At 48.1% G+C, this 58,430-nt stretch overlaps 2 protein-coding genes across 3 annotated transcripts; both read left to right on the top strand.

Moving 5' to 3' along the window:
• Positions 1–32,786: 32,786 nt before the first annotated feature.
• On the top strand, positions 32,787–33,319 carry LOC101109850 (small ribosomal subunit protein eS24-like). The gene has a single exon (XM_042237789.2). The coding sequence runs from the start codon at positions 32,828–32,830 to the stop codon at positions 33,224–33,226; it is 399 nt and encodes a 132-aa protein (XP_042093723.1). The 5' UTR covers positions 32,787–32,827; the 3' UTR covers positions 33,227–33,319.
• A 5,163-nt stretch (positions 33,320–38,482) lies between these two features.
• PTTG1IP (PTTG1 interacting protein) lies at positions 38,483–55,572 on the top strand. Of its 2 annotated transcripts, XM_012104474.4 has the most exons (6): positions 38,483–38,690; positions 46,190–46,242; positions 48,176–48,284; positions 51,408–51,579; positions 52,234–52,280; positions 53,855–55,572. In XM_012104474.4, the coding sequence occupies exons 1-6, from the start codon at positions 38,591–38,593 to the stop codon at positions 53,899–53,901; spliced, it is 528 nt and encodes a 175-aa protein (XP_011959864.2). In that variant the 5' UTR covers positions 38,483–38,590; the 3' UTR covers positions 53,902–55,572. The 2 variants fall into 2 exon arrangements, with proteins under 2 accessions (XP_011959864.2, XP_060262229.1); XM_060406246.1 differs by having other exon boundaries at positions 52,234–55,572.
• The last annotated feature ends 2,858 nt before the right edge of the window (positions 55,573–58,430 follow it).

The following is a 58,430-nucleotide window of genomic DNA, read 5'->3' as shown; positions in this document are numbered from 1 at the left end:
CTGCTCAGTGCAACCAGAGAAAGCCCTTGGGCCGCAACAACGACCCAGCACAGCCAAAAATGAAAAACAACAAAAAAACACATCCTCTGAAACCCGGCCGATGCTGGCTCTCTTCATGTTACACAGATCTGAGAGGCAGACAGATGTTGAGTATGGAGTGCGTGTTTGGGAATATATATTCAAATGCATAGACATAGTTTCAGATGATATTTGCCCTTATTTTTCCCTAAAATATATAATTCTTTATTAAAACCCCAGCATAATGCTTTGTTAAAAAGAACATCAGTTCATTCAAACAGCACTTATGAAGTTCTGTCTTTGCCAGTCACTGCAGAGAAGATTGGGCAAAGGAGAGACGCTCACTGCCTTCAGGGAGGTACACGCAGGGTGGCCTCCCTGCCGGTATGAAAATGATAAAGGATGCTCGCTGAGACGGAAGGGCACACGGTCCAGAACTGAGTTCAGTCACTCACTCGGTCAACTCTTCGCAACCCCATGGTCTACAGCACGCCAGTCTTTCCTGCCCTTCACCATCTCTCAGAGCTTGCTTAAACTCACTGTCCGTTGAGTCGGTGATGCCATCCAACCCTCTCGTCCTCTGTCGTCCCCTTCTCCTGCCTTCAATCTTTCCCAGCATCAGGGTCTTTTCTAATGAGCAAGATTTAAAGAACCCACGTCGCCCACCAGGTGGCACTAGAGGGAGGTTGCCTGTGCAGGCGCCTCAATAGACGCGGATTCGATCCCTGCGTCCGGAAGATCCCCTGCAGGAGGAAACGGCAACCCACTCCAGTATTCTCGCCTGGAGAATCCCTTGGATGGAGGAAACTGGCGGGCTACAGTCCATGAGGTTGCACAGAGTTGCACGCGACTGAGCACACACGCACACCTCGTCCACTAGGCTTCTGCCGCTAGTAACCTGCACTGCCGCCTGTTCTCCTGCAGGGGGAGCTCCCCCCAACCTAGGGCCTCTGCCGCCTCGCCATCCGGCCGCCAATCACAGAACGTGGCCCAAGGCCCAGACGCGCTCCCGTCTCAGAAGCCTTCTCTCCAGCGCCCTTCTCTCCCTCCTGCCCTGTTCATAAGTACGCGGGGCTTGATACAGAGCAGCCCAAGGTCAACCATCTACCACCTTCGTGGTGCAGCATCCTTCCGCGCCCAGGAGAACCGGGCTGTGGTTTTCCAAAATGTTAAAACCCAATTGAACAACATGTGCCGGGGTCCAGCCCCGCCAGGATCCAGGGGAACCTGAAGGAAAAATGGCGTCGGCAGATGATTCAGAGAGAGATAAGGAAAGCATATTGTAGATAAGAAAATAGAGGAGAGAAAGAGGCTGATATTCCTTGGTTTACATAGAAAGCCAATAAAACTTCGAGACAAGAAGTTTGCCCTGTTCACGGAGGCCGCAGGTGCCTTCCCGGTCTCCAGAGGGAGTGAAGACGCAGAAGGTCTTCCTGTTCAGGTCTTAGAAACCCAGGCAGATAAGTGAACGCAGGGAGCCTCTATGATCCAAGGGATCAGCCTGAAAAAGAAAGTAAGAGAAAAAAGAAAAACACGGGGTGACCAAGCTCCTTCAAGAGAGGCCCATTGTTTTTACTTTCAAAAGGGTCTTTTATACCTTTACTTGTACATAGAGGGAAATGAAAGATGCAAAGTCATACAGAGTCAGCCCAAACATTACATCTGTTTTGTTTTTATCAAGACCAGGATTTTTTCTGCAAACCTTTCCCATAAACAATGTTGTGTACATTATCTTCTGGCCTTGGAGGCCTGTGAACATTTTATGACCCTCTTTTGATAAAGGCAGTTTAACCAAAAACTTTATTTTCCCTTGAAATGTTTTTTCTTATATTTCTAATCTATGTCAGCCTCAAAAAGTATTAAACAGAGTTACATTCTCACGAAGCAAAGGTGCAGTGAGTTACAAGAAAGAACCAATTAGCTCAAAAGTCTGATGTGGTTAATTTCAAGGCTACACTTGTTTTTCTTACTTTCCAACTATGTTAACTAATGCACTCCCAGGTGCACAGTGGATAAGAGATACGGGAACTTAGCAACAAGCATTGGCCCAATAATGAAATCCTACATTAGCACTACTCTAATAACTTTTAACTCTTTGAAAGGCTCTATGTTTTAGGCTTTCTGTGCCTCTCACAGTTGGGAGGCTGTAAATAATCACATGTGTAGCTGCAAGAGTCTGGATATATCTGCCAAGCAAGTTAAAATGCTAACAGAGGGGTTTTGATTGGAAATATTCTTCTCATGTCCAGGAGACTTATTAGCTATAGTTAATTTTTTGCAGAGAAAGGTGGTCAGAGTTAGCCCCCTTTTAATGTCAGAGGAGTTGGTGAAAGTCATGAAATATTAAAACAGACAGATTTTGGTTTTGGGGTAGATGCTCGAGAAAGCCTAGGGAGCCCGTTGAGTTCTGAAGCCTTGCTTAACAGTTCTCTTCCACATGACCTTGTCATGGGTGGGATCTCCCGTGGTGGCTCCCGGCAAACATGGACTCTCTTCCAGACAACGCTGGGCTGCAGGTCATCCAGGCTCCCCACCTGGTTTATGTGGGTGGCTCTGCCTGTGCCTGGTCTTGACCTTACCCTCCCTGCCACCCTGGCAGGCGAGCCCCTCCTCACACCTGGTCTGCATACTGAGGGGGCCCGAGGCCCTGCAGACGCCCCCACCCCCACCCCCCAGTGTCAGACAGGCAAGTCCAAGGACGTCTGGCATCTCCCCCAAGTGGCTCCTTCCTCTGGGGCCCCCTTGGTGCGGTCCACCTGACCTTGCTGCGCATTGGCATCTACACAGACAGGCAGTCGTGATCTTATTCCCTGTCTCCCAACAAGGTGCAGTCCTCTCTGCACGCCCTGACCCCTTGGTCCCCAAACCTCCAGCTAAACCTCCTCCTTCTGGCAGCACAAGCCTATGCACCAGAAAAAAACAGCTGGAGCCTCACCCTCCAGATCCTGTAGTGTTCTCCTTCACCCTCTGCTTTAAACATAGGTTTAGAGACTCAGATAGGGTCACAATCCTACCTCGCTTATACAGGCAACTCCCCGAATGTGAGAGGTAACAGGCAGGAAGGCCAGGGGTCTCCAGTGGGAGGAAATAGCCTGCAAGTGTCAGACATTTTTATCTCTCTTAAGCGGCAGGAGGAAACAAACCAGCAATATTTTTTTTTCTTCTCTATACAAATTTAAAGGGAGGTTTCTCTTAAAATACTGTGTTGCCATAATGACACCTGGTTTCACTTGGAGTTCAGTTCAGTCGCTCAGTTGTATCCGACTCCTTGACCCCATGAATCGCAGCACGCCAGGCCTCCCTGTCCATCACCAACTCCCAGAGCTCAGTCAGACTCACATCCATCGAGTCAGTGATGCCATCCAGCCATCTCATCCTTGGTCGTCCCCTTCTCCTCCTGCCCTCAATCCCTCCCAGCATCAGAGTCTTTCCCAATGAGTCATCTCTTCGCATGAGGTGGCCAAAGTACTGGAGTTTCAGCTTAGCATCATTCCCTCCAAAGAAATCCCAGGGCTGATCTCCTTCAGAATGGACTGGTTGGATCTCCTTTCAGTCCAAGGGACTCTCAAGAGTCTTCTCCAACACCACAGTTCAAAAACATCAATTCTTCGGCGCTCAGCTTTCTTCATAGTCCAACTCTCACATCCACACATGACTACTGGAAAAACCATAGCCTTGACTAGACAGACCTTTGTTGGCCAAGTAATGTCTCTGCTTTTCAGTATGCTATCTAGGTTGGTCATAACTTTTCTTCCAAGGAGTAAGCGTCTTTTAATTTCATGGCTGCAGTCACCATCTGCAGTGATTTTGGAGTTAAATGATCACTTGAAGTTAACTATTCTCAAACCTTGAGATAACCAATGCATTTTTCTTATGGAAATGTTTATATTAAGCTATGTTAATGTTCTATGCATTTACTCCTAACTCTGTCTTCAGGTCATTTCTGCCTAATGGCTCAGAACCTACTTGACGAACCAGTATGTTATACTGATATTGTTCCCCTAGTCTATGTAAACGAAACTATTTGTATGGTAATCTGTCCTTCTACAAGATTCAAGTTAATGGTTTTATGGTCCAGGATAAACCATTTGGTGTCAAGATTATCCCAAAATGCATCTATGGGTGAGGGGCCTGGTGCCATTCTGAGTTTTAAGACATTCCTATCTTCCCTGGTGGCTCAGACGGTAAAGTGTCTGCCTATAATGCTGGAGACCTGGGTTCAATCCCTGAGTCAGGAAGATCTCCTGGAGAAGGAAATGGCAACCCACTCCAGTATTCTCACCCGGAAGATCCTATGGACAGAGGAGCCTGGTGGACTACAGTCCATGGGATCACAAAGAGTCAGATACGACTGAGCAACTTCACTTTCACTTTTTCTTTCATTAACAGACTGCTGAAGACTAGCAGGGGGGTACTCTTTTTGCCCCCTTCTGATGCCTATGTCAGAAGCTTTCTCTATCTCCTTTATACTTTAATAAAACTTCATTACACAAAGCTCTGAGTGATCAAGCCTCATCTCTGGCCCTGGATTGCATTCTTCTCCTCTGGAGGCCAAGAATCCTGGCCATCATTTCATTCAGCAACAACCTTTCAGATGTTTGTTTCTAGACTGTGGGTGCATTTCAACAAGCAAATTCTGTGGGTTTGTTTTATCCTTTAACAATGACACCTCCATCATGCACCATCCTGTCTCCTTAGCCCGGTCCATCCCAGCACCGATACCACCTGGGAAGGAGCTAGATGCTGCTAGGGCCACAGGTCAGGGGGGGCCCTCCCTCAACCTCTGCCCCTCTGCCCCCACCAGGGGGTTGTGCTATGAAAAGCTCTGAACCATGGCATAGCAAGCATACAGCCCACATGGAGAATTCAGGACTGGGTTCCCATACAGGCAGGTCGTGACCCTCGGCAGGTGGCACACACGGGGTTGGGGGTGGGGAGAAAAGGGGGGAGGGAGGGTATCAGAATGATGTGGGAGCATGGTTCATAGCCAGACCCAGTGACCAACTATTCACTGTGGCCTGGAATGCCCCGGGTTTTTTTCTTTTTTTGGCTGAGCCACATGGCATGTGGGATCTTAGTTCCCCAACCAGGGATGAACCTGAGTGCCCTGGAGTGGAAGTATGGGATCCCAACCACTGAACTGCCAGGGAATTCCCAAGGGATGTCCCGGTTTAACCTTCAATTTTCCTTATCCTGGGAAATCCTGCAGTCTGGGCAAGTTTGGACAATGGGCCACTTCTGCTATCTGCACTTTCCCACACAACCAAGCAATTAACTCAGTTCCCTGAGGACACTGACCAGCGTCCCACAAATTTTACTCAATTCTGATTCCATCTGCCTGGAGATCTCACAGATATAAGAGATCGGTGCCACCAGACCGCCCCCGTCATTGCCCGTCCCAGGTCACCTGTGCTTCGGATGGACCAGCTATCGCTCAGAGATCTGGTTACCTTGCCAGAGGGGCTCACAGAACTGGAAAACAATTTACTCACTAGATTACCAGTTTATTTTTGTAATGAATGAACAGCCAGAAGGGCCACAGGGTTTCCGCGCTCTCTGAGCCCACTCTCCTCACCCTGCAAGGCCCCCGAACCCTATCCTTTTGGGTTTCTATGGAGGTTCTGTTGCAGGAAGAAGGGCCTGCTTGTGTAACCCTCAGAAATGAATTGTCTGAGGAGACGCACGTGCTGACAAAGCAAGAGCCTTTATTGAGAAAGGACACCCAGCCGGAGAGCAGCAGGTGAAGGGAAACCAGGAGGACTGCTCTGCCATGTGGCTTGAAGTCTCGGGTTTTATGGTGATGGGACTTGTTTCCGGGTTGTCTCTGACCAGTCATTCTGACTCAGGGTCCTTCTTGGTGGCCCACGCATGGCTCAGCCAAGATGGTACCAGCGAGGAAAATTCTGGGAATTGGTAGGGCATGTGGGCTAATGACTCCTCTCTCCTTTTGATCTTCCTAAATTCTTCTGATTGGTGGTCGCATGTTAGTTCTGCATTCCTTACTAGGACCTCCCGTTGTAAGATAATGTTGTAAGATAACTCACACTCTCAGGTCTGGCCAGGGCAGGCAGTTTTGATTGGTGATTCCCATAATATTTCCATTACATAGGCCTAGGCATGGTTGGTCATATCACTCTGGCCCTTCTCCCCTCCCTGGAGGTCGGACTGCCAAGGGGACTGGAAATTCTCCTGGCAACCGGCCCCCATCCACAGCTACTTTCCAAAGGTCACAGCATGAACAAACTGATGCCGTTGAAAGGGGATTTGTTGTGAGTAACCAAGACACACATTTTGTCACTCATCACTTAGGAAATTCCAAGGGTTCTAGGAGCTCTGTGCCTTGAACAAACATATATTTCTTATTATATCACAGTATCACAGAATCCTCGGGGTCCCAAGCAGACCTGCCAAGGGGCACATGTAGAGGGCAATTGGCTTTCGGTCTCTTTTGCTCAGTTGCAAAGTCGTGTTCAAGTCTTTGCAAACCCAAGAAGCACGCCAGGCTTCCCTGTCCTTCACCATCTCCCTGAGTTTGCTCAAACTCAGGTCCATTGACTCACCTACTTTTATTTTATAAACTCTAACTGCTGAGGGCCTCTTACTTTTGAGACCTGGGACCTGAGCAGGTGAGGAACTAGTATTGTGGATGCCTTTGAGGCAGGAGGTAGATGGCGCCACCCCCTACCAGGTGAAGCCATTGAACATTCTTTCCCTGTAGACTGAAACTTCAGGATGAGAATAGCAGGACAATTAAAAGCGGAGGCTGGGCCCTGCCCAGACCACAAATCTCTTACTCCTAAAGTCAGGAGACCTCCCTGACCACACGCACTCAGAAAGGCTCCTTGGAGGTCAAAGGGGAATGATGTCATGGAATGTTCTACCCATATGCTTTTGTGATAGAATCCATCTTGGCTGAGAGATGTGTGCACACATGGGAGGGCCCTGAGATATACCAGAAAAGAACTGAACTAAGGAAACCAGAATGACTGGTCAGAGGAAACCCAGAAGAAATGCCTCATAAAAGCAACCCAATCTGCCACGAGGGTGCAAGCCTGCATCTCAAGGGCTCTCCCTCTGAGTCGGCCTGTGTGTCTGTCCACCTGAACTGTATCTTGTGTGTCTGTCCACACGTATCGCACTCCTGTGTGTCCACCCACACGTACAGAACTCCTATGTGTCTACCCCCGTACTGCACTCTTTTTCCTCTTAGTAAATACTTACTTCGCCTCTTTCCATCTCATGGAATTCTATGGGAATTCTTCTCAGCAAAGCTAAAGGGCCAGGGCCCTGGTCACTGACCACTGGTCTACTGGCTAGGATCAGGAGCCTGAAGGAATATGAAGAGTAGACTCAGCTGCACTCAGTCCATTTCCTCTTTTTGTGACTTATTTCGGCTAGTTTCCAAATAATGCTTTTGAAATGTTTCCACCTTCTCCTGGTAGGACTGGAGACCCCAGGAAGGAGAGTGGACCCCCGGGGTGAACCCTGAGGTTCAGGCCCAACCTGCCTCCCGTGGCATGACCTGGATAAAAGTTGTTTTCAGCCTTGTCAAAGTGCAGGTGGAGGACTGGCAGTCCAGGGGTTAAGACTCCACACTTCCAATGCAGGGGCTTGGGTTCCATCCCTGGCCAGAGAAGTTCCGTGTGCAGGCCGCATAGCATGGCCCTCTAATTTTTTTCAATTAAAAAAGAAAGAGGTACTGGTGGCGGGGTCCATAGCGCCCCCTCCCTGTCCCTGAGAGGAAGTGCTTTCAGGATCACGACAGTCCACGTGGGAAGAGATGGGTTGCAGAGTATCCCTGCTTTGGTCCAGGACAAATCCTGGGGCGCTGAGAGGCCCGACCTGCCAGGGCCTGAGGAGCCTTCCTGCTTGCAGCCCTCCTTGGAGCCATCCTCATACCTGGGGGTGCATGCATGGCCCGTACTGTCTCTCAACCCAACCGTGGAAAATGGGCTCCGGACACTCAGCACAGTCTTCTGCCTCTGTCCATCCCTCCCGAAGACCCCTGCCTATCTAAGAGCCCCACAGACCTTCCCAGATCACTCCCAGTGCTCAAGGGTTCCCTTGTCCTCAGCTGAACTGAAAATAATCCCAGGGGTTAAAATGTGACCTGTCTGGGTAGAAGCTTCCATCTTTTCACACAGCCTTTCTAGAAGTCATTCTTTAACTTTCTATAGAATATACTAACAATGATGAGAAAGTCAAATGGCAACATGTTATGGGAACCACTGATGGAAGTCGCCTGTCCTGACCAGGCCTGATAGTAACCACTTGCGTGACTTGTATTACAACAAGAGCTCCTGATAAGGAACTCGGAACCAACAAGCTACCACCAACTGGAAGGATTCGGGAAAGGTCAAAAGGAGAGAGGACACACAAGCCCACATGTCCTACCTATCTCCCAGAATTCTCCTCGCTGGTACCGTCTTGGCTGAGTGAGTGTGCACCACCAGGAAGGACCCTGAATCAAAATGATTGGCCAGAGACAAGCTGGAAACTAATCCCATCACCATTAAATCTGAGACTTTGAGCCACATGGCAGAGCAGTCCTCCTGGGTTCCCTTACCCTGCTGCTCTCTGCCCGAGCACCCCTTCTCAATTCAGTCTCTTTCTTTGTCAGTAGCAATTGTTTACTTGGACAATTCATGTCCTAGTGTTGCCCACTCTCAGGCCCTGAAAGGTTCCCTTTCCTGCAACAAATTCAGGTGAAAATGCCTAACCTGTGTGACTCCCACATGCACCTCCTGGGGAGGGGGCCTTGGAGCTCCAGAGCCATCAGGGCCTAGGCCGCAGCCCACTGGGACTGGTCTGCTCTGTCTGTGGACAGCCTGCTCCATCTTGCTGGGGTGCTGCAATTATTTCTCCCAAGATGACTCCACTGTGATTGTGTCAGTATAATTCCTTAACCATTGTTCTTGCAAAAACAAATTCCACATTGCAAACAACAATCAGTTTCTCCAGAAAGTGCTGTATTTCACATTTCTCAGCTTGAAGCTCTCTGACAATTGAATGGGTCAAGTTTAATAATGCTGTCCCCACCTCCGCCTTTTCAAACAGGGACGTGGGTCTAGTTACTAATTTTTAAACTTCCTCTTTATCTAATTATCCCAGAACCTCAGTTGGATTTTAAATGCCTTTGCTGAGGGCAGCATTTGAGATGCAGCCATGAACACTTTGTCTTGGTTAACGTGACAAATACCCACTGTCCTTCAAGAGCCAGCACATGGTTGTCCTGTGGTTGTTAGGATGAAAAACATGTTGCCTTCTGGACTTCCCTGGTGGTCCAGTGGCTAAGAATCCACCTGCCAGTGTAGAGGACACCAGTTTGATCCCTGGTCCAGGAAGACCCCACATGCCAAGGAGCAACTAAGCCCGTGTGCCACAATTACTGAACCCAGGAGTCTAGAGCCCAGGCTCCACAACAAGAGAAATTAGCACAAGAAGAAGCCTGAGCACCACAACTAGAGAGAGGCCCTGCTCAACGCAACTAGAGAAAACCCACGTGCAGCAACTGTCGACTTAAAAAGATGAGGACTGCAGCCCAGGAGACAGCACCTCAGATGGTTATGAGAGACTGCTCCAAAGAGGTAGGAGGAGGGAGGCCAATATGTGTGATTTTGGTGAAGAGAGAGTACACTCAATCAAGTGCTTATCTTACAAAAGGTTCTCTGCTAGTCATGAGGAGCTGACATCATCACGAAGGGATTTAGTGCTTTTCTGGATATGATGAGGTGCAAGGATTGGGATCATGAAATCAGTTCCTGAAAATATCTAACTATCTAAAGACGCATTCCACCAGTTTCTAGAGCACAGAGTGCCTCACTCCACCCCAAACTCCCTTCAGAGGGTGTCAGCAGCTTCAGTAGCACAGGGTTCAGTAAACCACAGAGGCAGATGCCAAGTGCCCTTGGCAAGCGCTGGCAATCTATTGCTGACACAATGAACACCCAGTGCAGCCAAAAATATAAAACAAATTTTAAAAAAAATGTTGCTATCTGCGGACATAGTTCTAAGTCAAGGATGGTATTTACTCTACTACGAATGCAAATGTGGCTTTTTAAAATTTTTTACTGGAAGTTAGTTCAGTTCAGTTGCTCAGTCATGTCGAACTCTTTGTAATCCCATGGATTGGAGTACACCAGGCTTCCCTGTCCATGACCAACTCACTGAGCCTGTTCAAACTCAGGTTCATTGAGTTGGTGATGCCATTCAACCATCTCATCCTCTGTTGTTCCCTTCTCCTCCTGCCTTCAATTTTTCCCAGCATCAGGGTCTTTTCCAGTGAGTCAGTTCTTCGCATCAGGTGGCCAAAATATTGGAGCTTCAGCTTCAGCATCAGTCCTTCCAAAGAATATTCAGCATTGATTTCCTTTAGGATCGGCTGGTTGGATCTGCTTGCAGTCCAAGGGACTCTCAAGGGTCTTCTCCAACACCACATTTCAAAAGCATCAGTTCTTCGGTGCTCAGCCTTCTTGATGGTTCAGCTCTCACATCCATACATGACTACTAGAAAAACAATACTTTTAACTAGACAGTAAAGCAACTTTGTCAGTAAACTAATGTCCTGCTTTTTAATATGCTGTCTTGGTTTGTCATAGTTTTTCTTCCAAGGAGCAAGCATCTTTTCATTTCATGGCCACAGTCACCATCTGCAGTGATTTTGGAGCCCAAGAAAATAAAGTCTGTCACTGTTTCCACTGTTTCCCCATCTATTTGTCATGAAGTGATAGGACCAGATGCCATGATCTTAGTTTTCTGAATGTTGAGTTTTAAGCCAGCTTTTTCACTCTTCTCTTTCACCTTCATCAACAGATTCTTTGATTCCTCTTCACTTTCTGCCATAAAGGTCTTGTCATCTGCAAACCTGAGGTTATTGATATTTCTCCTGAGAATCTTGATTCTGGCTTGTGCCTCATTTAGCCTGGCATTTCTCATGATGTACTCTGCATATAAGTTAAATAAGTAGGATGACAGTATACAGCCTTGATATACTTCTTTCCCACTTTGGAACCAGTCCCTTGTTCCAGGTTCTAAATGTTGCTTCTTAGAGCAATACAGATCGAGCAATACAGATTTCTCAGGAGGCAGGTAAGGTGGTGGTCTGGTATTCCAATCTTTTGAAGAATTTTCCACTGTTTGTTGTGATCCACATGGTCAAAGTCTTTGGCATAGTCAATAAAGCAGAAATAGATATCCTTCTGGAACTCTCTGGCTTTTTCAATGATCCAGCAGATGTTGGCAATTTGATCTCTGGTTCCTCTGCCTTTTCTGAATCCAGCTTGAACATCTCAAAGTTCACAGTTCACATACTGTTGAAGCCTGGCTTGGAGAATTTTGAGCATTACTTTACTAGTGTGTGAGATGACTGCAATTGTGCAGTAGTTTGAGCATTCTTTGGCATTGCCTTTTGTTGGGAGTGAAATGAAAATTTATCTTTTCCAGTCCTGTGGCCACTGCTGAGTTTTCCAAATTTGCTGGCATATTGATGCAGCATTTTCACAGCATCATCTTTTAGGATTTTTTTAAAATTTGATTTTACTTTACAATGCTGTATTGGTTTTGCCATACATCAACATGAATCCACCACGGGTGTACACGTGTTCTCAATCCTGAACCCCTCTTCAACTTCCCTCCCCATACCATATCTCTGGGTCATCCCAGTGCACCAGCCCCAAGCATCTTGTATCCTGCATTGAACCTGGACTGGCGATTCATTTCTTATATGATATTATACATGTTTCAATGCCATTCTCCCAAATCATCCCACCCTTGCCCTCTCCCACAGAGTCCAAAAGACTCTTCTATACATCTGTGTCTCTTTTGCTGTCTCGCATACAGGGTTATCATTACCATCTTTCTAAATTCCATATATATGTGTTAGTATACTGTATTGGTGTTTTTCTTCCTGGCTTACTTCACTCTGTATAATAAGCTCCAGTTTCATCCACCTCATTAGAACTGATTCAAATGTATTCTTTTTAATGGCTGAGTAATACTCCATTGTGTATATGTACACAGTCCATTCATCTGCTGATGGACATCTAGGTTGCCTCCATGTCCTGGCTATTATAAACAGTGCTGCAATGAACACTGGGGTACATGTGTCTCTTTCAATTCTGGTTTCCTCGGTGTGTATGCTCAGCAGTGGGATTGCTGGGTCATATGGCGGTTCTATTTCCAGTTGTTTAAGGAATCTCCACGCTGTTCTCCATAGTGGCTGTACTAGTTTGCATTCCCACCAACAGTGTAAGAGGGTTCCCTTTTCTCCACACCCTCTCCAGCATTTATTGCTTGTAGACTTTTGGATCACAGCCATTCTGACTGGTGTGAAGTGGTACCTCATAGTGGTTTTGATTTGCATTTCTCTGATGATGAGTGATGTTGAGCATCTTTTCATGTGTTTGTTAGCCATCTGTATGTCTTCTTTGGAGAAATGTCTATTTAGTTCTTTGGCTCATTTTTTGATTGGGTCATTTATTTTTCTGGAATTGAGCTACAGGAGTTGCTTGTATATTTTTGAGATTAGTTATTTGTCAGTTGCTTCATTTGCTATTATTTTCTCCCATTCCAAAGGCTGTCTTTTCACCTTGCTTATAGTTTCCTTTGTTGTGCAGAAGCTTTTAATTTTAATTAGATCCCATTTGTTTATTTTTGCTTTTATTTCCAGTATCCTGGGAGGTGAGTCATAGAGGATCCTGCTGTGATTTATGTCGGAGAGTGTTTTGCCTATATTCTCTTCTAGGAGTTTTATAGTCTCTGGTCTTACGTTTAGATCTTTAATCCATTTTGAGTTTATTTTTGGGTATGGTGTTAGAAAGTGTTCTGCTGCTAAGTCACTTCAGTCATGTCCAACTCTGTGTGACCCCATAGACGGCAGCCCATCAGGCTCCCCTGTCCCTGGGATTCTCCAGGCAAGAACATGGGAGTGGGTTGCCATTTCCTTCTCCAATGCATGAAAGTGAAAAGTGAAAGTGACGTCACTTAGTCCTGTCCAACTCTTAGCGACCCCATGGACTACAGCCCACCAGGCTCCTCTGTCCATGGGATTTTCCAGGCAAGGGTACTGGAGTGGAGTGCCATTGCCTTCTCTGAGAAAGTGTTCTAGTTTTATTCTTTCACAAGTGGTTGACAAGTTTTCTCAGCACCGCTTGTTAAAGTTCAGTTCAGTCGCTCAGTCATGTCTGACTCTTTGCGACCCCATGAATCACAGCACACCAGGCCTCCCTGTCCATCACCATCTCCCGGAGTTCACTCAGACTCACATCCATCAAGTCCGTGATGCTATCCAACCATCTCATCCTGGGTCATCCCCTTCTCCTCCTGCCCCCAATCCCTCCCAGCATCAGAGTCTTTCCCAATGAGTCAACTCTTCTCATGAGGTGGCCAAAGTACTGGAGCTTCAGCTTTAGCATCATTCCTTCCAAAGAAATCCCAGGGTTGATCTCCTTCAGAATGGACTGGTTGGATCTCCTTTCAGTCCAAGGGACTCTCAAGAGTCTTCAACACCACAGCTCAAAAGCATCAATTCTTCAGCACTCAGCCTTCTTCACAGTCCAACTCTCACATCCATACACGACCACAGGAAAAACCATAGCCTTGACTAGATGGACCTCAGTCAGCAAAGTAATGTCTCTGTTTTTCAATATACTATCTAGGTTGCTCATAACTTTTCTTCCAAGGAGTAAGTGTCTTTTAATTTCATGGCTGCAGTCACCATCTGCAGTGATTTTGGAGCCCAGAAAAAGAAAGTCTGACACTGTTTCCACTGTTTCCCCATCTATTTCCCATGAAGTGATGGGACCGGATGCCATGATCTTCGTTTTCTGAATGTTGAGCTTTAAGCCAACTTTTTCACTCTCCTCTTTCACTTTCATCAAGAGGCTTTTTAGTTCCTCTTCACTTTCTGCCATAAGGGTGGTGTCATCTGCATATCTGAGGTGATCGATATTTCTCCCGGCAATCTTGATTCCAGCTTGTGTTTCTTCCAGCCCAGCGTTTCTTATGATGTACTCTGCATAGAAGTTAAATAAGCAGGGTGACAATATACAGCCTTGACATACTCCTTTTCCTATTTGGAACTAGTTTGTTGTTCCATGTCCAGTTCTAACTATTGCTTCCTGACCTGCTTACAGATTTCTCAAGAGGCAGGTCAGGTGGTCTGGTATTCCCATCTCTTTCAGAATTTTCCACAGTTTATTGTGATCCACACAGTCAAAGGCTTTGGCATAGTCAACAAAGCAGAAATAGATGTTTTTCCAGAACTCTCTTGCTTTTTCCATGATCTAGTGGATGTTGGCAATTTGATCTCTGGTTCCTCTGCCTTTTCTAAAACCAGCTTGAACATCAGGGAGTTCAGAGGTTGTTTTTAATCCATTGTATATTCTTGCCTCCTTTATCAAAGATAAGGTGTCCATAGGTGTGTGGATTTATCTCTGGGCTTTCTATTTTGTTCCATTGATCTATATTTCTGTCTTTGTGCCAGTACCATACTGTCTTGATGACTTTGGCTTTGTAGTAGAGCCTGAAGTCAGGCAGATTGATTCCTCCAGTTCCATTCTTCTTTCTCAAGGTTGCTTTGGCTATTCAAGGTTTTTTGTATTTTCATACAAATTGTGAAATTATTTGTTCTAGCTCTGTGAAAAATACCGCTGGTAGCTTGATAGGGGTTGCATTGAATCTGTAGATTGCTTTGGGTAGTATACTCATTTTCACCATATTGATTCTTCCAATCCATGAACATGGTATATTTCTCCATCTATTAGTGTCCTCTTTGATTTCTTTCATCAGTGTTTTATAGTTTTCTATATATAGGTCTTTAGTTTCTTTAGGTAGATATATTCCTAAGTATTTTATTCTTTTCGTTGCAATGGTGAATGGAACTGTTTCCTTAATTTATTTTTCTACTTTCTCATTATTAGTGTATAGGAATGCGAGGGATTTCTGTGTGCTGATTTTATATCCTGCAACTTTACTATACTCATTGATTAGCTCTAGTACTTTTCTGGTGGAGTCTTTAGGGTTTTCTATGTAGAGGATCATGTCATCTGCAAACAGTGAGAGTTTTACTTCTTTTCTAATTTGAATTCCCTTTATTTCTTTTCTGCTCTGATTGCTGTGGCCGAAACTTCCAGAACTATGTTGAATAGTAGTGGTGAAAGCGGGCACCCTTGTCTTGTTCCTGACTTTAGGGGAAATGCTTTCAATTTTTCACTACTGAGGATAATGTTTGCTGTGTGTTTGTCATATGTAGCTTTTATTATGTTGAGGTATGTTCCTTCTATTCCTGCTTTCTGGAGAGTTTTTATCATAAATGGATGTTGAATTTTGTCAAAGGCTTTCTCTGCATCTATGGAGATAATCATATGGCTTTTATTTTTCAATTTGTTATTGTGGTGAATTACATTGATTGATTTGTGGATATTGAAGAATCCTTGCATCCCTGGGATAAAGCCCACTTGGTCATGGTGTATGATCTTTTTAGTGTGTTGTTGGATTCTGATTGCTAGAATTTTGTTAAGGATTTTTGCATCTATGTTCATCAGTGATATTGGCCTGTAGTTTTCTTTTTTTATGTGGCATCTTTGTCAGGTTTTGGTATTAGGGTGATGGTGGCCTCATAGAATGAGTTTGGAAGTTTACCTTCCTCTGAAATTTTCTGGAAGAGTTTGAGTAGGATAGGTGTTAGCTCTTCTCTAAATTTTTGATAGAATTCAGCTGTGAAGCCATCTGGGCCTGAGCTTTTGTTTGCTGGAAGATTTCTGATTACAGTTTCAATTTCCGTGCTTGTGATGGGTCTGTTGAGATTTTCTATTTCTTCCTGGTTCAGTTTTGGAAAGTTGAACTTTTCTAAGAATTTGTCCGTTTCTTCCACGTTGTCCATTTTGTTGGCATATAATTGCTGATAGCAGTCTCTTATGATCCTTTGTATTTCTGTGCTGCCTGTTGTGATCTCTCCATTTTCATTTCTAATTTTATTGATTTGATTTTTCTCCCTTTGTTTCTTGATGAGTCTGGCTAATGGTTTGTCAATTTTATTTATCCTTTCAAAGAACCAGCTTTTGGCTTTGTTGATTTTTGTTATGGTCTCTTGTTTCTTTTGCATTTATTTCTGCCCTAATTTTTAAGATTTCTTTCCTTCTACTAACCCTGAGGTTCTCCATTTCTTCCTTTTCTAGTTGCTTTAGGTGTGCTGCTGCTGCTGCTACTAAGTTGCTTCAGTCGTGTCTGACTCTGTGCGACCGCATAGACGGCAGCCCACCAGGCTCCCCCGTCCCTGGGACTCTACAGGCGAGAACACTGGAGTGGGCTGCCATTTCCTTCTCCAGCTTTAGGTGTCGAGTTAGACTATTTATTTGACTTTTTCTTGTTTCTTGAGGTATGCCTGTATTGCTATGAACTTTCCCCTTAGCACTGCTTTTATAGTGTCCCACAGGTTTTGGGTTGTTGTGTTTTCATTTTCATTCATTTCTATGCATATTTTGATTTCTCTTTTGATTTCTTCTGTGATTTGTTGGTTATTCAGAAGCGTGTTGTTCAGCCTCCACATGTTGGAATTTTTAATAGTTTTTCTTCTGTAATTGAGATCTAATCTTACTGCATTGTGGTCAGAAAAGATGCTTGGAATGAATCAAGTTTTTTGAATTTACCAAGGCTAGGTTTATGGCCCAGGATGTGATCTATCCTGGAGAAGGTTCCGTGAGCACTTGCGAAAAAGGTGAAATTCATTGTTTTGGGGTGAAATGTCCTATAGATATCAATTAGGTCTAACTGGTCTATTGTATCATTAAAAGTTTGTTTCTTTGTTAATTTTCTGTTTAGTTGATCTATCCATAGGTGTAAGTTGGGTATTAAAGTCTCCCACTATTATTGTGTTATTGTTAATTTCTCCTTTCATACTTGTTAGCATTTGTCTTACATATTGTGGTGCTCCTATGTTGGGTGCATAAATATTTATACTTGTTATAGCTTCTTCTTGGATTGATCCATTGATCATTATGTAGTGTCCTTCTTTGTCTCTTTTCACAGCCTTTGTTTTAAAGTCTATTTTGTCGGATATGAGTATTGTTACTCCTGCTTTCTTTTGGTCTCTATTTGCATGGAATATCATTTTCCAGCCCTTCACTTTCAGTCTGTATGTGTCCCTTGTTTTGAGGTGGGTCTCTTGTAGACAACATATATAGGGGTCTTATTTTTGTATCCATTCAGCCAGTCTTCGTCTTTTGGTTGGGGCACTCAACCCATTTACGTTTAAGGTAATTATTGATAAGTATGATCCCCCTGCCATTTACTTTATTGTTTTGTGATCTGGTTTATACACCCTTTTTGTGTTTCCTGTCTGGAGAATATCCTTTAGCATTTGTTGGAGAGCTGGTTTGGTGGTGCTGAATTCTCTCAGCTTTTGCTTGTCTGTAAAGCTTTTGATTTCTCCTTCATGTTTGAATGAGATCCTTGCTGGGTACAGTAATCTGGGCTATAGGTTATTTTCTTTCATCACTTTAAGTATGTCTTGCCATTCCCTCCTTGCCTAAAGAGTTTCTATTGAAAGATCAGCTGTTATCCTTATGGGAGTCCTCTTGTGTGTTATTTGTTGTTTTTCCCTTGCTGATTTTAATATTTGTTCTTTGTGTTTGATCCTTGTTAATTCGATTAATATATGTCTCGGGGTGTTTCGCCCTGGGTTTATCCTGTTTGGGACTCTCTGGGTTTCTTGGACTTGGGTGATTATCTCCTTCCCCATTTTAGGGAAGTTTTCAACTATTATCTCCTCAAGTATTTTCTCATGGTTCTTCTTTTTGTCTTCTTCTTCTGGGACTCCTATAATTCGAATGTTGGAGCGTTTCATATTGTCCTGGAGGTCTCTGAGATTGTCCTCATTTCTTTTAATTCATTTTTCCTTTTTCCTCTCTGATTCATTTATTTCTACCATTCTATCTTCTACCTCACTAATCCTATCTTCTGCCTCCGTTATTCTACTATTTGTTGCCTCCAGAGTGTTTTCGATCTCATTTATTGCATTATTCATTATATATTGACTCTTTTTTATTTCTTCTAGGTCCTTGTTAAACCTTTCTTGCATCTTCTCAATCCTTGTCTCCATGGTATTTATCTGTGATTCCATATTGATTTCAAGATTTTTGATCATTTTCACTATCATTATTCAGAATTATTTATCAGGTAGATTCCCTATCTCTTCCTCTTTTCTTTGATTTGGTGGACATTTATCGTGTTCCTTTACCTGCTGAGTATTCCTCTGTCTCTTCATCTTGTTTATATTGCTGTGTTTGGGGTGGCTTTTCTGTATTCTGGCAGTTTGTGGAGTTCTCTTTATTGTGGAGTTTCCTCACTGTGGGTGGGGTTGTACGGGTGGCTTGTCAAGGTTTCTTGGTTAGGGAAGCTTGTGTCGGTGTTCTGGTGGGTGGAGCTGGATTTCTTCTCTCTGGAGTGCAATGAAGTGGCCAGTAATGAGTTATGAGATGCCAATGGTTTTGGAGTAACTTTGGGCAGCCTGTATATTGAAGCTCAGGGCTGTGTTCCTGTGTTGCTGGAGAATTTGTGTGGTATGTCTTGCTCTGGAAGTTGTTGGCCCTTGGGTGGTGCTTGGTTTCAGGGTAGGTATGGAGGCGTTTGATGAGCTCCTATTGATTATTGTTGCGTGGAGTCAGGAGTCCTCTGATGTTCTCAGGATTTGGACTTAAGCCTCCTGCTTCTGGTTTTCAGTCTTATTTTTACAGTTGTCTCAAGACTTCTCCTTCTGTACTGCACCGTTGATAAAACATCTAGGTTAAAGATGAAAAGTTTCTCCACATTGAGGGACACCCAGATAGGCTCACAGTGTTACATGGAGAAGAGAAGAGGGAGGAGCGAGTTAGAGGTGACCCGAATGAGATGAGGTGGAATCAAAAGAGGAGAGAGCAAGCTAGCCAGTAATGACTTCCTTATGTGTGCTCCACAGTCTGGACCGCTCAGAGATGTTTACGGAGTTATACAGAGAAGAGAAGAGGGAGGAAGGAGACAGAGGTGGCCAGGAGGATAAAAGGGGGGAATAAAAAGGAGAGAGACAGATCCAGCCAGTAATCAGTTCCCTAAGTGTTCTCCACCGTCTGGAACACACAGAGATTCACAGAATTGGGTAGAGAAGAGAAGGGGAGGGAGGAGACAGAGGCGATCTGGTGGAGAAAAAGGAGAGTCCAAAGGAGGAGAGAGCAGTCAAGCCAGTAATCTCATTCTCAATTAAAAATGGGTACTGAAGATTGGGTTTTTGAAGGTACAAAATTGATAACAAATACCAAAAAGCAAAGATTAAAAATCTAGAGTAGAGGTTGGATTTTCAAAAATACAATATTAAAGAAAAGAAGAAGAAAAAACAAAGTCACAAGAATTATTTAAAATATATATGTATGAAGTTTGTTTTAAAAATAGGGTCTTTTTTTTGAAAAGTAATAGTAGGTTATAAAAATGAAAATTAAAGGAGTAATAGAGGACTTAAAAATTAAAAAAGGTTAAAAAAAAGAAAAAGAAAAGGAAAAAAAGAATGATCGTAAAAATAGTAAAGATATATCTAGGACTTTCTCTGGTGGTGTTGTGGGCAGTGTGGGGTCAGTTCATTTTCGGATAGTTCCTTGGTCCGGCTTATATTTCTCAAGATCTATAGGCCCCTTCCTATGTAGTCGGTACTAACGACAGGGTTTTAATCTATTGCACCTTTCACTTCCAAGGTGGTTCCCTCTGGTTTAGCTTCTTCTGTTTGCTGGTCTCTTCAGTGTCTGATTTCCGCCCTGACACAAGGGGGGCAGTGGTGGACACTTTTTTTTAGGCTCACTTATTCAGTCACACTGTGGGGAGGGAGAGATGATGCAAACAAATAACACTGGCATGTGCTCGCAGTGTCTCAGCCACACTGGGCCTGCCCCTGCTCACGCTCAGGCTCTAGGTTGCTCCATTGGGAACCATCTGAGGCCAGCCTAGGCTGTGTGCGCCTCCCAGGTCTAAGCCACTCAGGCTCAGGCACTCAGGTAGTCCTCAGAGGCACAGACTCAGTTGGGCCTGCGTTTTGTGCCCTCCCCAGGTCCGAGTAGCTCAGGTGTTTGGCGAGCATGGTTGCTGTGACTTACCGCCTCTCCCATCTCTGCTGCTCAGTTTTCTGAGTGTACAACTGGTGCACCTTCTCAGGCAGATGACGACTGTCCAGGACCCCAAGAAGTCTTAGTTAGCAAAGAAGCCTGTTTGCAGTTTGGTAGTTAATGTCTCTCTGGGGCTGCGATTGCCCCCTTCCAGCCCTTCCAGCTCTGGCTGCCTGTCACCGGAGGGGGATGGTCTGCAGCCGGCTAATTCTGTTCCGTCCTCTGTTCTGTGTGCAGTCCTGGCAGTGTCTTATGTTAGAGCTTTTTGTGTGGTAGCTATCCCACAGTCTGGTTTGCTAGCCCAAGTTAATTCGCTCTGGTTATCCTTGGGGCATTCAGCCCGATCCTTAAAAAGCAATGCAGCCCGCGCCTCCCTGCCCAGCCCCCGATTGCTAGTGGTGGATGCAGGCATCTGTGCAGTCTCTCCGCTGGGGGAGTTACCACTGGGCTCGTAATCTGTGGGTTTTAATTATTTATATATTTTTCCTCCCTGTTATGTTGCCCTCTATGCTTCCAAGGCTCGCCACAGACTCAGCAGTGAGAGTGTTTCCTGGTGTTTGGAAACTTCTCTCTTTTTAAGACTCCCTTCCTGGGATGGAGCTCCATCCCTACCTCTTTTGTCTCTCTTTTTGTCTTTTACATTTTTTCCTACCTCCTTTCGAAGACAATGGGCTGCTTTTCTGGGTGCCTGATGTCCTCTGCCGGCATTCAGAAGTTGTTTTGTGGAATTTACTCAGGTTTGAAATGTTCTTTTGATGAATTTGTGGGGGAGAAAGTGGTCTCCCTGTCCTATTCCTCTGCCATCTTAGGACCGTCCCCCCATCTTTTAGGATTTGAAATAGCTCAACTGGAGTTCCATCACCTCCACTAGCTTTGTTTGTAATGATGCTTCCTGAGGCCCACTTGACTTTGCATTCCAGGATGTCTGCATCTAGATGAGTGATCACACCATCGTGATTATCTGGGTCATGAAGATCTTTTTTGTATAGTTCTGTGTATTCTTGCCACCTCTTCTTAATATCTTTTACTTCTGCTCTATGAAGACCTATAATACCTTCTAGGACTAACAGGAAAAAAAAAAAAAGATGTCCTTTTCATCATAGGGGACTGGAATGCAAAAGTAAGAAGTCAAGAGTAACTTGACTTGGAGTAACAGGCAAGTTTGGGCTTGGAGTACAAAATGACGTAGGGCAAAGCCTAACAGAGTTCTGCCAAGAGAATACACTGGTCATAGCAAACACCCTCTTCCAACAACACAAGAGACAACTCTACATATGGACATCACCAGATACTCAATACTGAAATCAGATTGATTATATTCTTTGTAGCCAAAGATGGAGAAGCGCTATACGGTCAGCAGTAGGAAGACCTGGAGCTGACTGTTATTGCAAAATTCAGACTTAAATTGAAGAAAGTAGGGAAAACCACTAGGCCATTCAGGTATGACCTAAATCAAATCCCTTATGATTATACAGTGGAAGTGACAAATAGATTCAAAGGATTAGATCTGGTAGAGTGCCTGAAGGACTATGGACGGAGGTTTGTAACATTCTACAGGAAGTGGTGACCAAAACCATCCCCAAGCAAAAGAAATGCAATAAGGCAAAATGGCTGTCTGAGGAGGCCTTACGAAGTGCTGCAAAAAGAAGAGAAGTGAAAGACGAAGGAGAAAAGGAAAGATATACCCATCTGAATGCAGAGGTGCTCATATTTTGTTCAGTTGCTCAGTTGTGTCCAATTCTTTGCAACCCCATGGTCTGCAGCACACCAGCCTTCACCATCTCCTGGAGCTTGCTCAAATTCATGTCCATTGAGTTGGTGATGCCATCCAACCATCTCATCCTCTGTTGTCTTCTTCTCCTCCTGCCTTCAATCTTTCCCAGAATCAGGGTCTTTTCCAGTGAGTCGGCTCTTTGCATCAGGTGGCCAAAGTGCTGGAGCTTCAAAGTGATGTCTCTGCTTCTTAATACACTATCTAGGTTTATCACGTTTTTCTTCCAAGGAGCAAGCGCCTTAATTTCATGGCTACAGTCACTGTCCACAATGATTTTGGAGCACAAGAAAACAAAGCCTGTCACTGTTTCCATTCCCACCCCCCATCTATTTGCCATGAAGTGATGGGACCAGATGCCATGATCTTAGTTTTTTGAATGTTGACAGGATGCCATTACTTTAGTTTTTTGACTGTTGAGTTATAAGCCAGCTTTTTCACTCTTCTCTTTCACGTTCATCAATAGGCTCTTTAGTTCCTCTTCACTCTCTGCCATAAAGGTGGTGTCATCTGCATATCTGAGGTTATTGGTATTTCTCTTGGCAATCTTGATTCCAGCTTCAGCTTCATCCAGTCCTGCATTTTACAAGATATATTCTGCATCAGTTCAGCTGAGTTCATTTCCTCAGTAATGTTTGACTCTTTCGACCCCATGGATTGCAGAACGCCAGGATTCCCTGTCTATCACCAACTCCCGGAGCCTGCTCAAAGTCTTGACCACTGAGTCGTGATGCCATCCAACCATCTCATCCTCTGTTGTCTTCTTCTCCTCCTGCTTTCAATATTTCCCAGCATCAGGGTCTTTTCCAGTGAGTCCATTCTTTGCATGATGTGGCCAAATTATTGGAGTTTTGGCTTCAGCGTCAGTCCTTCCAATGAATATTCAGGATTGATTTCCTTTAGGATTGACTGGTTGGATCTTCTTGCAGTCCAAGGGACTCTCAAGAGTCTTCTCTAACACCACAGTTTAAAGGCATCAATTCTTCAGTGCTCAGTTTTCTTTATGGTCCAACTCATATCCATACATGACTACTGGAAAAACCATTGCTTTGACTAGATGGACCTTTGTCAGCAAAGTGATGTCTCTGCTTTCTAATATGTTGTCTTAGTTTGTCATAGCTTTTCTTCCAAGGAGCAAGTGCCTTTCCATTACATGGCTGTAATCACTACCTGCAGTGATTTTGGAGCCCAAGAAAATATTTTGTCACTGTTTCCATTGTTTCCGCCATCTATTTGCCATGAAGTGATGAAACTGAATGCCATGATCTTAGGTTTCTGAATGTTGAGTTTTAGGCCAGCTTTTTCCCTTTCCTCTTTCACTTTCATCAAGAAGCCCTTTAGTACCTCTTCACTTTCTGCCATAAGGGTGGTGTCATCTGCATATCTGAGGTCATTGATATTTCTCCCAGCAATCTTCATTCCGGCTTGTGCTTCTTCAAGCCCAGCGTTTCTCATGGTGTACTCTGCATATAAGTTAAATAAGCAGGGTGACAATATACAGCCTTGACACATTCCTTCCCAATTTGGAACCAGTTCCATGTCTGGTTCTAAGTGTTGCTTCTTGACCTGCATACAGGTTTCTCAGAAGGCAGGCCAGGTGGTCTGGTATTCCCATCTCTTTAAGGATTTTCCACAGTTTGTTTTGGTTCATACAGTCAAAGGCTTTAATGTAGTCAATGAAGCAGAAGTAAATGTTTTTCTGGAATTCCGTTGCTCATATTTAGAAAAGTGCTAAATCCCTTCATGGTGACATCACCTCCTTGTGACTAGCAGAAAACCTTTTGTAAAGTAAGAGCTTGATTGTGCCGAACTACTCCTTTACCAAAATCACATATATTGACCTTCCCACCTACCTCTTTGGAGCAGTTTCTCTTAGTTATTGATGCGAAGCAGTGCCTTGTGGGACTCCTGGACACAGAGGCCTTTTTGTCCTGCATTTCCTATAGGTAAGACTCGAGCCTCCATGGCCTCTCAGTTCCAAGAGGCAGAGCAGTTCTTAATCAAAGGAGGATCAGCAATGAACCACCTGAGGCCAGACTGAAGGACCAGAGAGATTCATCAAGATCAGGAGACAGACCACCTGAGACCCTGCACACCCCTCATCTTGTCAGCAACATTGCCCTTTCTAAACTCTGCTGTGCTGTGCTCAGTCGCATCCAACTCTGTGTGACCCCCATGGACTGTAGCCCACCCGGCTCCTCTGTCCACGGAATTCTCCAAGCAAGAATACTGGAGTGGGTAGCCATTCCCTTCTCCATGGGATCTTCCCAACCCAGGGACTGAACCCAGGTCTCCTACATTGCAAGCGTATTCTTGACCATCTGAGCCACCAGGGAAGCCCCTGAAATCTTGCAGAATGAATAGCATGTTACTGTCTTGATTCTTATCACATACTCCTGCCTGACTATATAACCTCTCCCTGCTCACCAGGAAGGAGGGCATAGTTCTTGAGGCACTAGCCTACTCTGTTCCCCCTTTGCCTGGCAAATTTATAAAGCTAGTCTCTCCTTCTCCTCCATAACTCTGTCTCCATATTTCTGCTTGGCACTGATGCACAGAGAGCCAAGATTTTGGCAACACTATCTCCGGCAGCCTCCTGGGCTGCAGTCCTCATTTTGCCCCAAATAAAACTTAACTCGTAACTCTCACATTGTGCATCTTCTTTAAGTCGACAACTGGAAAAGGTGGGGCAGACACAGCTTACTGCAGTCAAGGGCCTTTTGCTGCCTGACATGGGCAGAAAGGAACCTTGTCCCTCTACAAAGAGCCAGAGCAAAGTTGAAGTCTTGTTAAAACATTTGACAGTCACACTGATGTGACCTCAGAGACCTGTGGTCTCTGTGCGCAGGAGGGCCGGCTCCGTCCTGGCACCACAGAGCAACAGCAGCAGGACCCAGGCTCGCTCGGGGCTGCCCTGAAAGGGAAGGGCAGGGACATGAACTCTGGGCTCTGACCTGTGGCCCTCAGGTCCTTTCAGTATGTGACCCTGTGACCTTGTGATGTCAGCAGTGTGCTGAGCTGTGGCACTAAAGCTCATGGCAGCTGAGGTCATGGAGGCAGGAACTGGTGGGTTTGGGATGTCAGCTCACAGCCCTGATGAGCTGTTCTCCTGGCTTGGGGAGAGCATGCGGAAGATTTTAAAGGCCAGGCTGCTGAGTCCTAGCATGCTGGGGTGCTTGGGAGATGCCTCTGAGGCAAGAGGTAGATGGGCCCCTGGCTGAACAATTTCTGAACAATTAAAAACACCCTAATAGCAGAAACTCCATAAAATCAGGTATTAGGGGAATTTAATGGAAGTAGTCTTGTTCAGGCTTCAGAAGCAAGGAGGCAGAGCAGGCCTCCAACCGTGCTGCCGGCCTGCCTGGACACTACCCTGACTATCTGTCTGCTCCTGAGGGCACCAGTTGTTACCTGTAAGCCAGGGGCACTGTAGATAAGATTGGGAGTGAGTCCTGAAATTCTCTTGAGCCCCTGAATCTGGCCAATCCCCCATGGTCTAGCATCTTATCACTTACAAGATAAAATAAAAATAGCATTGTAAAAAGATTAACATGAAACCAGAGCTACATTTCTCCCTGCAAACTGTTGATCAGTTTGTGGCCTGGGGTTATAAGCGGAAGCTCCTAAATTACAACTTTCAAGTCTCACCCGTGGGGTGGAAGAACTTTCCCAGTTGGGACTCCAGATTGCTACTATATGGGACTTCCTACACTGTTTGAGTCTGGATGTTGGTTGGCACAGTTTGGTGATATATGTGCTGTTACTCTCCTCTACAGTGTCTCTCTGTTTTGAAATGTTTGTATCAGTTCAGCTGCTCAGTCATGTCTGATTCTTTGTGACCCCATGGACCGCAGCACGCCAGGCTTCCCTGTCCATCACCAACTCCTGGAACTTGCTCAGACTCATATCCATCAAGTTGATGATGCCATCCAACCATCTTATTCTTTGTTGTCCCCTTCTCCTGTCTTCAATCTTTCCCAGCATCAGGGTCTTTTCCAATGATGATATTGTCAACCACAAATTGGCATTTGCCAAGAGCTTTTGCCAGCAACTGAAGAGCAACAACAAGGGCATTTCCCGTCTACCTCTGTGGAGACTGAAGCCTATGCTGCTCTGGCCGCCAACCTTCAACACCCCTTGAGGGAGATCAGGGTGGAGAGTGAGGCACTCTGTGCTCCAGAGAATCTGCACCTGTAATAGGTCTTTGGATAGTTAGATTATTTTCAGGAACTGATTTCATGATCCCAATCCTTGTATCTCTTCGTGTCTAGAGAATCCTTAAATCCCTTCATAGTAACTTCAGCTCCTCGTGACTAGCAGAGAACCTTTCGTAAAGTAAGCACTTAATTACAATGAATCCCTCCTTCACCAAAATCTTAAATATCTACATCCCCTACTACCCCTTTGGAGCAGTCTCTCAGAGCTATCTGAGGTAATGTCTCCTGGGCTGCAGCCCTCATTTTATCCCCAGTAAAACTCACCTTGCAACGCTCACATTGTACATCTTTTTAGTCAACAGTTATGGTGGCCAATGAAGTGACCTAAGTCGACTTCCCTCCTTCGCCTGAACTTCATGAGGGATTGGAGCTTTGGTCCCAGCAGCAGCTGGGAGCCTTGTGCCCATCCACCTCCTTGGGGAGTGCAGATGGGAACTCTCCTGGTTCTCGGATATCCTGTATGGGTTGAGACCATGAGTTTCATTTGGTGGTGGAGCAGGTTACCTGCTCCCCCTCCCAGCTGAAATATACTGAGGGAGGGGAGCTGAAATATGCTGAGGCACATCCACTAATACCCCAAATCACTGTGGACAATGACAGCCACAACAAAATTAAAAGACCCTCACTCCTTGGAAGGAAAGCTATGATAAACCCAGACGTGTATTAAAAATCAGAGACATTCGCTTTGCCACCAAAGGTCTATATAGTCAAAGCTATGATTTTTCCAGTATTCATGTATGGATGTGAGAACTGGACCATTAAGAAGGCTGAACACCCAAAAACTGATGGTTTTGAATTGGGTTGCTGGAGAAGACTCTCGAGAGTCCCTTGGACTGCAAGGAGATGAAACCAGTCAATCCTAAAGAAAATCAACCTGAATATTCATTGGAAAGACTGATGCTGAAGCTGAAACTCCAGTGCTCTGGGCATCTGATGCAAAGAGCCAACTCATTGGAAAAGACCCTGATGCTGGGAAAGATTGAAAGTAGGAGGAGAAGGGGATGACAGAGGATGAGATGGTTGGATGGAATTGCCAACTCAATGGACATGAATTTGAGAAAACTCTGGGAGATGGTGAAGGACAGGGAATACTGGTGTGCTGTGGTTCATGGGATTGCAAAGAGTCAGATATGACTTAGCAACTGAAGAAGAACAATACCCACTCATAGTCCAGACACTGTGTGGGGCTTGGTTGAAAGATACCATCGGAATACCCACCCAGTGGAAAGGTACTGGGTTGAGGGGCTCAACTGAAAAAAATTCAGGAATATTGGGGGCTTGGCTGAAAGTTACCAACATCGCTCTGCTGCAGAGGACTGAGTGGTTAGGTAAGAGGCTGACCTGTCACTTTTCCTCAGTTCTGCTGCCTTTATAGAATTTGTCGGGATAAAAGTGAAGAGAATGAAGAAAAGGGACCAGTCTCCTCCCAGCTGGTTCCAGTTTTCTCAGGTGACTGAGAAATTTACAGAAGTGGTGGAGGCCTAGTCCTCACACCATGCAGTGGTCCCTTAGGGAAACCCATTCATTAATTAAAACACTTGCTTGTCCGGGGGTCACAATAACAATTGGCCATTTAGCGACCTGAGCAGCCACAGTCATCTTCGATTGCCAGAGGCAGAATCTGAGACAAGTAAGATGGGCTGAAACAACTTTGGGATGACTCCTGGAGGAGGTAAGCCAACAAGCAGCACACAGGCCCACCACACAATTTCCCTAGTGATTTTTGTCCCTGACAAATTCAACTTAAAATGGGAAATGGTATCTCAAAAACAGAAATGAAGAGCATCAGAAATTCAACTTCTGATTAACATTCCAACTAGATTTATGTACAATATATACAGACTTACATACTTGCAAGTATCTAGTTAACTGAACCTATATACTTATATACTTGCAATTACCTAGTTAACTGAACTTCCCTGGTGACTCAGATGGTAAAGAATCTGCCTGCAGTGCAGGAGACCCAGGTTTGATTCATGGGTCAGGAAGACTCCCTGGAGAAGAGAATGGCAACCCATTCCAGTATTCTCGCCTGGAGAATTCCATGGACAGAGGAGCCTGGAGAGCTACAGTCTACGGGGTCACAAAGAGTTGGACATGACTGGGTAACTAACAAATGTAGTTAATCGGAGAAATTATACTGAAGGACCTCTCAACAAATATGTCCAAATTGGAGTTCTTTTGATATTCCAAAATTGATATTTTTGCACACACTTAGAAAATGCTGGCCATAAGATCAAACAGACTAAATGGAATCCTTTCTTTAGTATTTAGGAGATTCTAAAAGAGGAAACGACAGAGTAACTTCTTTGCAGAAAATCAAATGAAATTGCTTGAAATTATATCGAAACTAAAAAATGCCACCTAGCACTGACTCTGCCAGGTCACAGGTCTAATGGGACTGGGAAGTCACATTTGACATTTATGCCATTTGGCTATTGACTTCTTGGGTATCTCTTTGCCTTTTGTTTTATTTGAAGTGTGACTTCTGGTTGGTAAGCTTCTGGTTTGGTTTGGTCTGAGCACACAGACATCTGGTACAAACGGCTCAAGCTAAAACTGGAAGCCTACCTCTCACCTAGGAGCCTTTTGGGAAAGCTTTTAAATGACTGATTACCCCATACATTATGATCCAATGACAAGGAAGAATAGCCTAACAATATTAGATCTTTATTGCCATAGGATGGGAAAATAGACTGAAGTTCCCTTATGTTTAAGACTTTTCTCCTGTACTCAACAGCCTGGAGCTGATCTAACTAAGACCCCCACCTCTCAGAGGGACAATCCCTTCTGGGACAGCTATTTTATCAGCCAGTTAGGGCCAACTTGAGCACTATCTGGCCTAAAATTTGGCTCTGAAACTATGACCACAAAAAAATAAATATGCTTTTTGACAGTGTGGTCACAATATTCTTTAACCTCCAGAGAAAGTTTGAAGGGAAAATTATCTCTTTAGAATCCTTGCCCTGAGGAAATAACTCTAATTATGCCTTGAGACCAGAGCTCTCTGGATGGCTTATCTAGACTATCTCTAATTCCTGAAATTGAAGGGAAAAAAAGGAAATAAAGCCTTTTTAAAATTTTCTTATTCCAACTGCTATTTACAAGTAGTGAGTTTCATATTGTGATATCTGATTCATAGCTAAGTTTGGAAAACAAAGCTATGAGATCTCTTGTGTCTGTTTGGATGCACATGTGTCTCCGTACGTGTCTTTGTCTTTGGATAATATTGGTGATTGCTGAGGTTAGTTTGTAAATGAGCTATAATCTAATCGGCAGAAAGAAAAGTAAGCACTTACAAATCAAACAACTCTAAATACAAGAGAAATCAACCTAAATGAATTTCAGGTCCGTGTGAACTGGGAAATATTCAGTATTAAGTTAATACCCGGTGTCAACATATGTTGATCTAACTAATACAGACATGTCTAAGAGTCATTAACTTTAAGCACAATATTTTCATTGTTCCTAGGTTTAATATAAGTTAAATATTATTATATCTGTTACAAGTTTATCAAGAAGGAAAGTAACTCAAGTAAAGAAACCTCTCAGGAAAGAATGTAAATGAGATAGGAACTTTTAGATAAACTGTATTAAGAATAATTATACTTTAGGAATATCTGTCTAAAATGGTCTCTGCAGATTTTGGTAACCTGAATTTCTAGGGTTATGCTAAACTGAATGATAAAAGCTTATTGAATACCTAGGTCATTTCCAAATAAAATAAGATTCTGAAACACTGATTCTTGAAAACTAATTTCCTCTTACAAAGCAACTTTGGGCTATTGATGAAAAATGCTTGGTGCCATCCTGAGATGCCTTCTATAAGAAAGCAAAGGTTTTTTAGAAATTATCACTAGCATTTATACAGCCAGCAAAAACAAGACTGGGAGCTGACTGTGGCTCAGATCATGAACTCCTTATTGCAAAATTCAGACTTAAATTGAAGAAAGTAGGGAGAACCACTAGACCATTCAGATATGACCTAAATCAAATCCCTTAGAATTATACAGTGGAAGTGACACATAGATTCAAGGGATTAGATCTGACAGAGAGAGTGCCAAAAGAACTATGGACAGAGGTTTGTAACATTGCACAGGAGGTGGTGATCAAAACCAACCCCAAGAAAAAGAAATGCAAAGGGCAAAATGGTTGTCTGAGGAGGCCTTACAAATAGCTGAGAAAAGAAGAGAAGCAAAAGGCAAAAAGAGAAAAGGAAATATTTACGCATCTGAATGCAGAGCTTCAAAGAATAGCAAGGAGAGATAAGAAAGCCTTCCTCAGTGATCAATGTAAACAAATAAAGGAAAACAGTAGAATGGGAAAGATTAGAGATCTCTTCAAGAAAATAGAGATCCTAAGGGAACATTTCATACAAAGATGGGCACAATAAAGGACAGAAAAGGTATGGACCTAACAGAAGCAGAAGATATTAAGAAGAGGTGGCAGGAATACACAAAATAACTGTATAAAAAAGATCTTAATGAACGAGATAATGATGATGCTGTGGTCACTCACCTAGAGCCAGACATCCTGGAGTGTGAAGTCAAGTGGGCCTTAGGAAGCATCACTACAAACAAAGCTAGTGGAGGTGACGGAATTCCAGCTTATCTGTTTCAAATCCTAAAAGATGATGCTGTGAAAGTGCTGCACTCAATATGTCAGCAAATTTGGAAAACTCAGCAGTGGCCACAGGACTGGAAAAGTTCCATTTTCATTCCAATACCAAAGAAGGACAATGCTGAAGAATGTTCAAACTACCGCACAACTGCACTCTTTTCACATGCTAGCAAGGTCATGCTCAAACTTCTCCAAGACAGTCTTCGACAGTAAGTGAACTGAAAACTTCAAGATGTACAAGCTGGATTTAGAAAAGGCAGAGGAACCAGAGATCTAATTGCCAACATGTGTTGGATCATAGAAAAAGCAAGGGAATAAAAAAAAGTTTATTGTTTCATTGACTACGCTAAAATCTTTGACTGTGTGGATTACAACAAATTAAAGAGACAGGAATACAAGACCACCTTACCTGCCTCCTAAGAAGTCTGTATTAAGGACAAAAAGCCACAGTTAGAACTGGACATGGAAAAAAGGACTGGTTCCAAACTGGGAAAGGAGTACACCAAGGCTGTATATTGTCACCCTGCTTATTTAATTTATATGCAGAGTACATCATGCAAAATGCCAGGTTGTATGAAACACAAGCTGTAATCAAGATTGCAGGGAGAAATATCAACAACCTCAAATATACAGATGATACCACCCTAATGGGAGAAAGTGAAGAGGAACTAAAGAACCTCTTGATGAGGGTGAAAGAAGAGAGTGAAAAAGCTGGCTTAAAACTAAACATTCAAAAAACTAAGATCATGGCATCTGCTCCCATCATTTCATGGCAAGTAGATGGGGGGAAAGTGGAAACAGTGGAAGATTTTATTTTCTTGAACTCCAAAATCACTGTAGACAGTGACTGCAGACATGAAATTAAAAGCCTTTGCTCCTTGGAAGAAAAGCAATGAGAAACCTAGACAATGTATTGAAAAGCAAAGACATCACTTTACTGACAAATGTCTGTGTAATCAAACTATGGTTTTTCCAGTAGTCATGTGCGGATGTGAGAGTTGTACCATCAAAAAGCCTGAGCACCAAAGAACTGATGCTTTTGAACCGTGGTGCTGGAGAAGACTCTTGAGAGTCTGTTGGACAGCAAGGAGGTTAAATCAGTCAATCCTAAAGGAAATCAAGCCTGAATATTCATTGGAAGGACTGATGCTGAAGCTTATAATTTGGTCATCTGATACAAAGAGTCACCTCATTATAAAAGACCCTGATGCTGGGAAAGATTGAAGGCAGGAGGAGAAGGTGGCAACACAGGATAGGGTGGTTGGATGGCATTACTGAATCAATAGACATGAGTTTGAACTAACTCCTGGAGACAGTGAAGGACAGGGAAGCCTGGTGTGCTGCAGTCCATGGGGTTGCAAAGAGTTGGACAAGACAGAGCAACTGAACAACAACAACATTTATGCTCACCAATCTATAAAATGCTAATATTAAGGTTAGTTTGGGGTTGCTTAAGGAAAGTAGGTTGTGTGTTTTTGATAAAGAAGGTATGAGGAATGGATCGTGTTTTATGAAGGGAAAAGGAAGTATGTCTGACTTACAAGTGGCTGTTTCAGGATGTCAGAACAATCAATGTATACTGAAAATGATACGAAGGTTTGTGGATAGTGGACCCTGAGCACAGAGTTTTGGGCAGGGTCAGGACAGACTAAGTTTAAAATAAATTTAATTAAGTTTACTTTTAAATGAATTTAAAAGTAAGTTGGTGTAAAAACTTGAATTTGACTCTTCTCTCCGTTAAGAGGATATGCTTTCTTCAGATGTTGAACTGCCTTTAATAACAGATTTAAGTTTCTTTACCTCTTAAATAATCTGTTCTTTATTTGCCTTTGAAATCCTTCTTGGTTACTTTGGCTAAGTAAATAGCTATTGTCACCGTGACCTATGATCCTATCTGACCGAATGTTCTAAACTCTTTTGATATTTATTGACAATGCTTCCTAAATCAAAAACTAATGAAACACTTCTGACTTCTTGCTAACTTTGGGATGCTTCAGAGGGCCCCTGAAACATCCCAAAGAGAGATATTAAACTAATTAGGGCTCTTTTCCTCCCTGGCTGCTTGAAGATCAGCCGCCATCATGAATGACACAGTAACTATCCGGACTAGGAAGTTCATGACCAACCGACTGCTTCAGCGGAAACAAATGGTCATCGATGTTCTTCACCCTGGAAAGGCAACAGTACCTAAAACAGAAATTCGGGAAAAACTGGCCAAAATGTACAAGACCACACCAGATGTCATCTTTGTATTTAGATTCAGATCTCATTTTGGTGGTGGCAAGACAACTGGCTTCGGCATGATTTACGATTCCTTGGATTATGCGAAGAAGAATGAGCCCAAACATAGGCTTGCAAGACATGGCCTGTATGAGAAGAAAAAGACCTCAAGAAAACAGCGAAAGGAACGCAAGAACAGAATGAAGAAAGTCAGGGGGACTGCAAAGGCCAACGTTGGTGCTGGCAAAAAGAAGGAGTAAAGATTCTGCAGTGACTGTATCTGTGGTGATTGTGCAGATTTTTCATGAAAGAGAAAATAAACTAAGACCTTTTACAAAAAATAAATAAATAAACTAATTAGGTTCATTTAGTATGTCAAATTATATGGGAAGTATTGTCAAATGAGCAATAAATCTCCTCAGATGTGGTAAATATTATTAATACAAATATCCTAGAAATTATGTGCCTGCTCAGTCGCTTTGGTCGTATCTGACTCTGTGCGACTCCATGGACTATAGCCCACTGGGCTCCTCTGTCCGTGGGATTCTCCAGGCAAGAATACTGGAGTGGGTTGCCATGCCCTCCTCCAGGGGATCTTCCTGACCCAGGATGAAACCCACATCTCTTACACCTACCTGCATCGACAGGTGGGCTCTTTACCACTAGCACAATCTGGGAAGTCCTAGTTTCTAAAATTCGGATAGGTCCTGGTAAAATGTTATCAGTCATAATTCTAGTTACTATCTTAAAGTGCTGTCACGGTGGTAACCAATTTTTGCAAAAATGCTTTCTCTTCAAGAAGATTTATAGAAAGGACTTTTGGATAAATATTTTAGCGGGCTACCTGATGGCTTCACAAAGATTAGCAAAATGACAGGTTTGGTGTGGGAGACTCATGGCTGAAATATTTACTTATAATTCCACTAACGTTATTAGCTATATTACTTGTATTTTGCCTGTTTTACAAGATTAGTTTTTCTTATATTACCAAGTGTATGACTGAGCCACAAATGAAAATAACGAGGACTAGATTTGAAGCAGCTGATCAAACGTGTAACTCGGTATGTGACCAGTTCAGTCGCTCAGTTGTGTCTGACTCTTTGCGACCCCATGAATCGCAGGATGCCAGGCCTCCCTGTCCATCACCAAATACCAGAGTCCACCGAAACCCATGTCCATTGTGTTGGTGATGCCATTCAACCATCTCATCCTCTGTCGTCCCCTTCTCCTCCTTCCCTCAATCTTTCCCAGCATCAGAGTCTTTTCAAATGAGTCATCTCTCTGAATCAGGTGGCTAATGTTTTGGAGTTTCAGCTTCAACATCAGTCCCTCCAATGAACACCCAGGACTGATCTCCTTTAGGATGGACTGGTTGGATCTCCTTGCAGTCCAAGGGACTCTCAAGAGTCTTCTCCAACACCACAGTTCAAAAGCATCAATTCTTTGGCGCTCAGCTTTCTTCACAGTCCAACTCTCACATCCATACATGACTACTGGAAAAACCATAGCCTTGACTAGATGGACCTTTGTTGGCAAAGTAATGTCTCTGCTTTAATATTCTGTCTAGGTTGGTCATAACTTTTCTTCCAAGGAGTAAGCCTCTTTTAATTTCATGGCTGCAATCACCATCCGCAGTGATTTTGGAGCCCAGAAAAATCAGCCACTGTTTCCACTGTTTCCCCATCTATTTCCCATGAAGTGATGGGACCAGATACCATGATCTTAGTTTTCTGAATGTTGAGCTTTAAGCCAACTTTTTCACTCTCCTTTCACTTTCATCAAGAGGGTCTTCAGTTCTTCTTCACTTTCTGCCATAAGGGTGGTGTCATCTGCATTATCTGAGGTTATTGATATTTCTCCCGGCAATCTTGATTCCAGCTTGTGCTTCCTCCAGCCCAGCATTTCTCTTGATGTACTCTGCATAGAAGTTAAATAAGCAGGGTGACAATATACTGCCTTGATGTACTCCTTTTCCTATTTGGAACCAGTCTGTTGTTCCATGTCCAGTTCTAACTGTTGCTTCCTGACCTGCATACAGGTTTCTCAAGAGGCAGGTCAGGTGGCCTGGTATTCCCATCTCTTTCAGAATTTTCCACAGTTTATTTTGATCCACACACTCAAAGGCTTTAGCATAGTCAATAAAGCAGAAATAGATGTTTTTCTGGAACTCTCTTGCTTTTTCCATGATCCAGCAGATGTTGGCAATTTGATCTCTGGTTCCTCTGCCTTTTCTAAAACCAACTTGCACATCTGGAAGTTCATCATTCACATATGTGATCAGTGATGGTAATAGTGTAACTCTCAATATGGGAAGATGCAGAGAAGGTATACTTTCCTGGACTGTAACTAGAAGACAGGTGTCCAGAGATCTTTGACTATTAAGACCTAGTCCAGTAAAAGCACATTGAGTGGCCTGTCGGCAAAATCTTCAGAACTAGGAATGAGCCTTCCTGGCAACGAGGGGATGAAATGATCATGAAATACCTCCCAAAGTATGGTCCAATTTATGACCATGAGACGGAGAAGGCCATGGCAACCCACTCCAGTACTCTTGCCTGGAGAATTCCATGGATGGAGGAGCCTGGTGGGCTACAGTGCGTGGGGTTGAGAAGAGTTGGGCACGACTGACTGGCTTCACTTTCACTTTTCACTTTCATGCATTGGAGAAGGCAATGGCAACCCACTCCAGTGTTCTTGCCTGGAGAATCCCAGGGACAGAGGAGCCTGGTGGGCTGCTGTCTGTGGAGTCACACAGAGTCGGACACGACTGATGCGACTTAGCAGCAGTAGCAGCATGACCATGAGACAGCCCTGTCAATTACAAATTGGCACTTGCCAAGATCACTTGCCATAACTGAGCAGCAATGATAACAATGAGGGCATTTGCCATCTGCCTCTGTAGGGATTGAACCCTGTGCTGCTGCAGCTGCTGACCTTCAACACCCACTGAAGGGTATTACAGTGGAGAGTGAGACACTCTGGCTCCAGAGAAATTGGTGGAACAGGTCTTTAGATAGTGAGGTATTTTCAGAAACTGATTTCATGATCCCAGTCCTTGACTCTCCTCATATTTAGAAAAGCACTGAATCCTTTCATGGTGACATCAGCTCCTCATGCCTAGTAGAAAACCTTTTGTAAAGTAAGCATTTGATTGCATTGAACTCCTCCTTCACCAAAATCTTATGTACTGAACTCCCCCAACTACCTCTTTGGAGCAGTCTGAGGTGCTGTCTTCCAGGCTACAGTCCTCATTTTATCCCAAATAAAACTTAATTCATAACTCTCATGTTGTGCATCTTTTTGGTCAACAGTATATTGAAAGTAAGTTAGATAATTCTCTATTAAATATTTAATTGATTTGTGTATAACGAGTTTCTTTGGTTAACAAATCCTTTGAACCTGAAATGGAAGTTGAAGCTTTTGGCAAAACAGCAGGATGATGGAGGACAAGATAAATGATCACATATTCCTCATTCTCAAAGTTAAGAATTCTCCCACTAGACACACACAGAAAGTTTCGTTGGAGGTCAAAAAGGGAGAGGGTGCCACCCCATAGCATGTGATGTCAACCCACCCACAGGCCTCTTTGCTGGAATCCGTCTTGGTTAAGAGGTGTGCACACATAGGAGCACCCTGAGATAAACCCAATATGGACTCAGCAGCAGGCAAAGCAAGATGATTGGCCAAAGGAAATTCAGGAAGAAACACTCATAAAAGTAATTCAAGCTACCTCGAGGCCAAAAATCTCCTGAGCCTGCCTGTGTGTCCATCCACATATACTCTTTTTCCTTCTAATAAAGACTTGTTTCACTACTTTCTGTTTCTATGTGGAAATTCCTTTTACATAGCTGCTGGGTGAGGGCCTTGTCACTGGTTGCTGTCCCTGGTGGTCTAGTGGCTAGGACTCAGTGCTGCCTCCCTCTCTGGCTCCATTTCTGTCTTTGGCAGGGAACAGATATACCCTGCTTCAAATGGTAGCAGGCCATCTGTCTGCATCCCACCTATTTCCCCAGTGTCAGCTAGATTCCATGCTGGACTACAAAGCCCCTGCCCCAGATTTCACAGCAATAGTCAGGGTTGAGGTAAGTGTGGGACAGTGGTGGAACACGACCCAGTAAGCTATGCTTGGATCCTGAACTGGATCAAAGATTACAGAGACCCTGGGCTTCCCTGGTAGCTCAGCTGGTAAAGAATCTGCCTGCAATGCAGGAGACCCTTGGTTCAATCCCTGGGATGGGAAGAACTGCTGGAGAAGGGATAGACTACCCACTCCAGTATTCTTGGGCTACTCTGGTGACTCAGCTAGTAAAGAATCTGCCTGCAGTGTGGGAGGCCTGGGTTCAATCCCTGGGTTGGGAAGATCCCCTGGAGAAGGGAACAGCTACCCACTCGAAGAATTGATGCTTTTGAACTGTGGTGTTGGAGAAGACTCTTGAGAGTCCCTTGGACTGCAAGGAGATCCAACCAGTCCATTCTAAAGGAGATCAGTCCTGGGTGTTCTTTGGAAGGACTGATGCTAAAGCTGAAACTCCAGTACTTTGGCCACCTCATGCGAAGAGTTGACTCATTGGAAAAGACTGATGCTGGGAGGGATTGGGGGCAGGAGGAGAAGGGGACGACAGAGGATGAGATGGCTGGATGGCATCACCAACTCGATGGACATGAGTTTGGGTGAACTCCGGGAGTTGGTGATGGACAGGGAGGCCTGGCGTGCTGCGATTCATGGGGTCGCAAAGAGTCAGACACGACTGAGCGACTGAACTGAACTGAACTGAACCCACTCCAGTGTTCAGGCCTGGAGAATTCCATGGACTAGAGTCCATGGGGTGGCAAACAATCGGACACGACTGAGCGACTTTTCACTTTCTTTCTTTCACAGAGACCCTACCCCATCCCCCACCCCACCTCGTGACAGAAGCTCCACCCCTGATCTCAGCACTGCTTCTACCAGGGGAGGTGGTCTTACGAGACTGGTCCAGGAAGCCTCAAGTCAGGACCCCGGAAGCTTAGGAGATGGGTCTCTGGCTTCCCTGTACCGTCCCCGAAGCCACACTGCACTTTTTCAAACACAAGAAAGCAACTGGACGCTTGCAATACATATTTTATTTTATCATTTCTTGAGGCCGTCGGGGCCGGAGCTGCAGCCTACAGACCTCCCAAGAGAGGGCCAGCCGCGGCTGAGCCCCGGAGAGTTAAGGGGGGTGCGAGGATCTGGGTGTCGGGGCGGGAATGGGGGCCTAGCGCACTGGTTCTGCACCGCCTGCGAGACCAATCCAGGAAGCACCGCCACTCTCTAACTCCTGAAGTGCTGCTGCACCTCTTGTGGGCCAAGGCCTCGACAAGCTCTCGCTGTCGCGCAGGCGCACTGGGTCGCACGGATCCCGCGGCCTGCCGCTTTCCGCCGCGCAGGCGCACTGAGCCGCGCACAGGCAGGCGGGATCGCGAACAGCTGGGAGCAGGCTGGAGGGCGATGGGCGGGGCCCCTGTTGCGCTGTGGCCTGGCCGTTGCCCCGCCCACTTCCGGCGTGCGGCTCTTCCGGGCGACGGCGCCTGGCCTGGGTCCGAGGTGGGGCTTGTCCAGACGACGAAGGAGCCGACGATCAACCGTCAAGGCTGCAGCGACCATGGCGTCCAGCGGAGTCCGCGGGCCGACGCCGCGCTGGGGGCCGACACTCTGCGGCGCTGCGCTGTTCCTGCTGCTCTTCCCAGCGGCCGCCGCTCAGGGTGAGGGCGGTCGGGGGGCATAGGGTCAAGGGGTCGAGGGGACCAGGCGAGGTGAGGACAGGGGGAGCAGGGTCGGGGTCAAGGAGGGCGGAGGGCAGGGGGTGGCAGCCGCCCGGGGTCGCTGCTCCAGTCCCGCGCGGTTTGCGGGGGCGGCCGGGGGCCACCCGAGTGTCCGTCGGTGGCCTGGGCCGGCCCTTTGTCCTGGCTCAGCATTCGGGGTGGTGCGGGACAGCGGGGGCGGCCTGGCAGAGCGCGGTGTCCTCTCTAATGGCCCCGCTACCCTGGGAAAGAGCTGTCGAGTGTGGACCCGGGGTCGGAAGCAGAGCTGGAGAGCTTGCCTGACCCACAGCAGGTCAGCGGCTGGAGTCCAGGGGCCTGGCCCTTGTGTGGGCACCGCTGGTGTGTTGGGGGGTTTGCTCCCCTCCAGGAGACCTGTGTGTAGCCCTTTCACCGATGCCCACTGTGCAGAGTAGACCCCTCTGAAGAGCTCCAGGGACAGGGGCCAGTGGTTGAACTTGGCCTGCCCTGCCAGGGCAGTCTCTAGGCTCTCCAGACCTTCCCTACTTGGGTAGGTGGGTGGCCCTCCTTGTTTATCCCACCGCCTCTCAGAAACCACCTGTGCTAGGTGCTGAGCCCACATGGTGACTGGCTGATGGAGGCGCTCAGTTCCTGGGCTGCCTGACCTGGAAATAGCAGTTAGAAGGGTGAGGAGAGTGCGTGACCTAAGAGCTCAGAAGCTCCAGAAAAGGGGCTGCTGGAAGGCAGCATCCTGTGGGTGGTCTGCAGGTGGGTGGGAATCTTGGACGATTTGATGGAGCTGTGTGTGGCGTGCGAAGGGTCGGGGGTAATCACCAGTGTGGAAAACAGAGCCTCTGGCTGGTGACCTCACCCACCTGGGCCAGCCTGAGGGGCTGGGGCATTTCTCAGCTCTGGTCAGCTGTAGCTGCATCAACTCTTTAGCACTGCAAGGCACCTTTCCTCTGTGCGGCCTGAGGGGGTGTCTGCGTGCAGCACTGCATGAGTCTCTTCAGTCTCCTGAACATGCTTGTGTGCACACTTATGACATTATCTCTCAGTGCAGCAGTGGAGTTGCACAGAATAGGGAACTTTTGGTTGAAATTGACTTTTCAGCACAAATAATGAATTTTCAGCACAACAGGATATATGTAGCTGTAGAGAAAGAGTGGTTACGAAGACCTGGCTCCCATGACCGTGGCTCCAAGCCTTGTGAGCTGGTCTCTTTGACCTGGGAGTGCTTTTTACTAAACAGGTCGGATGAGAGCCAAATCTGCTATCACCCAAGAGCCTCTCCTGGGTGGCTGAAGGGCCTGCACTCTAGTATTGTTAGAGTAGGTGTGTCAGGAAACACCCCCAGTGTGTTTGGCTGCTTGCTTTTCATGCTGGCTTGGCCCTGGACTTCTGAAGCCGCCAGAGACCCCTGTGAGCTGCGTGGGCGGGTCCTGTGACAGTTTGGGAATGAAACCAGGCGTAGTATTTCAGGAGAAAAGCCGCCGTTTTTCTAGCCACACTGAGCACTGAGGTGCCCCTTTCCCACAGAGGCTGGGCTTGCTGTGTGATTTTACTGCTTGTCATGCCATAGGAATGTGACTACACCATCTATGATACTTTTCATTCCTTGCAAGGATGCTGTGCATATTAGTCAGGAAAAATTACCCGAAAGAAACAGAACCAGCAGGATATATGTAGAGTTATTTGGCTCAGACAGTAAAGCATCTGCCTGTAATTGCAGGAAACGCAGGTTCGATCCCTGGGGTGGGAAGATCCCCTGGAGAAGGAAATGGCAACCCACTCTAGTACTCTTGCCTAGAAAATTGCATGGATGGAGGAGCCTGGTGGGCTACAGTCCATGGGGTCACAAAGAGTCAGACACAACTGAGGGACTTCACTTCACATGACGGACTGGCTCACGGGACCGTGAGGCTGAGGAGCCCCATGAGCCACTGTCTGCTCAACCAGGGAGAGCTGGTGTGTTGTCTAGTCCACACCTCAAGGCCAGGCAGCAGGGAGGCAGGGAGTCACGGCGCAGCCTAAGCCTCACTGGCAAGAGGAGATGACATCTCAGATTACACGGCAGATTTGTGCCGCTTTGCCGTTTTGTTCTGTCAGGGCCTCAGTGGATTGGGAGATGCCCACCTCCCTGGAGAGTCCACTGGTTCAGATGCTAATCTCTTCTGGAAACACTTTCACAGATACTACCAGAACTGTTTCGGGAATTCCCTGGCAGTCAGGTGGTTAGGACTCGGTGCTGCCACTGCCAGGGGCCCCAGTTCCATCCCTGCTCGGAAAACTAAGATCCTGCAATCCATGAGGCATGGCCAAGAAGAAGAAAGTCTTCTTAAAAAGGAAAAGAGAAACGGTGTTTTACCAGCTCTGTCGGCATCCCTTAGCCCAGACAATTGATAATTGATAATATTAACCACCACAGGTATGTGAACTCAAAGACCATCACAACAGTCCAGAACCAGCCATGTCTTCTCTGCTGTGCGCTTGGGTGGAGGGGAGGCATTAGGAACCAACAAGGTGTTGAAGAGCTTCGGAGAGAAATTCATTGAACTGAAGAAGTTTTGTGGTTGGACCCTACTTTAATTGTGTATGGGGTCAGACTCCAGCTGAGTTTCATCTTCACATCCGGAGGGAAGGTGACCCCTGAAAGGACCTCAGTCTAATGTCCTAAACTGGGGTCCAGAGGAGTTGTGGGGGTGGAGGTGGGGCTTCTTCAGCACTCTTTCAGTCCAGCAGCACTGCGGGTCCTGCTGCTGAAAACTGCGGGGCGGGGGACTCCCAAGGAGGCCACAGGGCAGTGGGCGCGTGCACGGGTCTGAGCCTTTGCCTTGCTCTGTACTCTCCTTCCCCCTTTTCTGCTGAGGTGGTGAGACAGCCAGGACTTTCTGTCTAAATGAACTTGCACTTCTTTGAAAGTGGCAGCCGCAGCACCCCCTGCCCCCCGTGTCCTTTCACCCTGCGCCATGGCCTCAGTGCCTGATTCTGGGGACCTTCCACTGCCCCCGGCATGGCCAAATGCAGCCCTCTGGTCTGTTACGTTCCACAGGCAATATGCTTACTTGTTTCTTTGTTGTTAGAAAACATGCCTCTTAACACACGTAGTGTGTGTCCTTGCATGGTTAAGCAGAACTCCCCTGAAACTGTAGGAAAGAGCTCACATGTACCACAGCTCGTGTGTCCTGAGAACCCTTGTTCTTCAGCTTAGTTTTCCTGGGAGCACAAGACTTAAGGCTCTCGAGTCAGTGGCTCAGAGTCCAAGCTGGAGAGCCCAGCCTCAGTGAATCGCCGCTTCGAGCTCGGGATCTTGGGCAGGCTTTCTAGCTCCAGATTTCCTGTTTCTGTGTTGAGATAAAATGCCCTGAATGACCAGGAGTGCCCGGTCTCTGGATCAGATGTAAGTAGTTAACATGTTGCTGTTTCTTACTATGCCCTGGTGTTTTCAAGGGCTCTGTGCTGACTTCGTGAGGGCTGTGTAACATTGGCGTTTCTGCACTGAGAACCTGCCCGGTGGTTCCAGGCCATGCTAGGAGCAGGAGGGCGAGGCAGTCCCCTTAGCCTGCCACTCCTGGCCTGTCTGTTGACTTGTGTTGGCCCGTGACCTGGAGACCCTGGGCTGGACTGGTTTGCTAGTTCCTGCAGGACCAGTTGTCACACAGGCTTCTATGTTGGAAATTCTCCATGAAGAATTCCTGTGCTTTATTACTGTTGCTGGTCTCTGTTAAGATTGACGACAAGGAAGTGCAGGCTTTCTTCAGTTTTTCAGAAGGAATCGAGAGTGAATGCGTTAGGCGTCATGCAGATAGATCCCCGCCGTGCCTCCCTGCCCAGCGCTTTATTAGAAAAAGTTCAGAGCTGCAGAGAAAGTTGAAGGAAAGGTGATGCGGTGATCTCCAGAATCCCTGTCTGTTCTTGCAGCCTGGGCCACGTGTCTTCCTGTCTGTGTCTACCTGGGACGGCTTATTTGCTTATTTTGGCTGTGAAACGTGGCTTGTGGGACTGTGCTTCCCTACCCAGGGACTTAGCCCAGGCCAGTGCAGTGAAAGTGCGAAGTCCTATCTGTTGGACTGCCGGGAAAGTTGGATTACCCATATCGACGAGAGCAAGTTGTGATGCGGCCATCTGCCCTAAGTTCACCAGGGTGTATCTCCGAAGAAGGAAGATATCAGCAGAACGTGACAGTCAGGTCTGCATGGTGACCATTAGAATGCTACTGAACACTTGGTTTAACACACACCTTGTGCACACGGATTACCACTTACTCAGTAGCATCCTCCGGCCGCTGACCCCGGGCACACGTGTTGCTTTTGGCTGTGATGTCTTAGTCTCCCTTCCCCTGGGGCAGCCCCTCAGCATGTCCTTGGGCTCAGAGGCCTCTTTGCTGTCCCATCAGTTTCCTCTGATCTGATTCGATTGCGTGTGGGGAGGGTTCACAACTGGGTGACTATCCTTCCTGCACCCTTGCAGGCACCTTCTGCCACTGGTCCTGTGGTCTTGTGGTCACAGGTTGTCGTGGCAGTACGTTTATCACTCTTCGGGTGCCTTTTCTCTTCCTGAGTACAGTTAAACGGGGTGGGGGTGCCCTGAGACTGTATATAATCTCTTGTCCCTCCACAAATGGCTCAGTGGTCTTGGCGTCCATTGTGATGGAGACTCTTGGCTGGTTGTCCTTCTCTGTTTATTCCATGCTAGTGTGAAATCACGAACTTCAGGAGGTGAGAGTCCATCACTCTCATGTTTAAGTTGTGCCAGTTTGGCAAGGAGGACCCCCCCCCCCCACCCCCCGCTGGCTTCTGGGCCTTTGTGCCACTCTCAGAGGCAGCAGGCTGTCTGAGGTGACAGTGTCATCTCTGCCCCAGTTGTGGGGTCAGCTGTTGTTCTGCACGGAGCCTGGTGCCTTGTAGTGGGGACAGTATCATCTACCCTTGGCCCCTTGGTGGACAGAACTCAGAATTCAGCTTTCAGGTGAAGCCATCCTCATGGCAGCCCCATGGGGTTCTGCCTCCTGCCATCCAAGGCCGGGGGGTAGGGGGGCTCCGAACACCTGTGGCAACCCTGCCCTCTCGGCCCTGCTGTGAGAGGCATTTGGGGGCTGTTAGCTTTCTGTGCCCTCCTGGGCTGAATGTGTCAAAGTAGTCTAAAATTAGCTTCAGCACAAACCTAACAGCACGGCACTGGGGGCTCTGAGAAGGGTGCTGTTTAATAGTGATTGCCTTAGAATGGTATGTTGTGACAAAAATGGGCTTTTATTTTTAAAATTGGGATGTACAAGAGCTACACTGTTGAAGAGAAGCACTCCCCAGCCCTCTCAGATAGCAGTTTAGTACAGGTCCTGGTCAGCAAACATGATGAATGAGATTGTGACTTAGACCTAAAGCTCTCTTTCCTTGCATTTTATCATGAGAATCTCAGGAAGTCCAGGGAGTTGTGGGACCCATGTGGTGAGCACTCCTCTGCCCACTGTTGGGTTTGTCACATTCTGAAATTACAGACACCCCTAGTCCCCCAACCCCCACGCCTCCCTGCACATGTCATTACCAAGAGCTCAGTGTTCCTCCTTTCTTAGATCCATTCATTCTGTGCAGTGAGATGCAGGGACCTACGTATGCTGTTGAGTGCATTCCACCTGTGCGACCCTGACCTCTTTCCAGCCTCAGAACAGGCATCTCCAGCGGTCAGGGCCCCACCCAGTTGGACCTGTCCCCCCGCAGTTGAGTCTCACCTGTCCTGAAGCCTGTGCTGTGAGCCTTTGTGGGGGCCTCTCCCGGCCCTCATGGTCTGTAGAGTCATCTGTGTGCAGGCGTGCTTCTTTTGGGGGCTGAAGGGTGTCCCACTGCAGGACTCGCCAGTCACCTCTGTCCCCTGCCCCCAGGCACTGCATGTGAGGAGAAGGTGGTGCTGGGAGGGGAGCATGCTCCCACTAGGCAGGAGGAGCCACCTGGCGGCTCTCTGGACCTGCAGGGAGACTGAGGGGCATGCATGGTGCCTGGACCCCTGGCCGTGTTTAGCTCTCGGCTGTTACCATATGTAAAGTTTGCTGTCAGCCCTCCTGTGCATGGGGGTCCTGGTGTATCTGGGACACACAAGACTGAGAGTGGAATTGCTGAGTCTTGGGGGAGCATCTTGGGGTCCTTCAGTGGACTGGAACCTGGTGGTCTGGAGTCGACGATAAGAAAGTGAAAGAGAGAAAGAGGCTGATTGATATTCCCTGGTTTATGCAGATAACCAGTTAAGCTCTTGACACCGAGCTTGCATCACTCATGAAGGCACTAGGCACCCTCTCGAGGGAATGAAGGCACAGGGCGCCTTCTCGAGGGGGTCTGAGAAGCCTGGGCAGGAGAGTGAGCTCGACGGGTGTCTGTGCTCCAGAGAATTAGCCTGGGGGAGAGTGGGGAGAGAAACAAAAACAACATGGGGACCTAAGCTCTGATGGAGCAAAGGTGCTTTAATGATCTTTCTGTGAGTATATAGGCTGTTGTACAATAAATTTCTTTCGACAATGATAAAGATCAGGAAGCCAAATGTACAGCAACCATTACCAAGGGAACAAGGGGTTAATAATCGTCACAAGTTCAGGAGACAATCCATATCTCAAGAAAGGGGATCAAGACTAAGCAGGTTTGTGGTAAAGAGAATGTTTACTAAAGGAGATTGAATCCTGTCTCACACAATGACCTCCGTTCCTGGGAGCAGCGTGCTGCCCCGCGTGAAGAGAAACAAAGGACTTGTGAGAAGCAGCACGTAGGAATCCTCCTGTTAAATGCTGCCCGACAGCATCTGTTTGTTTTCAAGTGGCTGAGCCGTTGTGCACACCTATTGACATGTTGAGAGCCCCTGGTCCTCGCCATGGTTTCACATCCTCAGTTCGGGTGGGTGGGAAGTAGGACCTGACTGTGACTCCTGTGCCTTTCCTGGTAGCCGAGGGTTGTGCTTAGGCCTCTTGTGAGTGTGCACACAATTCGGGGCAGCCTGGGGTGAAGAGCAGCTGCTTGGTGGTGGGTTGGAGGGTCTTTGTTCATATACCAGCTCTCCCCTGACTGACTTGAGTTCCAGAGCTGTTAGCTGCTCAGCTTTGAGTCCTTCCTGTAGTGGTTGTCCTGTGAAGATGCCCGAGAGGCAGGGGTGTGCGGGGTGCTCCATGGGGTTGGAATGGCTTCTCCCTCCTGCCTGGGGAACCGGCCGGGGGCTGAGGCTTGGCTCAAGCCCAGCCTGGAGCTGCTGTGGCCTTCAGCTCCAGAGCATCTGCTGAGGACCTGGTCATTGGTGCCCAGGCAAGAAGCAGGCGACCGTCTCCTGGGAGACCCCCAGGGTCAGGACCACACACGCTGCTGGCGTGTCCCCACAGGATTCCACTTACAGAGGCTCAGCCATGCACCTTGAAGGCTGGGTGTCCCTCTCCAGGTTCTGAGCATGACTTGCTGTGCCCTCCTGGTGTTGAAACTGCAGGATTCTCAGTGATGTTCATTCTTTCCCTGAAGGTTGTTCTGAGAACACAAGCAGAACCTGTGAAGAGTGCCTGAAAAACGTCTCGGTAAGTGGTACGCGGTCAGCACATGATCCAGAAGCGCACTGGCCAGCTCTGACTCCAGGCGCCGTGTGCATGGTATGGGGTTCAGGGCGGTCAGTAACAGCTCTTTTGGGGGGATTTAAACTGTCAGGAGAGCTGCACACACCACCGAGTTATTAACGTGCTGCTTCAGCCCCGGAGGGCAAACGTGTAACTGGCTCACGGCCAGGAATGCATATGAGCCCTGGGGCCTGCAGGTGTGGTGTTGGGTGAGTGCAGGTGCTTGAAAGTGGGGGGCATGTTTAGCCCCTAGTCTGTGACTGTCAGCCTGTGTCCAGGGCTTCCTGGGTGTCATTCCACCTTGCAGGCCTGTTGGGACAGGGGCTGGACTGGTCTACACATGGGCCCTGAGACATGGCCAGTATGCCTGGGGTCCTCCCAGCCCCCCATTCTCACCCAGTGCTAATTGTCAGCTCTCCTGCTGAGGGGTCCTTGAGACAGAGTGCCCCATGTTCTTTCTCATCTCTGTGGTTGGGTTTGCCCAGATGACAGTGGGTGCACACGTCCTCTGAAGGCCTGGCTCCCACCCTGAACCCAGGCAGGGGAGGGCTTCCCTGGTGGCTCAGTGGTGAAGAATCCACCTGCTCAGTGCAGGAGACATGGGTTTGATCCTGATCCGGGAAGATCCCTCGTGCCTCAGAGCAACTAAGTCACTTGGCTGTAAGTACTGAGCCTGCGCTCTGGAGCCCATGCTCTGCGACAAGAGAAGACACCACAATGCGAAGCCCACACGCTGCAACTAGAGAAAACGCCTGAGCAGCAGTGAAGACCAGTGCAGCCAAGAGTAAAGAGTGCAGAGGAAAGTGCAGCCAAGAGTAAAGGGTGCAGAGGAGAGTCAGGCCCTCAGTGTGTGACTCCTCGAAGCTCAAGAGCTGCTGGAAGGGTCCATAGGCCCCTGCAGCCTGCCAGCGCCCCGTGTGGCTCACCGTGTGCTTGTACCTTGTTATCTAAAAACGGGGGAGAGATGGTGGCGGAACCTCCACAGAGGAGGACTTGGCGCCGTGTGCTCCAGGGGCTCTTGGTAAAACTGCAGGGGAAGAACGGAAGATGAGATGTTTAAAACTTGACTGTTTTAAAATGGAGGATTTCCCCCCAGTTTTTAACTCAGGAAAGAACCACTGAAATGGAAGGGATCCTCAAATGGTCAAAACGAAGAGGGCCTTGCTGCTGTTTGTCATTTGAACACGAGGCACCAGAGTGTACACTGCCTCGGTGGTCCTGGGACCCCAGGTTTCATTGCGACATTTTTTTTGGTAACAGACTCTCACCCTAACCTGAGATGGAAGAATAACATTGTTTTCCATCCTGTTAAAACCTGTAAGAAAAACAACTTAGTGAAATCTTTACTTTTGAGCATAAAAATACCCAGACTGTTCTAACCTGAGTGGGCTTGTTAGGTGGCTCAAACCTCCCATCTGAGCCGATAGGTGCCCGGCTCTGGGCCCCTGCCTGCTGTGCCAGCCAGGTCCCTACCATGTGTTCCAGGGACACGGGCAACACGCCTTCAGGTTCACTAGCTCCACTTTCTCTTCAGTTGCGTCCTTTAAAATGGACTGCTCGGTGGAGCTATAGTGGTCAAGTGGGGTCTTTGCGGGGTAATAACCTTAGGTGGACACCACTCAACTGCCTGGCTTGGTCCCTCCTGCAAGGGATGCGGACCCTCCAATGATGGATGTGGGGAAGCACACAGTGCCTGCCTTCCTGCCAGAGCTGCAGGAAGCCACGAGGCACGGGGGTGCCTGGTGGAGGAGGTTTGAGTAAGGAGGGCCTTGGTGGGTGGGTGGAGTTGAGCTGCTGTGTTGGGGAGGGGGCTGAGGAGGGAACAACAGTGGCGGGGGCAGCACAGGGCAGACCCTGGCCCGTCTGACGCCTGAGATCCTGTCATCGTCTGTTCCAGTGCCTTTGGTGCAACGCGAACAAGATGTGCTTGGACTACCCAGTGACCAAAGTCCTGCCGCCCAGCTCCCTCTGCCAGCTAAGCTCCGCACGCTGGGGCGTGTGCTGGGGTAAGTCGCCACTTTCTTTGGTTTCTTGCAAAACCAGTGTCGTTTTGAATATTCTGGTTGTGCTCAGTGAAGGGAAGATACCGGAAGTGGGGATGGCCGGTGAGAGTGCTGGTATCTGAGAGAGGGGTGGCCCGGGTTTGACGGCCATGGCCCCGGTTCTGCAGGCGCCTCCCCACGTGCCAGGGCCTTGCAGGTGGTGTCAGCCCCTGTCCCGGTGGCGGTGCTTCTCCTGGGGAGACGCACGCTCAGTGAGACCCAGGCTGGTTTCTAGTGGCCATATGAGTTGGTGGGTGGTACGCGCTGCCACCTGGAACTCTTTTTTGAGCTGGGCTTATTAATCCTTTCCTTAGTGGCTCAGGTTCAGGGCCTTCCAGAGGCCCGCCGGGCTGCAGGTTGAGGGAGCTAGTGCTCTCTCAGGGAGTTGTGATGGCCCGTCTGTGTGTGTGCATCCTGGGTTCATCTGCAGTTTATTCTGTGTTACCTTTTTCTAAACGATTTCTGTCCCAGAATTTGTCAGCCTTCAACTGAACAACTCACTTCTGATTTCACCTGCTGAAACCTCGGGGACCCAGAAGTTTGTGGCTGTGTGAGTGTGTGTGTGTGCATGTACACGTGGAGACGTGCCTGTTGATGGCCATGCAGCTGGCTGCCCTCCTGGCCACCCTCGCTCTGGAGCGGCTCCCTGGGCCTTGCCAGCATCTGTGTCGTCCTGGTGTCTGTCTCCCTGGGACCTTCCCTCCCACCTGTTCTGCAGGGATGGCTCTGGCTCCAAGGAACCGTGGGCATCTCGGACTCGAACTATTAAAGTGCTGTCAACAGTTGGAAGCGTGACGCCTAACACAGTGCACACTTGAGTCCTCACCCCTCCAAGCCTGAGCTCTAGAGTACACGCATGCGTGTGCACATACCTGTGTGTGTACAGACACTCGTATTCTAGTGGACATACACACATGCATGTACGTGTGTGCAAACACTCGTACTCTAGAGGACACACACATGCACGCACATGTGTGGATAGACACACACACACGTGCGTACTCAGTGGGTTGTCACAGGAGCCTGCAGGTAATGCCACTCAGCAAGACACACACACCATATCCAGTACTTGCCTGTCCCCTGGGACCCCACGGGCGGCTGCTGTGAGTACTGTCCCCTGGGACCCCACGGGCGGCTGCTGTGAGTACTGTCCCCTGGGACCCCACGGGTGACTGCTGTGGTGTGCTGGTGGACATCGGGCTGTATGTGGGCTGCCATGTCCTCCTGTGTGGGCTGAATGCAGCCACCCACTGCTCTAGGCATGCCCTTAGGGGGACTGCTGGCTCACACCAGCAGTTTAGCCTGTCGGCCACACGTATCTCAGGAGTGGCCACCCCAGTCGACGCTGCTTCAGGCAGGGTGGGGCCTCAGTCAGTCCTTCTCTGTGACGTGAGGTTCCCGCCCTGGGGCTGTGAGTGCGGCTGGACACAGGACGCCCTGGGCAGTTTGGGGAGGGGCCTCTGTGCTCCACGCAGGCTTGCACTGGGTGAGGGGGTGCTGGGGGCAGTCTTTGTGGTAACAGGAGGGTAGGGTGCCCGCAGTTTGGACTTGGGCTCATCCTCGGGCAGGCAGGGAGCTGGGATCTCGTCCAGGGGAGCCTTGCGGTCGGGCCACTGGAGACACTCCCGGTTCACCTGGTCACAGCACACCTCGCTCTCATGCAGGCCTGCACCCCAGGTGCCTCCTGTTCTTAGAGGTGACCATAGGGGCATCTTATCCAGTTCTAGGCATAATCTTGTGGGCTTGTGACTGTGACACAGTCACAATGTATACATTCAGTTGGAGAACAGTGAAGTCTCTATCATTTGGCCCCTTGCCCAGGACCGGGTCTCTCTTTGCTAAGGTCTGATACGTCCTGTTCCCCATCATGGTGAGGTTTCTGTTTCTGCTTTATAACTCGGTCTAGCTGCTGATGAGAAAGGCTCCGGTGGGGGCAGGTGTGTCTTAGAGCCATGGTCTTCTCAGTCTGACTGTTTTTAAAGTTGATTGTTTGGGAGTTCTCTAGTGCAAAAGGTATATCCTCTGCTTGCGAGGGTCTTGTGTTACTTCCGTTTCTTGTGTTTCTGGCACTTCCAGGATAGGTCAGGGGAGGAAAAACCACAAGATTCACGGCCAGTGCTGTCACGCTGGCAGCCTGAGGTGGCTCTGGGGTGGGGGCACCAGGGCAGTGGGCATCTGCCTCCCCCATCCCCAGCCAAGAAACCGGCAGGGTCAAAGGTTATCAGCTCCATGAGGCAAGTCCAGGGCTGCAGGCTATCATGGGAGGGTCCCACCACCGTCCAAGAGTACAGGGCGGGGCCAGGCTGACTAGACTGTGCCAGGCTGTCCTGTGAGAGGCTCTGGTGTGAACGGAGTGGAAAAGTACTGACCAGCTGGTTTTAATTTGTAAACCCTCAAGAGAAGCTGGAAAGAATTGGAACTTGTCCTAAGTGTGTTTGGTCTGGACAGGAAACCATGGTCAGCTGATGGCGGCAGTGCCGTTTTCCAGCCCCCGGGTGTCCCTTGGCCTGGGCCATGGCTCTGGCAGGCCCTTGGCCTGCACAGGCGGACATGCCTCCTGCTGGCCTTTGACTCGGGCCGTCAGAGCAGGGCTGGTCTCCCTGGTTTTGTCAGCTTTTCTCAGGCTGGAAACATCTCTCCAGCATCAGGTGGTGAGGAAAGTTACCTGCTGCTTGAAGTTAATGGAAACTGGTGACTCAGTCACAGAAACAGGCTGGAGGAAGGTGGGGCATTGCCTCCACACTCCTGGTTCTGGAGGCCTCATGGAGGAGGGGCACTCCTGGTTCTGGAGACCCATGGGGGAGGGGCGTCCTTAGTTCTGGAGTCCTCATGGGGGAGGGGCGCCCCTGGTTCTGGAGACCTCATGGGGGAGGGGCGTCCCCGGTTCTGGAGACTCCATGAGGAGGGGCGCTCCTGGTTCTGTAGACTCCACGAGGAGGGGCGTCACCAGTTCTGAAGACCCTTTGGGGAGGGATATCCCCGTTCTGGAGACCCCACGAGGAGGGCCGTCCCCGGTTCTGGAGACACGGCAGAGAGGAGTGCTGCTGAGAGCACTCGGGCCCTAACTCTGCGCCTTTGAACTTGCAGTGAACTTCGAGGCCTTGATCATCGCCATGTCGGTGATTGGGGGCTCCCTTCTCCTGGGGGTTGCCATCTGTTGCTGCTGCTGCTGCAGGAGGAGCCGGAGCCGACGGCCAGACAAGAGCGAGGAGAAGGCCATCCGGGAGCGTGAGGAGCGCCGGGTCCGGCAGGAGGAGCGGTGAGGCCCAGCCTGATCTGGGGTCAGCAGGGTGGGGCGCTCCTGCTGCCCGAGCTTCCTCCATGTCTGAAGAGCAGGACCACGTGGAGTGTCCACAGGGTTTTCTCAGGGTGGTGTGGAGGGTGGGAAGCTGAGTGTGGGGGCTGGGCCGGCATGGCTTCTAGGGGGTTAGGCTCAGCGGGAGGAAGGCATTTAACTAGGTCTCCTGTCCGTCTGAGCCTAACTGGGCCTCTTGTGTGGCCAGTGCTCTGGTGACCACGTGTCCCTGGTCCTGGAGCCCTTTGGCGAGTATCAGCAGTGCAGCCAGGGTTGGGGGTGCTGACCTGCCAGCCTGCGGCTGCTGGGGGCCAGAACCCATGTACTCCTCACTGTCTTCAGAACCAAGGAGAAGATCTTTGCTGATTTGTTGTTATGTGAAAAGAATGTTTTCTAAAATTACAGTAAGGGGCGCTGGAATTGGTTTTATCGAAAGGAGGAGTTGAATAATGTGCCATTAAAGCAGCCTCAAGTGTGTGCTTAACACCTGCCCGTCCTGGTTGGGGTGGCCACAGCCAAGCTGTCCTGCCCGGTCTGGTTCCAGGCCAGAGGATGTGAGAGGCACAGCTGTTAGAATTACGCTGTAGTTTGGTGCTAAACCAGATTTCTCTGTTTTAGGAGAGTGGAGATGAAGTTGAGACATGATGAAATCAGAAAAAAATATGGTAAGAACAGTGGGCTCCCCATTTCTGTTGGCAGGGGCTGGCCCGGCCTTCCCGGTCATGTTCAGTGCCGGGCAGTCTCTGCTGTGTCGGGGGTGGCTCTCCAGGAGCATGCTGTTGACCACTGGTCCTCCCGCGTGTTTGTGCCTCCGTCGGCCTTCCCGGCACCTCTGTGCCTGTGAAGTGCTGCCTCCCTTCCCTTCTGCTCTGATTTGCCTTCCAGTGGGGGAGCTTCTGAGCTGCGGGGCCCTGCGTCCCCTGCCCTCATGCCAGAGTTGCTTCTGGCCTGACTTCCGCCCTCTCGGCAGTGGCCACACTCAGGCCTTGTCCTGGGAGCTGTGTTTTGTTCTGTCCAGTGTTTGCTTGGTGAGGTTTTCCATGGGGGGACTGTTTTCTTTGGTGTTAGGAGCATTGAACCTGCTCCTGTGTTTGGTTGGTTCTGTGCTGATTATCAAACCACCAGGATCATTGGTGTTTTCTGCACTTGGTTTCCTACGGAATTGGAAATTGTAGAAAGGAGCTTTTTGACATCTGTTTAAAATTAATGTAAGTAAGAGACAGGTGGGTGTATGCTTGCATGCGTGTGCGCACACACACACACACACCTGGACCTGTGCCCAGCCTGCACAAGGCCTTTTCTGGAGCAGTCCGAGATTCCCTGTATTCCTTTCAAGGAGCTGATCAGTTGCCCTGTAATTGCACTGATGGAATTAACTTGTGCGCTTTTTTGTGACGCCTCCTGAATGGCCTGGACTGTGGAAGGAAAGCCTCTCGACCATGGGAAGAATTTGGGGCGGGGTCAGGGCTGAGCCTGATTGACACACGAGACACAGTGCGGACGAAACCCCCTCTCCTTTGGCTTCCTTCTCACCAGACAGCTTCCCTCTGTTTTTCCCTCTAAACTAGAAGTAGCGCCAGGAGCTGGTTTGGGTATTTTTTTCCAGCAGGACCTTAACAGTACTGCTTGTCCTTGGCATATGATAGTCTCCTACCCCAAACCGGCCGTGCGTTTCTCCCCAGCTGAGCTCACCGTCTTCCCCTGACAGACAGCACCCCCCCTCTGCCCTCACCTGGCCCCATCATCCCCCACGCCCCAAGCCCTGCGGGGAGGAGGGTTTTGCAGTGGCTCCAGCTGTTTAAAGAGAGGGAGAGTACGCTTCTCACACACGCAGCTCCTGGTCTTCGGGTGTTTAGCTGCTTCACTGTTGAACTGATAAGTCACCTTCTGCCTGTGATCTTAATTCTGAAAATTAATCAGGATTTATGTAGAGCATCTCAAGTATGGTGCTTTTGTTTTCTTCTATATAATTTAGCCAGCCACGGAGGGATGACACAGTGGCTTTCTTACTTCTTTCTGGATCAGCAAACAAGTCTTTTTTGCTTAGGACCTATTTTTCTTAAAAGTATTGTTTCCAGTAAATTTTGCTTTGGTTTTAAAGTCGCCAGTGGTGTGACTTTGTCAGAAGGGGCTTCAGGAAACCTTCATATGGGCTTCTGTGGAAACCTTCACGTGCCATTTTCTGGCTCTTGTTGCCTGTGGCTGAGTGTATTTCTAATCAGGCTTGTTTTGTTTTCAGGTTTGTTTAAAGAAGAAAATCCATATGCCAGATTCGAGAACAACTAAGACGCACTCGGTGGCGCGGCGAGCAGTCTCCAGGCCTCTAGTCAGCAGGGACCCCTGCCGCCCATGCGCCTCCCACCCTGGGGAAGGAAGCTGCCTGGGGTGGAGGCCTGGGAGCTTCTGTTTCCTCTTCTCTCATTTCTGTATTTAATCACTTGAGACACGAAGGCTGTCAGGGCTTCTCTGTTCTGTTGTCCACTTGGGGAGGAAGTGGCACACCTCAGGCCTCCGCTCGTCTGTGAGCCCAGTGCAGATGGCCCTGCATCCAGGCCCGCGAGGTCCACGTGCAGGAAGCAGAGCAGTGCAGTCCGTCCTGGGACCTCCCCAACCCCTGCCGTTGCCCTGCATCTCGGGGCCCAGGATGCAGTCTGACCCCACCCACACCGAGTAGCATTGAGCCATAAACCTTTCTTTTTTTAATTATTGGATTTTATTCTCTCACCCAAAAGATTCTCCCAAAAAGCTTTGTTGTCAGAGTTCAGACCACTTATGGGGTGATTTTCCAAGTTTGTGTCTTTACTGGTACATCAAGATATTTTTCTAGGGTTCATCTGAATTACAAAACCTCTGACGGGCAGTCGTTGGTCAGGTGCTATTGTGTCCTGGGGGTGGGAGGGCCTCCTGAGGCTCTGCCTGCCTTCTCTTCAGCCCCACTGGGGGTCAGCCTCGGGGTCTCCTGAGTCAGACCCTCCCTACTGTGTCTGGTGGTCACTCAGAGCTTGCAGATGACCACAGGCTCTCCCTCGAGAGGAGGCGGCCACCGATGGGATCTGCACACACTGGCCCTGGCGGCTGTCCCGCTTGTCCACCGACCCTAGCTCCCTGTCTGTCATCTGTCTCAGCCTGTCCTGGGAATCTCCCGCAGAGGCGGCTTCTCAGAGGGGCACTGGTTGCGCGAGGTGCCGCCCTTGGGGTTCCTTTCTTCCAGGTCAAGATGCGTGCCTGCAGTCAGTAGCCCTTGCACTTCCTGGCAGGGATGGCAGATGGTGAAGTCACTGTGAACAGCCTTTCTTAAAAAATATCTGAAAATAGTCCTAGTTTCCAGATTGTTTTAAATGAGAAAAACATTGAGCTTTGGGAAGGAAGGTGAACATGCACAATAGGTAGGGGCGTTCATGCGGATCGAGGGGTCGCAGGACATATTGTTACACGGTCACATGTGCCTGGTTAGCCACACGGATCTGTGTTTGACCTCACAGTTCCACCCTCACATTTCACAGACCAGAAACAACCTTTAACAGAGTCTTTTGCCTTATTTCTCTGATTTCTTGGGCATTTGATAGCAATGAAAATATTATGAAACATTCCTGAATATAAGTCTGCAAATTTTCTTTATGCTGTTTGTTCATAAACTTTGTAGTAGATTTTAATGAACTTTGTATTAACATGGTAGTTAGTATGGATGTAGAATCACTCTTTCTTGACTTGAGGCTGCTGAGCTGAAAGCAGAGCCGGGTTGAAGATAAAAAGGGTTGTTAGAGTGGGGATGCTGGTGCACTGTGCCACCTCCTACACAGCACAGAGCCCTCCTGGGAGCGGCTCCGCATTTTCACGTTCTTCTGAAGCAGCACCAAGAGCAGCCAGAGATTATAACCTCAAGGAAACCACGAGTCTGAGTGCCTTAATCTTTAACCAGTTACCAATCAGTTGATTAATACATGCTTTTGTTGACTATGCCTTGCATTCCTTGTGTTTCATTTCTGGGGGCTGTGGAAATGAGTGCTTGAGGAACAAGGGCAGCAGGGCTGCTGGAGTGTAAGACAGGCTTCAGGACCCATTGGCACAAATGTGCAGCCTGCTCCAAATGCCAGGCCGGTAGGGAGCCTCCACACCATAAGGTGAGTGGTCCCCGGGCCCTGCCTCGCCATGCATTCATTGCTCCCGCAGCTCCCCTGCTTCAGACCTGTGGCCAGCTAGACACCTCTTGCCTCATCCCCCGCCCCCGCCCTGGGGCCTCATTGCCTGCTCTGAGGCCGGGCCCTCCATCTTCTGAGTTGCTGCTTAGTTGGGGTTTTTTGAGCACAAGCCACGTGTCTCTCTGCTCAGCCCTGCAATAAACGTTCGCTGCTCCAAACTCCGAGGTTAGTCTCAATTACAGGGTTGCTGAGGGCAACTGGAAGGGATGGAAAGGCAAAGCACTGCGAGAGGAGGTTGGACCTATTCACACCTGGAACTGGGCTCTGCTGCCTCCCCTCAGGATGCAACTCAGGAAGGGAAGCCACGGTGGGGGCCAGGCTAGGTGGCTGCTTGGGGAAACTGGCCCACCTCCCGGGAAGGCTCTAGGCACTCACTGCCCACCAGTGCTGGCTGAGGGACAGTGAGGTTGTGCCAGCCCACAGGGACCCTGCCTGCTCAGTGACTGAATCCCAGGGGTCCAGGCACCAGAATGAGCAGAAACCTCTTCACATGCTTCTGACCACGGCCTCGTGGGCTCCATGATCTGTGACTGCGCTGTCCAAGTGTGCCGCCCACCGTCAGCAGCAGCAAGTCAGCAACTGGCCTCCAGGGGACATTGTAGCGTGTTCCCAACACCCAGATCGCTGGCGGACCACCTGCCCTGATCAGTCTGCTTCCCCCCACTGTCTGGGGGTGCACAGGATCTGGCTGAGCATCTGGGCTCCCTGCTCACGGGGCCCCGGCAGCTGTGACCTTTGAGGCTTGGCCTGTGGCCCCAGCCGGTTCTCAGGGCTCACCTGGAACAGCCAGAGGGGGGCTCAGAGGATCTTGGAATGCCTCCGCTCCAACCACTTTGATGAGACCAATGGCTCGAGGCGGGCACAACAGACATTTCCTGTCTCAAAGTCGGCCCAGGCGTCTCAGGCGGCCCCTCCTGTGGGAGCGTTTGGCCGTCCCTTTGCATATCTGCCCTCTCCTGTCCTTGGAAGGACCCGGACACATGGGATTAGGGCTCACCCAGCGACTTCATTCTAACTTCATTTCCTCATTAACCATCCCCTCTCCAGAGCTTGACATTCAGAGTGCTGGGATTAGGGCTTTGGCTTGTGAATCTGGGGGACACGACCCAACTCTTCACACGCAGGGAGCTCCACATTTAACCCTTGGGGTGCAGTAGCCTGGGGCACCCGCTCTGGGGTGCAGGGCTCTGCTCGCCATCTCAGCGGCAGGGGTGGCTTCCACAGCTTCCCAGGCCTATCTATAGGGCAGTCTTCCCTTCAGTCCCAGGCACCAGTGGGGAGGCACCAAGTGATGTCTCATCCCTGACACATGTCTGGGCCTCTTGGTTCCCACAGACCCACAGTGAGCTAGACTCGAGTGGGACCCATCCTCATCTGGCCTTCACAGGCCCCACTCTGGCCAGCAGACCTCGGTGGCTGGCCAGGTCCCCGCAGACAGAAAATGTTAGCTGTTCAGTCATATCTGACTGTGAACCCTGGGCTGTAGCCTGCCTGTCTCCTCTGTCCTTGCCATTTTCCAGGCAAGAATACTGGAGTGGGTTACCATTCTCTCCTCCAGGGGAGAGGACTCAGGGATTGAATCCCAATCTCTTGCATTGGGAGGCAACTTCTTTATCATCTGAGCCACTGGGGAAGCCCCGCAGAACTGGTAATAACTCCTGAGGGTCAGGGATTTCCTTTGCTCCAGGACAGTGGCCCTTGAAAATGGCTACAGGTCCATCTGGGGGAGCCCTGAGAACCACTCCATGGTCTCACCTGTGGCTGAATGACAGGGTCCTTTCTCACCAGCCTGGAGACCACTGGGGAAAAGCCAGGTGTCTCCATTACCGTCACAGCTGGGTTTTGCCCAAATGTATGTGCACACTCAGTCATGTCTGACTCTGTGACTCCATGGACTGTAGCCCACCAGGCTCCCTTGTCCATGGAATTTCCCAGGCAAGAATACTGGACTAGGCTGCCATTTCCTTCTCCAGGGGATCTTCTAGACCCAGGATCAGACTCGCTTCTCTTGCATCTCCTGCATTGGTAGGCAGGTTCTTCACCAGCTGAGCCACAGGGGAAGCCTTTGCCAGACTTCAGGAAGTCTTTGACCAAAAGACCTAGAATTTTCCTTAGCTATGCATCAGTTTCATTCTCAGGGCCCCTCCCCTAACAGTTCCTGGGGCTCAAAAAAATTCCGATTCCTCTCCTTCCTTCCAAGTGACATATTATTTGCTCCTGATCTATCTCTAGCTTCTGGTGCTGACCCCTGGCATCCACCCCATCAGGACCCCTTGGTGATCCATGGCAGACTCTCCAGTCTGCAGAGGTCAGCCGCTGAGGGCGCTTTGCCTGTGCATTTCTCCATAACTCGGTGCAGGAAGTGCCCTGAATTTGGCTGGAGGGGCAGGGCGCAGGCTCACGTACTAGGCCCACCAACGGCCTCGTTTCCAGGAGCCCAGACCTTTGCTCCACAGCAACTAACCTACCTTGGCAGCCCACTGCCCTCGTCTGTGCCAGGCCCCGCCTCCAGCGCGTCCACTACCCTCTCCCGTGCCAGGCCCCGCCTCCAGCACGTCTACTACCCTCTCCTGAGTCTGGCCCCGCCTCCAGGGGCACCGGTCTCCTGGGTTTGGG

This window comes from Ovis aries, chromosome 1, assembly GCF_016772045.2.
Source record: "Ovis aries strain OAR_USU_Benz2616 breed Rambouillet chromosome 1, ARS-UI_Ramb_v3.0, whole genome shotgun sequence".
Classification (NCBI taxonomy): Eukaryota; Metazoa; Chordata; class Mammalia; order Artiodactyla; family Bovidae; genus Ovis; species Ovis aries.
Note: the sequence above shows the minus strand (reverse complement) of the source record. Positions and strands in the feature narration are given on the sequence as shown.

Coding starts and splice junctions, on each gene's coding strand:
- LOC101109850 (XM_042237789.2), top strand. CDS start 32,828: ATGAATGACACAGTAACTATCCGGACTAGGAAGTTCATGACCAACCGA.
- PTTG1IP (XM_060406246.1), top strand. CDS start 38,591: ATGGCGTCCAGCGGAGTCCGCGGGCCGACGCCGCGCTGGGGGCCGACA. Junction 48,285..51,407: donor ACGCTGGGGCGTGTGCTGGG/GTAAGTCGCCAC, acceptor TTGAACTTGCAG/TGAACTTCGAGGCCTTGATC. Junction 51,580..52,233: donor CGGGTCCGGCAGGAGGAGCG/GTGAGGCCCAGC, acceptor TCTCTGTTTTAG/GAGAGTGGAGATGAAGTTGA.